Source organism: Phaseolus vulgaris, chromosome 8 (genome assembly GCF_000499845.2).
Source record: "Phaseolus vulgaris cultivar G19833 chromosome 8, P. vulgaris v2.0, whole genome shotgun sequence".
Lineage (NCBI taxonomy): Eukaryota > Viridiplantae > Streptophyta > Magnoliopsida > Fabales > Fabaceae > Phaseolus > Phaseolus vulgaris.
In genome coordinates, this window is record NC_023752.2 from 53,082,249 (window position 1) to 53,154,337 (window position 72,089).

General features: G+C 30.3%; 5 protein-coding genes and 1 long non-coding RNA gene across 9 annotated transcripts; 3 read left to right on the forward strand and 3 right to left on the reverse strand.

Annotated features, from left to right (window-relative positions):
- The first annotated feature begins 12,954 nt into the window (after window positions 1-12,954).
- LOC137826722 (uncharacterized) lies at window positions 12,955-15,279 on the forward strand. Of its 2 annotated transcripts, none has more exons than XM_068632813.1 (4): window positions 12,955-13,178; window positions 13,480-14,246; window positions 14,394-14,486; window positions 15,014-15,279. In XM_068632813.1, the coding sequence occupies exons 1-3, from the start codon at window positions 13,082-13,084 to the stop codon at window positions 14,478-14,480; spliced, it is 951 nt and encodes a 316-aa protein (XP_068488914.1). In that variant the 5' UTR covers window positions 12,955-13,081; the 3' UTR covers window positions 14,481-14,486; window positions 15,014-15,279. The 2 variants fall into 2 exon arrangements, with proteins under 2 accessions (XP_068488914.1, XP_068488915.1); XM_068632814.1 differs by lacking the exon at window positions 12,955-13,178 and adding an exon at window positions 13,199-13,392.
- A 1,729-nt stretch (window positions 15,280-17,008) lies between these two features.
- LOC137823791 (peroxisomal and mitochondrial division factor 2-like) lies at window positions 17,009-18,703 on the reverse strand. 2 transcript variants are annotated; one of them, XM_068629062.1, is made up of 2 exons: window positions 18,420-18,703; window positions 17,009-18,198 (listed from the first exon to the last, which is right to left on the reverse strand). In XM_068629062.1, the coding sequence occupies exon 2, from the start codon at window positions 18,188-18,190 to the stop codon at window positions 17,279-17,281; it is 912 nt and encodes a 303-aa protein (XP_068485163.1). In that variant the 5' UTR covers window positions 18,191-18,198; window positions 18,420-18,703; the 3' UTR covers window positions 17,009-17,278. The 2 variants fall into 2 exon arrangements, with proteins under 2 accessions (XP_068485163.1, XP_068485165.1); XM_068629064.1 differs by having other exon boundaries at window positions 18,385-18,578.
- A 4,017-nt stretch (window positions 18,704-22,720) lies between these two features.
- LOC137826302 (transcription factor PAR1-like) lies at window positions 22,721-23,726 on the reverse strand. Its single transcript, XM_068632221.1, has one exon. The coding sequence runs from the start codon at window positions 23,496-23,498 to the stop codon at window positions 23,064-23,066; it is 435 nt and encodes a 144-aa protein (XP_068488322.1). The 5' UTR covers window positions 23,499-23,726; the 3' UTR covers window positions 22,721-23,063.
- A 3,811-nt stretch (window positions 23,727-27,537) lies between these two features.
- On the reverse strand, window positions 27,538-33,669 carry LOC137823825 (mitogen-activated protein kinase 10-like). 2 transcript variants are annotated; one of them, XM_068629110.1, is made up of 11 exons: window positions 33,201-33,649; window positions 31,735-32,143; window positions 31,228-31,355; window positions 31,062-31,121; window positions 30,633-30,782; window positions 30,368-30,523; window positions 29,943-30,154; window positions 29,721-29,822; window positions 28,415-28,572; window positions 28,163-28,325; window positions 27,538-28,025 (listed from the first exon to the last, which is right to left on the reverse strand). In XM_068629110.1, exons 1-11 carry the CDS (start codon window positions 33,222-33,224, stop codon window positions 28,001-28,003), a joined length of 1,587 nt encoding a protein of 528 aa, XP_068485211.1. In that variant the 5' UTR covers window positions 33,225-33,649; the 3' UTR covers window positions 27,538-28,000. The 2 variants fall into 2 exon arrangements, with proteins under 2 accessions (XP_068485211.1, XP_068485210.1); XM_068629109.1 differs by having other exon boundaries at window positions 27,538-28,325; window positions 33,201-33,669.
- Window positions 33,670-47,610: 13,941 nt separating this feature from the next.
- On the forward strand, window positions 47,611-50,122 carry LOC137826890 (glycerol-3-phosphate acyltransferase 1-like). The gene is made up of 2 exons (XM_068633046.1): window positions 47,611-48,639; window positions 49,093-50,122. The coding sequence occupies exons 1-2, from the start codon at window positions 47,713-47,715 to the stop codon at window positions 49,978-49,980; spliced, it is 1,815 nt and encodes a 604-aa protein (XP_068489147.1). The 5' UTR covers window positions 47,611-47,712; the 3' UTR covers window positions 49,981-50,122.
- Window positions 50,123-53,707: 3,585 nt separating this feature from the next.
- On the forward strand, window positions 53,708-55,487 carry LOC137825809 (uncharacterized). Its single transcript, XR_011083353.1, has 2 exons — window positions 53,708-54,025; window positions 55,229-55,487. It is a non-coding gene; the product is annotated as an uncharacterized lncRNA (long non-coding RNA).
- Window positions 55,488-72,089: the final 16,602 nt, after the last annotated feature.

Here is a 72,089-nt window from a genome sequence, read left to right on the forward strand (position 1 = left end):
TTCTTCGTCTGATCCACATTTGGCGTCATGAGGTCGTCATTAAGGGCCTCCTCCAAGATTCTTGACATGTCGATAGTTAGAGGAATGTAACAAGTGAATCGTGGTGGCTTAGGAAAATCTTTTGACCTTCCAGACTGCATAGGTCTACCCTTGTCAACCTTCTTCTCGGCCTCTTCAGGTGCCCTAGTTTTGGCACGAAACTCTTTCAATTCTTCTAGCTGCATGAATTTGGCAGTTCTTTGGCGCAACTCATCTAAATTCATGGTCGGCTTCTTGTATAGACTATTAGAGAAAGGATCAGGCTTGAGCACAGTTACCATGTGATGCATGCCTACTTCAAGACTTAAGTTGCTTATATTTAGTGCCACTTTGCCAAACCTTCCATGAAGGTTCGTAAGGATTCTGTCTTCTCTTGCCGAATGTTAACCAAAGCAATGGATGTGAGGTGGTGTGGACGACTTGTAGCAAATTGTGCTCCAAACTTCGTCACCAATGTGTCCAAACAATCAATAGAATGTGTTGGCAGGCGAGTAAACCAACTTAAAGTTGCTTCTTTAAGAGAAGTGGGGAATACCCGGCACAACAACGCATCCTCTACAGTGTAAAAACTGACTTGCGCTATATATGCGTCCACGTGTTCATCCGGGTCTGTAGTTCCATCATACTTGTCCAGTGTTGAGTTTTTCTAGGTACTCGGCAGGGGCACCTCAAGGATAGATTCCACAAAGGGAATCCTCCGAGAGGTCGTTCCTAAGGTACTTGCTAACGTCGGTCAAGTATTTTCTTGATAAGAGCTCCCGACTTCTTCAGTTCTCGAATTCGTGTGATGTGTGCTTTTGGTTTGGGAATGCTCATTTCCTATAGTCTCTTGGAGTGTTGACTCTTCATTAAGTTTTTGCTTCATCTAAGTATTCTCTTCTTCAAAGTTGCTATCTCTTTCGCATTCTTCCTCTTCATTCCTTGGATTTCCTCCTCATTTTTCTTCTCAAGCATCTTCATCTCCCTCCTTATTTGCATTATCGACGTCATTGGGTCAGGTTGGTTGGTCTCTACCCCTTCTTGTGTATTCCTATCGTTGCTTATCATGTTCCTCGTTGTTACCATGTGGACACTGTAAAAGATTTCTTCCCAGTCCCACGGTGGGGGCAAAAAATGTTCTTACAAGGTCAGGTTCCTCCTATAGTGACTTCTTTTGTCTTCTGTTTTTGGTCCTCAGGGCCTCCAGGTGCGGTGATCTCCGATTGGTTCTTTCTTTCGCTGAATGAGTGAAGGTGATCCTACAAAGGCACTCCGACGATCAAGTTAGTATGAGTACAATGTACAAGTGAGTCGAGAGAAAAAAATTACCTTTGGTGCTTGACTTCTTTTGATATTTATACCTTTTGGATGAGCCTCAACTATCATGGGTTTAGTCGTGGGTCCAAAAGAGGACCCAATTGTGCCTTAATCATGATTTACAACTAAACTGGCTTAATTACGCTTAACTGTGGATTTACAAGTTGTGTTTGGATTAAAAGAGTCATTCGACCTTTTCGACCATTCGGCCATATTCTCAGTTATCCGGTAGTACACTAAGTATAAAATTAAATTGATAGATGATTAATTATGAAGTAATTATTTATAAAAATTGAAAACTTAATTAAAAAATTATTAAAAATTAAGTTTTAATTTATTTAAATAATTAATTTCAAATTATGTATATTTTTTTTGCACATTCCAATTTTAAAATAAAAGTATAATAAAAAAATTACAAAGGAAAAATGAAAACTACACATTAAATTAGCACATGTAAAAAATAAAACTAAATTTGTAACTAATTTACAATCAAAGAGTACTATATTTAAGTAAATTATAGGTAGTGTTTAAAATTAACTTGAATTTTATTAGAAAGAAAAAGCTTAAATCAACATTTTAAAAATATTTAACCAAATATAAGCACAAAATTAATGTATATACAGTAAATCTAATCTATAAAAATAATTGTGTTCATTAGTGTGTGAAAATGCCCTATTAATTAAATTTCTCAATTTATGCAAATAAAAAAAATGAAATGCTTTCACGTTATTAGTTTAAGTTTAAATTTATGAGTTAACTGATTGAATTAAAAAAATATTCATAGAAATAATAGTTAAATCTAACTTAAATTCAATAATTATATGTATCTTAAAATAATTATTACTATTCAAATTTTAATTTATGTTAAATAATTTATCATACTACACAAATATCAATAATTAAGCATTATATGATAATGTCGGGATGTTACTAGAGTGGTCAAGTCCACTCTAAGTGAACATTAAATTAAATAAAAAATAATGTGTCACTAAAAATTGAAAAAATATAATAAATAAGTTGTTGATATCAGTTTCAGTTTAAAAAGACACATTGGCAATAAAATAATATTTTAAATTAATTAAAATAAACATAGGGTATTTCACTTTCACCCTTTGAGTTGAGCTCCTGAGTTTTTCACTTCCTTGTTTGAATCTTGAGTCCTTCTCCCTCTCTTCCTAATCTAACAGGTGACTTGGATTCTTGGTGATGAAGATTAATGTTTTCGAATTACTAACTTAATAAGTGTTTACCTTAGTGAGTATATCATTTAGAAACCTTAATTGTAACGTAGTGAATGTGTTTGAATCAACCTCCTATTTAAAGACTTAATCTTAAGATGGAAGAAAACTGTTATTATACCCTTGCACCTCTTGGCATTATATAGGTTAAAGAAAATGTACAAAACTTGTAAATAATGAGTGAAAGCTACAATTTTTAACCACTTTTAGAAAAGTTTTAAATTAAATTTTATTTTTTTAACCATCTACTCCAGCAATACAATTTTATTTTTTTTAAATCTGTATTGTTGGTCACATCCATAATATTTTTTTTCAATATAGTGTTACTCTTTCAAAATAATAATATTTTTTAACTTTTTTTTAGCATCTAAGTCCACGCAAAGTCATTTATTTATTTTTCCAGAATTAGTATCTTTTTAACTTACTTAAAATAATAATATTATTTTCTTTTTACTTTTAATATGGGTCAAGTTCATGCAAATTATCTGTTTTTTCTTATTAAGATTAGTGTTCATCTAACCTACTCGAAATAGTAACATTATTTTCTTTTTTTTAGCATAGATCAAAATCACGTAAAAATTAATTTTACGTAAAAATTATTTTTTTTATTCTTTAATTAGTGTTAATCCTCTTAAATATATTTATATTTTTTCCCAATTTTAGTGTGGGTTTTGTGGGTTTGATTCCTGCAAAGATTTTATTTTATTTTATTTAAAATAAAAACATTTGTTAAACTCACTCTAAAATTTTATATTTAAATATTTTTTTTGTTTTGTGTTGTTGTTTAGTTGATGCTATTAGTGTCTCATGCAATACCGACACTAAATTAAATAGTTTTTTATTTATTTTTGAGGATGAGTTTATTTGGATGATAATACTCATAATAATACATTAATGTATACTTTTTTTTTCCATTGTGTTAGTATGAAAATTTAAAATGAGAGTTATTACTTTATGATTATTGTTGATTTTTCTTATTAAATTAGTATAAATTTTATATCATAAATCTATGCTATTGTAATATATTATAATTGGGTAAAAGACTGGGTTATAGATTTTTAATTTTTTAAAAAATTTATCGCATTTATGTGGTTTTCTAGTGATTTCAAGTTGTAATTGGGGTCTATATGAGCGAGTCTGATATCATTTTCTGAGTTAGTCAGCATATTTTAAATTTAAATAAATATGAAAAATTTTCCTAACAATATTCATCAATTGAAACACAAATTAAAATTAATAAAATGTTTAATTTAATTTTTGTAATAAAAATTAAAAAACTCAAGATATCTGAAATAAGTTTCTTTTTATAAAAAATGAAGATTAAAACGATACGTTTAAATTGATTCCTTTTTGTTTAAAATAATCTGTTTGATATTGTTTATTTTTAAATACTAAAAAAAGTTAAATAAGAGTGTTGTGGGTTGTGACGGAAGAAAGGTATGCAACTTTTGAAAAGGTATAATGATACATGATACAATTGAGGTTATGTTTTATTTAAAATTGTTTAAATTTTATAAAAAGGTGTAAGGAAAAGGTATGGAGATAGAGAAGAATTTGTCATAAATTTTTAAAAATATAATTCTTTTAGGAAATTAAATAAGAATGGCATATGCGCACATGCAGGTCCAGCCCATTGTAAATCTTTTTAGCATTAACTTGTTTTGGGCTTTGACTTGTTTATAATTTTCAACTTTGTCAAGTGAGAGGCTACTTCTTTTTGCACCCATGACTTCTTCTGCCACCCCATATTAAATAGGAATTTACTGTTATGTCTTTCAATAAATAATTTAAAAAGAAAATCCTAAATATTTTACTTTATCCTTTACACTTTACTCTCTCTCTCTCTCTCCTCTCTTCTATCACCTGGTGCCACCTTCCTCCATAGCTTTTGCATTACGGCACACTTCTCTCCACAATTCTTGCATTTTTGTGGTGGTTTTTCACAGCTTTTTAAAGCGTACTGTGCCCGCTTGGGCCATTGTGTGGTTGTAGAGTTGAGTATTTGCCTTTTTTTTAGTGTTTTATTGTAATATTTGGTACTATTTGTTTTTTTTTTGGTTGTAACATAAATCCAGAATATAATTTAAATATTGTGTAATTCGTAATTCATTTGATAATTAAAAAATAATTTTTGAATTGTGTATTTTGTAACTCATTTCATAGCTTAAAAATAACTTATGGATGGGGTAATCCATAACTCATTTGATAACTCAAAAAATAGCTTCCATATTGGATAATCCTAAAGTCATTTGATAACTAAAAAATAGTTTTCAGATTGGGTAATACATAAGTCATATTATAACTAAAAAATTACCTTACGGATTATGCAATCAGAAAACATTTCATCATCAATTCCGTTTCATTTGCGAATCCAGTGTACTTCCGGATTGCCTAATCCAAAAGTGTCAATATTCAATAGTTATGTTTTGGATTGTGTAACACATAACTTAACCCTGTTGATCAAGGATGATCTTGAAGCTTTGATGTCTCCAAATCCATGGTGGTTGATGGAAGGCTGGAGTTGTTGCTTGTGTGGGTGGGATTTGGGTAGATTTATATGTAATCACTCTTTGTTTGAATCTAAAACTGTTTGGAATCAAAACCTTTTTGAAAAAGATTGTTTTATAAAGTGGAAAAACAACCAGTTGTTTTATCGTTTCAATCGGTTGTTTGACACTTAGTGGTTTTTGAAAAGGGTTTGAAGCTGTTTGACTTGGTTGACTTTGTTGTCAAACCAATTCAATCGGTTGTTTCAAAAATTCAACCGATTGTTTTTTGAAAATCCATAACAGAATTTTTGTTAAGTTTGCAAATCAACTTTAAATGTTTTCTAATTGAAAAGGCTCCTGTTTTAAATGTTTTTAAGAAACCTTTGGAGTATTTAAAAGGTTGTTATATGCTCCTAAAGGGATTGGAACAATTTTTAGACATTTTGAAAGTGTGAAAACAGATTTGAGTTTTCAAGTTTTGCATTCAAGCTTTTGGATTTTCTCAAGGAAGTGGAATAGGATTGTTGTAATATTTTGATTTGATCTTCATCAGGTGTAATCCTTTTTGTATCTTTTGTATTTTTTAATACTATTGTGTAAGTGCAGAATCAGAGGGTGTTCTGATTTATGTGGTGTTGTATGCCAAAGGAAGTGTGTTGCTTGAGGTGTTTAAGGTCACTTCTTTGGTGGTGTGTTTGTAATCTGAATTTTGATTGCTTAGTAGATACCCGGTGGTTTCTGGGAACTAGATGTAGCTCTTGGGATAAGAGTGAACCAGTATAAACGACTTTGTGTGATTTTCTCTTGCCTTGAACTCATTTAAATTATACTTTTAAGTTGTTTTCAATACTGTTGATAAAAACAACCGGTTGAATCGCAAAAACAACCGGTTGATTTTCTGTTAATCAACTTAAACAATTTTGTTTGATTGCTTTCTGGATTTCTGTATCTATGATTCTGCATTGAAGTTCATTATACCTTCAAAGTTTGCGAAAATATTTCATAAATAATTCACCCCTCCTCTTATTTAAGGCCATATATTCTAACAATTAGCATCAAGAGCTTGGTTTTTGAAAAATATTCAAGTTTGATCCTAAAAATCTTTTTCTATGACTGAAAAATTACCTTTTGGGAAGGGTGTTTCTATAAACAGACCACCTCTGTTTTGTGCTTTGAATTATCAATTCTGGAAGGTACGAATGAAAATATTTGTTGAATCTCTTGATAGAGGAAGATGGGATGCAATTGAAAATGACCATTTAATTCCCAAGCTTGAAAAAGATGGTGTTTTTATTGAAAAGCCTTGGTCCCAATGGACTGATGCAGAAAATAAAAGAGCAAAGTTTGATTGTATTGCAAAAGATATTATCACCTTTACCTTAAATTCTGATGAGTTTTTTCAGGGTCTCACAATGTGGATCTGCTAAAGAGATGTGTGATACTCTTGAAGTAACACATGAGGGAACCAACGATGTTAAGAGGGCAAGGAAACATACTCTAATCCAAGAGTATGAAATGTTCATAATTCTTAAAGGAGAATCGATTGCGGATGTGCAACAACGATTCACTCACATTGTCAATTACCTCATGAGTCTTGGAAAGGTCTTTGGCAAAGAAGAATTGAATATCAAGATTCTCAAATGTCTTGATAGGTCTTAGCAACCTAAAGTCATGGCTATCTCATAATCAAAGGACTTGACATCTTTGACTACAGCCTTCTTGTTTGGAAAGCTTAGGGAGCATGAGTTGAAGATGAATAGACTCAATATTCAAGAGAGTGATGATAAGCATGTGAGAAACATTGCTTTAAAAGCTGCCAAACACAAGAATAATCAAGTTTCAAGTGATGAGAGTGAGGGAGAAACTCTTAGTTTGATGTCTAAAAAGTCCAACAAATTCTTGAAAAAGAACCGCAACAAAGACTTCAACCAAGAGAGGTATGGAAACTTTGTTATAGTTGTGGAGAACATGGGCACGTAAAGGCAGAATGCTCAAATAAAGAGAACAAAGAGAAGAAGTCAAGCAAGAAGGAAAAAAAGGCAAAATCAAAAAGAGCCTACATTGCTTGGGACGAAAATGATGTCTCTTCTTCAAGCTCTTCATCAAGTGAAGATGAAGAAGCCAATCTGTGTCTCATGGCCAAAGAAGACAATGAGGCAAATAGTGTAAGTTCTTGTACCTCTTTAAATGCTAAAAATTATAGTCAACTTCTTCAAGCTTTTAAAGAAACACATGAGGAAGCTAACCGATTGACTCTCTTGAACAACCGGTTGAAAGGGTTGAATAAATGGCTTGAAAACAGAGTCAAGGCACTGGAAGAAGAGTTGGAGAATTCAAAAACTGATTTTGAAAATCTAGAAATGCTATGGTGATCATTGCATGTAAGAACAATGTCAGCAACATATATTACAAGATAGACACACCCAGCACTCGAGTGACGATAAAAAGCTGAATGATCTGCTTCACTACGAGTCATACCAAACTGTTGAACAATATTAAGAAGTGGAGTTTAAGTTTAACTCAACATCATAAAATTGCCTTATAAGGTGAGGTTTGCACTCACATATATACTATGAAATGTCCTAATATATAGTCGATGTGGAATCTCCAACACACACCCCTCACGTCGAGGCCACCAACTCGTGCCTGGGACTACATACTATGGGTGGTCTGATAATGGCCCGATAGCAGATGGTCTGATAAGCCAACAAACACTCGTTAGGATAGGTTCAAAATGGCTCTAATACCATATTAAAGGGAAAAAAAGAATAGGGTAAATTTGTTGTGTATATTGAACACGTAGGGTTATGTTTATATAGGAAAAGAATTATATGAGCTAAACCCATAACATAAATATGAAATATCTAACAATATCTATTATATCTCATAATATCTAATTATATATAATAATATCTAACAAGTAGCATGACATATTGCATATTGTTGGTCCAAAGTAAATTATGAAGGCAAAATTTCTCTAAACACAATTATATAGAAAATGCACAATAAATTTGCACAAAATATATTCGCTTAAAACACAAATGCCAATATTAATAATTTTAATATTAAAAAATATTCTTTAATTATACTAAAATTAATTAAAACAAAATTAATTTTCTAATTTACTTCTAACAACTTCATAATTAACTCATTTGTATTTATTTATCAACAAAAATTATATCACATTCTATGATTTAAAAAAATTAAAACTCATGTTTTAGCCTAGTCCACGCTTATTATTGTTTGACACTACCAAACCCATACTTACTATCCAAAATATTAAGATAATAATATTTGTAGTATTAGTCACTTATTTGTGTTTTCGAATTTTAATTAACGTTCGGCCTAAATCCATGTTATATTTTTTAAATAACTCAAAATTATATTTCTACTTATTCTCTACATTCACCTAAGATCTTATTATTTTATTTTATTGTTTGAGTTTGCGTTAAGATATAATGGGATTTGCTCGCATTAATGTGATGGACACGATGTGTTATATTTTTTATTTTTTTTATGCTAGTATCGATATAAAGTGGATTTGAGTCACTCTTTTTTCCTTTAACTCAGTATAGAGTGGGCTTAGCCCACTCGAGTTGCATCTCTTTATTAGCGGACAATTTTTTTAGTAGCTATTTCACACTTTTGTTGTAGTATATCTACCACCACCGATCAAGTCCATACAGACATATTGGTAGTATACGGTTGGTGAAGTCCACGAAAGTTTCTAAAAACAATATTTTCTTGCATCAAAACAGCTGACAATGATCTTTATTTATTTTTTATTCTTCTTATTTAATTAAAAAAAATTATATTCTACTTTAATTACCACGAAATTACTTTTTTAACAGTTTTTTATTTTAAAAGTTGATAGTGTAGGTTTAGAATGGGCTTAACCCACTCTAATCTTTTATAATTACTAAGTGTGAGTGAAATCACCTCTAATAGTATCTTCAACTTGGTCCACATTATTTTTAGGCAACTAATTTCTTAATTTTTGTAGTGTTAATGTTTTCTTTTTCCTAAAACTGATATAATGGATTGTGTTCCTAAGATGCAAAAATTCGTAAGTACTATTTTATGTCTATATATAGATTAATTTATTTAAAATGTGATAAAAAAAATAATTTACTTAAAAATTAAAAGCAGAAACTTTGCATTTGTTATTAAATTTTAAATATATCCCTTCTAAAAAAAATATTGATTCTTAAACGTGTTTGTATTAAAATTGATTGCTTGAATAATTACCCAAATATACCTTTTTTTATGCAAATGGATTTGTATTGTAATTAATTATATTGATACATAGATTATCAAAAAAGAAGAAGAGAGAAAATTATGTGGGTTTAATAGATACGAATATTTAATGTATTTTATTTATATTATAAATTTTATAAAAAAATATTTGTGTTATCAATATCTACACTAAAATGAATTTTTTAATTAAAATTAAATGTATTTATTTTATTTGTGTTACCAAGGACGATAATAATAATTTTTTATTACTTTGTTTTTTTTTTTAATTTTAGTGTGGGTTTAATGTCTCTTTAGTCAACATTAAGTCTTTTATATATTTGTTTGTGAAATTAGTGTTCACTTAGCCTATACTATTAGTGTCCATATTATGGTCCACTCATATTTATGGTAGCTAACCAATGTTATTCTTGTAGTGTTCACTAACTCAAAATTGTCATTTGAGAGAGGAACACGAGTTGAAGAGGACGAGCACAAGCACCAGTTGGAGAGGACGAGCATGAGCATGAACACGACTTATTTGAATACATTATGTCCCACAGAACTAGCGTTGCAAATGGAGTTTTGATTCATGGCTTTCGATTTCATAGTGGATTTGGTGAATTTGAGAGAGTAAGGTTTGTAAATTTCAGACAGCAAGATTCATGTTTAACAAAACTTGACATACTTTCATAAAACATTCTACTTTTTTAATTTTATATGTAAAACTTTACATACTGATATAATCTATATGTAACTATTTTCGCTTTTCTAAAATTTGTATGTAACACATTATATACGGATATAATCTGTATATAAATATTTCAGATTAATTAAATATGTAATACCTTATATACGGATATAACTCATATGTAACTATTTCCATTTTTTAAATTAAATATGTAATACTATACAAATAAAATTTTCGGATGTAACAATTTCCACTTTTTTTAATTAAAAATGTAATGTTGTATATATGGATATGATCTGTATGTTTCACGCTTCATGGCGCCAAAATTACATACAAATTAAGTCCGCATGTAATTACTTTTGGTATACAAACAAAAAAAATCGTATGTAATGTGTATTTATATATTGAATTAAATTCATATATAAAATATTTGTATGTAATCCTATGTAATAATCAGTATGTAAATAAATAATTTCTTGTAGTAATGATTTAACATGTTTCAAAAACTTCATGTACCACTATCTAACCTCAACGCTTGAACAACCTCTTCTTACTTGAGCATTAAATGCCATAAAGGAGAGAAAATTATATTGACATCTCTCTAACTCAAACCATAAGCTATTACTTGAGAAAGACAATGTATCAATAAAACAGTCAGGATATTGCTCAACCAATAATACTCGGTATATGTCATCATTACACACCACTTAAGTGTGAGTTGAACAAAATATTGTTTGAGTAATATCAATATAGAAATACATATTTGTAGATAAATATATATAAAATATTAATTTTAACACGTATAATATGTTTAAAATACTACCAAAATACCAATTAGGTTCCAAATATTTGTTGTATCATTCACTTAACCTTTTATAAATATACAATTTTTTCAATAATCATATGTATATGTATAACTACAAGAAAATTATTAAATATCAACCAAATTTAGAGACAAAAATATTTAGTCATTATATTGACTAAATTAGATATTCTTTTAGAGACTAAAAAATTATTAACATCTAAAATAGTTTATATTATTAATAAAAATTTATAAAGTAGTTTCTAAATTTGTATATAACCATTAGCTACCAAGATTATTTAACTATTTTATATTATAGATACGAATGATTTTTTTTAATTTTTAAAATAGTCTTTAATTTAATTAATATAATAATTTTTTTACTTTCTAAAATTAATTTTTATTTAATATTTTTTTATAAAGTGTATAACTGTATTATAACAAGTACATTTATTAACACAAGAATATATTTTACCTTTAAATTAATATTCATTAACACAACAATATATTTTACCTCTAAAATAATATATATTGTATTGAAATAAATAGTATAGTTAACTCTCTTTACTTGGAGATAATATGCTTAGTGACGCAACTACTTAGTTACACTTCAAGAAACTCAATAAGTTAAAAGCCCTTGCATTAACAATACCTTTCCTTAATCAGAATAAAGAAAATGAGTTAAATAAATAACATTTTACTATAATAAAAAAATTATTCAAACTAACTTATCTAGTAGCTCACACCTCATAAGAGTTCTAATTTTCCAAAAATAAATAATTTTATTTGAAGAGAAAGGGTAATGAGAATTTAGAGAAATAATTTACAGAATCATGAAATTATGATGAAATGCAGAATGAAATTGTAACAACGCATTCATGGATATTATTCCATTAAATTATATCTTTAAAGAAAATTATATATCTTACAAAAATTAATTATTTTACCACATCATTCAATACAAATTAATATAAAGATGTTTTTTAACTACTTTCTTCCTAATAATTTATTTCTAGAAGATATTTTTTCTTTAAAAAAATGAATTTCTCATACAGTAATTATTGCACTCATCTTATAATCGGTACAACTGGAGACATCAAATTATATATTATATTAGTAGCTTACACAAATTATTGCCTATAAGTTTTTTATTTTATTTTATTTTATATTACATATTGTATAATATAAACTGGTTAATTTTGTATATAATATTCTGTAAATATAAACTATTTGTTATTTGTTTGATATGTGTAAAACATTAAATTTGTATCATATGTGTATACTATATTAACTTTAAAAATAATTTTTATTTTATTTTTTATATTGTATAGTTTGTAAATATAAACTATTTCTTGAAATCTTTACGTTTATTAATTTTTTCATTATTTTGTAACCGATGAACATTTGATTTAATGTGTTGAAAACTAATTATAACCATTTATTAGCAAAAATTCTTTACAAAAATAGTTATGATTGACATATATAGACCAAAGGTGCTCTCTCATTTTTCTACTGATACCTCTACTTTCAGATATTTTTTTTAACTTTAAATAAAATTATTCAAAAGCCATTATTAAAACATAAATTTAGATAAAAAAAATAAATAAATTATAATTTTAATAAAAATTCATAATAAAATATCAGTATATATAAATTTGATCCTTCAAGAACTAAATTTAAATAAATTACATCACAGTAGAAATTATAAAAAAATTAATATTTTCATAAATGACTTCAATTTTATAGATTCAAATAAAAAATTTAAATATATAAAATCAAAGTTTGAAATAATTTTTCATTAATAACTTTATTTTGATGATTTAGTTTTTTAAAATATTCAAATAAAATTGATTTTTTAATAATTAATGAAATAATATATATATATCCAGGAATTAGGTATCATATTATCCATATTCATTCTATCAATAATTAAACTCAGTACTCCCATAAATTTATTAATTATTCACAAATATCTATTAAAAATAAATATTGAATATAAAAAATATTGAGAAGTATGAAATTTTTGGTCTTCCTTTCCATGAAAATTGAACTAAGATGGTGGTGAAACTGTTGAAGTAGTTCCTTTATTGAACAGTGATGATTGCAGTGGTAACCCTCATCATCACTTTAGTTCCCTCCATGAACGTTTCAATTCAATTTAAAAGCACTTTTATTTTTCGTTAGATGAGTAAACTGAAGAAGCAGAGAAAGGGAAGTGACACACTATATTCATTGCCATTGACACCATCACCAATCTTCAACCACCATTCTCTGGAACAACCAGTCAAAATCTATGCCTTCAGTTTCAAGAAGAAAAGCAAAACAAGCAAAAAAACTCAAAACTTGGAGCATTCTCAACCACCATTCTTCCCCTGCTCATCAAATCCAAGGCACTCACTCTTTACTCTCCATCTATCTACCATCCCCACCTACTTCTCTGTCTTCTCTTTCTTTATGTCCATCTCTTCTCTCTACATCCTTGTTGGGTATCCTATGTTTTTTGTAGTTACTTTCCTTAATTCTCTTCTTTTTTTTCATTCAATGACAATTAACACAATACTGGTTTAGGCCACTTTGGTCTTATATCCCTGAAGCAAGATAAAGGTTTTATGGCACCCATTTGCTAAGCTATTATATCTTTTATAGCAGTTGAGGAGGATAATTATAAAGGGTCATTCTTTTTATCTGCAGGGGAAGCTGTTTCAGCAAACAACAGCAAGAAAATGGAAGGATTTCTCAACGGAACAATACGAGACAGCCAGAAAGTAGGAACACAATCTTTGAGTGAAGATAAGGAGGTGGCTGTTGAAGTTGATGATTCCCAAGATGGTGATATTGTCATCACTCATGAAGAGGAGGCACCACAAAGTGAGGAGAAAAAGGTGTTGGTTGAGTCAGGCAAACTTGAAGAGACAGAAGAAGATGTTTCTGAATCAGTTGCTGAGACTTTTGAGCCTGATACTGTGAAAGATGCTCAAGTGGAGAATACAGTGGAATCAGATGCTGTTATGATAGAATTTAATGAAGATTTTGAATCCGATCCAGATGGGGTTAAAGGAACAGATTTGTATCCTTCAGTTTCAGGAAATGAAGGATTGAGGGAGACTGAAGTGGTTGAAACAGCAATTGTTAAGGACATGACGGTTGCAGAAGAGGAGAAGAATGTTGTGCCTGATGCTGTATCAAAAACGTTACTTGGGGAGGTTGAGGAAGCAAATGATGTTTGTGGTGATTATTCTTTGACTCTAACTGATGCGGAGACAAGTGTTCCAAAACCATGTGAGAGTGACAAGGTTGCTCCAACCATAATTGAAAAATCATTGGATTTGAAGCTAACTTTGGATGAGAGTGTACAGGAATCATCAGGTGGTCTAGAAGAGTCATCCTATGAAAGTGCCAAGGAGTCTTTTCAACCATCACTTAGTGTTGTTCCTGATGCTGAAAGCAATGAAAATCAAGTAGGTGATTAACATTTTATGATAGTTTCATATGGACATTTCAGTTTGTGCTAAGCAAGTGTGCTTCCTGTAATGCAGTTGTCTTTGTTATTTGTTTTTTTGTATTTGCTTATGTACATGGTCATCATATTCTTTTTTCTGTGACAGACCACTGTCCCTGTGGCTCAAAGGGAAATCACTTCTTGGAAAAGTTGCTGCGGACTCATTGAGATTATGAGGGGTGGTGGTAGATAATTCAAGGTGAGTAAACCAACCAAGGATTTCTTTTACATTGGCCAATAATAAATGCTAAAGAACTGACTAATCAGATATTTGAAAGGACTAATATAGCTTAATTCAGCACATGAAACTCACTTATTTTCTTTGTACAACTTGTTTTCAACTTGCTGAATATAAGTATTCAATCAATTAAGTTGTATGCCTAAATGGTATGCAGCTCAATTCTGATAACATATTAATAGGGTCTGTGTGGAGTAGTATTAACTGTCACTGTGTCACTATAATACCATAAACCTAATGGAAATATTTCACCATATTATACATTTCCCCTTTTTTAGGACTCTGTGTTGCCCACTAAAGAGAACAGTCTAGTTGGCATCAGAATCTTTTCTTGCTTTTTGTCTTGTTAAGTTTGAAACTAGAGAAAATATAGTTTATGAAAATAGCAGTGCTTTAGAGCTGTTGTACTTTCTCAAACAAAATTACTGGATCCAAACCATTCTGATATATATTTTTAAATAATTTTATCATTGTGAAATGTTTGACAGGGCAGAGGATGTTAGAATGTGGGAGATTGAGCTAAGGTTTGGAGGCATTGCACATTCTTTGAGCATCAGATTAAGGGGCATCTTCTATTTCTACTCTGCTTTCCTGCTTCGTTTCTCAGTTGTTACTTCATTTCATTTCAAAATTCACAAACCAATCGTACATTTCAGTTGTGGCATTTTGTGAGCTTCCATTAACAACAATTTACTATCAAAGGTTATTTTATAGTCACCACCTTATAATAATATATTACAAGTAATTCCTACAATTTCTTTTATACTTTTATTCTAATGTTTCATCTCATAGAAACGAAAGAAATAAAGAGAATAAAAAAAATAAAGGTTATCTAATTGATGAGGATTAGTGAATAATTATTTTTGTTACATCGTTATTTTATTTAAATTTTTATTATTTGTTTATTTATTGATATTGATTTTATATTGAAAACTAGTTTCTCTTCATTTTTACTTTTTCTTTTACTTTGGGAGGTTTCGAACCGAGTAGTTTCACGCCCTTTTTTTTTCTGCGCCGACTTATTTTCATCCATGTAGTGACATATTCAACATTTTACGCTTTTGCGTTTTTATACATTAGACAAGAAATTTGTAACTTATTGACTAACACTTTTTTTAGATAAACAGCTAAAAGGGGTATATTTAGATAAATGAAAATAAGAGAAGAAAGTGAAGAAAATAGTTTATACTAGTTAGGTCAAGTGTAAGATAGACTTTAAAAGAATAAAATATAAAAAAAAAATTACAAAAATTATTACTTTTTACCTTATGATTTTTTATCAAGTAAAATTGAAAGCGAGTGATTTTCCACATTTAAATTTTGCCATGAAATAAAGAGTATAAAAGAATATTTTAATGTTGTTTCTCTATTTATCTTGCTGTATTTATTTTGAGCCATCTAAACACAAGTGGACTTCGTGATAAGATTATCCTGACCTGGTGCTGGGCTAAAAAATTAAAGGCTCATACTATATATGACCTACAAAGCTTTTGCTTACCACACACTCTCACCAATTCAAAACGAAAATCAAGGATAACCAAATTCATCATTCTACTTATCATGCAAATTACACTGCATATTTTCCTTTTTTTCATTCCTTTTGGAAAAAATGACTGTTTAAGTGCGAATTTAAACAGACTTTCTTCGCGCATTAACCACATAAGAACGTGTTAAGTTGATTCGGATATTGTGAGAAAATTTTGGGTTAAAACGACACAAAAGTCATTGTGCCTCACTGCAGAAACCAAGATAAATTCCAACGAATATGTTTCAGACACAGAATTTGGCCTCCAAAGAACTTCTTCAAAATCATGAATACAAATATTATGTTATTTTAACGAAGACCCCACATACATTAAATGAGTTAAGAGTAGCTTAATATCTATCCAGTTATGTCAACAACAATAGCTTAGTAATAATATCTATCTTACGTTAGCACCAATTCGACATTTATATTAAAACTAGCGAAATAAACTCTTGTGTCTTTAACTTCAAGCAAAAGGTTCAACAATACTACTATTCAACTTAATAGAAACCATTAAAAAGTTGATTGAAAGGGAGCAGCGCAAGCCAACGCTTTCATCATACGCCAAATAAGGCAACTACCACTGAGGAAAACTTTCAACTAAATCCGAAGACAATCACCACAAATGGGATATAAGCAATGAAAAAGGGAACAATACCAGAAAGTGAAAAACTCTCCCTTAGCACATTGCAGCAGCTTCTCCAAAGCCATCAAACCGAACCAAAATGACACCAAGCAAGAGAAAAAGGCAATTCAGCAACAGCACTAACAAATCAGTGTTATCATTTAATCCTAAAAGATCATATAATTCAAAGACATGTTATGAGAACCACTGGACAAGACAAATGGCAGAGAAATCAACCTCAAACTGTTAGTCAACAGAAACTGCCGAGTGCTGCCTTAAACTGACAGCACTGCTGAATGCCTATCCTCCAAACTAATAAGGTAAAGAAACATCTAATATCAATTTTGAAACCTATTTATTAAATCCAACACACAATGGTTCGATCCTCGTAATAGGTAACTAACAACCAAACAAGTATGCCAACTTCAACATACATGAAAATTTCACAGGCTTCAAAAATAAAAGCCAGAGAAAAAAGCCAAAAAAGGGGTTATTTTATGACAAACAAAATTGCAGCATAACTGATTAAAGACCTGATAAATCTAACCTCTAAAACCTCCTCTTCCAATTCACCTCGATTGGTCACTCTCTCACCACATGAAATCACCTCCGTCTCCCATAGCAGACATAGAATACAGCAGCCGCCGCAACAACAGCTCCTGTAGAGCCTGCTGCTGCCACCACTGGCCACTGTAACTTCAACACCTTCTCTTCACCATCTATGCCCTTTACACCTCGATCAATTTTCTTAATAGTCTCGCTCGCCTTCTCTTTCAGTGATAAGATCACCTTCTCTGCTTCCTTTGCTTCCTCACGCAATTGAACAATACTTGATTCCAAAACTGTTACTTTCTTCCCCGATTCTGTAAGTAACTCCTCTAACTTCAATTTCTGCTTAACCGACTCCTCCAACTCAGAATTTTTCTGAGCAACAATCTTCTCCAACTCAGATTTTTTCTCACCAGCAATTTTCTCCAACTCCTCAAACTTCTGCTTGAAAGCTTTGATCTCCTTCTCCTTTTCATCAATTTTATCTCTCATCTCCTCCTCGAACCTAATCCTCTTGTTCCTTTCCTCAATTTCCTTTGTTTCCAGAACTCCAATCTTCCTTTCCAGAGACTCAACCCTAGACTCCTTCTCTCCCAAAGCCTTTCTCAATTCAGCAGCATCCGCTCTCGCTTCCTCCGCTGCACTCATCTCCGATATCATATCATGTTGCAGCCTCGCCAGGTCCGTCTCCAGGTCGGCCGCCCTCGCCGCGATAACCTCCGCCGCCTTCGCCCCCTCGCGCGACTGAACCAACTCCCGTTGCATCTCCTCGATCTTCTGATTATTCACCGCGCGGTCCTTTCGCAAACCGTCGAGCTCCGCCGTCAGTTCCTCGATCTCCTCCTTCCTCGCGGCGTTCTCGTTCAACAATTCATCACGCTCGCGTTGCAACACCGCGATCTTCGTCGTCGATTCCTCACCGTACTGCTCATCTACGCCGCCGTTGGCAACACCGTCATCCGCCATGGTTGATTCTGCAGAACAAAGCAAAATCGCAGGCTGTTATTAATCAATGAACCCAGAAATTGAAATCGAAGTCGAAAATGAAACACGCTTTTTGTTGCCTTTAAAAAACAAAATAAAAAATCGAAGTAATTGATGAACGATCCGTAAATCGAATTATACAGGGAAGTAAACAAAAATTAAGAATATATAAATACATAAATATATTGTTGTAGCGTGTTAAGAACAGTACAGAGCGAGTGAAGGCGTGAAGAGAACAGCGATAAAATTTTCCAGAAAAAATGGAGAGGATTTTACGGGAAAGTGACAAGGGAAAGAAGAGGTTTGTGTTTATGGAAGGTGCTGTGACTAGGGTTTTGAGTGGTTATGTGAAAACTTTTAACTTTACCATTCTCTTTTTACCTTTTCTCATGGAAAAGAAAAGGCACAAAAGAAGAACACAGCAAGTGAGAGATCAGAATCATCAACCAACGGTTCAGATTTTAGGTTATACTCCCGTACTGGTGCGCCATCGCCAGCATGTCAAATTCCTTCGCTCTCTATAAACTTTTTTAATTGAAACTTTATTAAAAATAACGTAACGATGTGAATATCTTTTTTTTTCTATTAATTTTCATATTTTGAATAAATTCTAACTAAATTTTAAAATAACATTTTAGGAAAATTATTTTTCTATCATTTTTTCAAAATAGATAAAACTAAAAATAGCATACTCCCGAAAACCAAATAATCGTAATTAGTAGTCAGTTGAAAAAGAAAAGGAAGAAAACTATAATATGTTGCCACAATATATCATATTAAATTGCTCTAATAAACACAACTAATCTTACCGATTATACGGTCGAAATAAAAATTACCTAAAATAGTAATATTATTATATGTCAAATATAACATTATAAAAATTAATAAAAAAATATTTTTATTATTGAATGGTCCCTTGTAAATAATAAATTTCCAGAAACAAACACATAAATAAAAGATAATATAGAATGTAAAGCATTTATTGGCATAATTAGAAAAATGTTTCATGTAAGTTTACCAGGTAATTAAAGTGGTTCTTTTTTTTATTAGAATGGGGAGTTTAAATAGTGTTGTCGGGGTTGGCAATAGTAATCTTTCCACTCCTCTATTTCTGCAACTATTTAAACTCATATCTTCTTGCACCTCCATATCTTCTTCTGCCACATCCATACACAACATGAAAATACAATTTTATCTTTCATATGTCACCCCCACGTAGTTTCTGAATTATATAATCTGGAAACTCATTTGAAAAAAGACTTCTGGATTACATAATTCGAAAGTTAAATAAGACTTTCGGATTATGTAATCCAAAAATTAATCATGCATATGAAAAAAGAATTCCAGATTATGTAATCCGTAAGTTAATTACAAATTTAAAAAATGACTTCCAAATTACATAATCCAGAATATTATAGAGGAGCATTTTTGGAAATTCGAAAATATATGGAGGTGAGAGTAGAAGGTATGGAGGTGCAGAAAGAAACAGTCCATCCCCAGCCCAAGAGACCCAATTCTCACAATCAATTTTTTTAAAATAATATTATTTTTTAAGTATTAATTTTTTACCTGTTAATAAAAAACAAACGTAATTAAAGTAATGTTTGATTTTATTATATTATGTGCTATTTTTTTATTTTTACATAAAAAAACAGTCGCAAGCAAACTTCAACAAGGACTTGTTCATTCCATCAAAATAACTTGTCCATAACTTTATTTTTTGCTCTCTTTTTTATGTACAGAATAATGCCTATTTTTTTTAAAAAAAAATTGAAAGTTTTTATTATTTAATTTAGAAAAGGTATTACATTTGCAATTGCTATAGTTAAATAGTTAATATTTTTTTAAGATAAGTTATGCAAACAAAAACATTTTTAAGATAAGTAAAATTATAGAACCTTTTTAAAAAAATTTAGAGGAAATAGTTTAAGTACCATTTAAGCTGCCATTCAATCCCAAATTAAAAAAAGTTGACAAATTAGATGATTTTTATATAATTATCGAGGCATACTTACTTTTACGGAATACTTTTTTTACACTGAGAAAATATAAAATCAAACGTTAACTTTGGATAAAAAGTTTTTTTCAGTTTTTAAAATATTCAAATATATTTAATTTTGAATTATCTCATTGTTTCATGTTCTAATTTTTGTTTCAATCACAGTTTAAATGTAGTAAATTTTAATTGTTTATTATTTAAATGAACTATTTCAATTATCATTAATATATTAAAAAAATATAATATTGATAAAATAATTTATCAATCTTTAGTTATTTCTTTTTTTAAAAGTTCATATTTTTTTAAATTAACATCAGCCAAAATTATTTTTAATTGATGTCAATTATAACTATTTATGTTTATAACAATAATATTTTTATAATGTTGATGGTCGGAGATTGTCAATTATTTATCAATAAAAAAATAATCACAATGAATATTAATCCGAAAAAATATAATTCAATACGTAAAAATAAATAGTGACATTAATTAGAAAAGAATCCTTTTGATTAAAAATAATATATAAAAATAAAATTATACTAATAATTTAAATAAAGAATTATTCCTATCAACATCAATAAAAAAAATCTTAATCAACATAAATAGAAATATAATCATCCGAAAAAATATCTTGAAGTTTGTAAAGTCGACACCAGAAATTGAGGTAAAAAGAAAATACAAATTAATAAAACGTGAACTTGATGAGACTCTAAAAATTTAAATTCTTACTTTTTTATGAAAATTAAAATTATCTTATTTTAAATAATTTAACTACTCTAATAAATTCTTGAATTTTTTTTAATTTTCTTACCCAAAATAACATGTTATCATAACATTTTAAATTCCCTAAAAAGTGGTTACTCATTTAAAATTATATATATATATATATATAAACTGAGTGTAATAAATAAGTTTGCATATTTTTTTTAATTTTATAGTAAAAAACATAATTCAAATTAAATCCTTTAAAGAGTGTTTGGAAAAAGTTATTGTAACTTTTTTATATTTATTTTATGCCCTTTTAAGCTACAGAGAAAGCATACAAAATAAAACTCATGATTTTGTCAGATATGCTTTTCAGTTTATCTCGACAAATTTGCTAAGATAGTTCATAGAAAACGAATTTATTTTTTCTTCAAATTTAAATAGTTACTATAGTTAAGCTATTTTGAGTCCATAATCATGAAAATTTATTCCACTAGATGAAGTGGCACTGACACTTATATAAGAGCTACGGGAATGCTAACTCCCTAGAATTGTAGATAAACTTATGTAAATTTATTGGTTATATATATTATGCAGATGAGTAACTGTGAGTGAGTTCTGTTCCTACATGGTTAATTAGCATTTCTGCATGCTTTCTGTGCTGTGATGGATACACATTGTAGTTGTGCACGATGCCACATGCCCAAGTTTCTGCCTTAATGATAACATGATAAGCCTTTTCATGATTCTCCAAAAAAATTGCTGTGGCTGTGACTGTGATTGTGACTGCGACTGTTCCAGGAAGTTGGCAATTGGAGAATGCAGATGAGTTTTGGCAAAAGCTTGGTGGATGGAATTTGATTGCCAGAGTGTGGTGTTGTGTTGTGTTGGATCTCCAAAACAGTACTCAGATTGTAGTGAAAGTGCCTGTAACTGTAGTAGTAGCCACATTGCTCAGAGCACTCTTGGTTTTATCTCATTTATTGTGACCTGGATTTTTACTTGTTTTTTTCATTAACTTGTTTTTCTTTCACTTTCACTAAAGTTTCATCACATAAAGTAACAGTGGCATTCTTAAATTTAAGGAAACAATGATTTTGTTCAAATCTAGTTGCAAATGTACACCAAAACAAAATTACAGCTTGAAAACGTTTTCTTGTTTTTTCAGGTGCAGTGACTTGTAAGGTTGTACTAAACTTTAATTTTCAAAATTGAAACAAGGTTATTGATAGAAATTTGTTAAAAAAGCATTTGTTTGAGAAGAAAAGAGAAGTAAAAATAAGTTTTTGAATGGTTGTAAAGAAAGAATTAAGATAGTTAAGAGAGATCCATAATGGGTGCAGAATGATCCTGGGATGAGAAAGAAAGCATGTGAAATTTATAAGCATTGAATTGAAGTGGGGTGGTCTCTTTTTTGTGTATACCACATTGTAAGTGTAAGTTATTGTGGTAGTAATGGCTAACTGCCAAAAAAGTCAAACAACCCTATTCCAAAATCCCCAAAGCAAAGTTTTGACAACAAAATAAAAGAGAAAGTGACCAATGGCAACATGTGTATGTGCCATGTTACTTTAAAAACCTCTGATCTCATCCAGATTTTAAGACCAAATAGGGGTGGCCCACTGGACCAAGATGAACAAAAAAAAACCTGTCACACATAGCCCACGTACATCCAACACAGACACACCATAATGTCATACACTTGCACCCACTCTAGCTTCACTCCAGATCATCATCATCACCATCAACAACAACACACCTTAAGATTCCTACAACACTTCCCCAAAATCAATTCTCCAACACTAATCTGCGGCGTAAGATTATCAACTTTCAAGATATATAGATAATAAAGTCATCAAAAGAACACAGTGAGAAACTGAGAACTTGAAAATAAAAAAATAAAAAAATAAAAATCTAAGAACATGGGAGACATTTTCCTTGATCCCAACCTCCAAAAGTACAGCCAAGAACAGAAAAATTAAAAGGAAAAAAAAAATATCTAACTAATGGGTCTGTGGGAAAAACCAAAAGAACCTAACCTAAGCTGCTGCTGCTGCTGCTTCCATAATCCATCATGCACCAGCTTCATCGCCATGGATTATTGATTCATTCTTTCATTCATTCATTCATTCATTCATTTTGATGATGATATCAACCTCCAAACTTTGTCTTCTCCTTCTCCAACTTCTCAAAGAAACCAGTGAGAGCCCTCAAGGCTTTCACCTGGTACTGCAAGGCCAGAATATAGCCAGCAGTTTCATCAAAGAGTTTGTCCACCCCTAATGACTCCCCACCAGGCACAATCCTCTGCAATGCATGAATCTTCCTCTCTATCTCTTCTCTGTCATCACCGTCCCCGTCTTCATCTTCTTCTTTTTCTTTTTCTTTCTCTTCATCTTCGCCTTCCTTGGCAGGCTCTTTCACAGTGAGTTCCTTCCTACACCGCCTCCTGCTGTGGCGAAAAACATGCAAAGACTTGTGAGAGGAGACGGTGGAGTTGGCCTGGTCGTCTGAAGGTTTTCTGAGGAATGTGGGTATGATAGTGTGTTTTGGGGTGTTATCTTCTTGTTCCATGGATGATGACATGTAGAAGTAGTAGCAGTGGCAGTGACAGTAGTAGTAATGTGTTGTGTGTGTAAGAGGGTTGAAAGAGAGAGAGGAGAAGAGAAGAGAAGAGAAGAGAGATTAATGTGTGAGGGAGTTATATGAGAGGTGAGGTGAGGTTGTCTTCTGGTGGCTGCAAACAAGGGAGGTGGGAGGGAGGAAGATGTTAAATTATTGTTGAGCTCTAGAAATGTCAATGCCAACGAAGCTGGCCCCACTGGTTTTGGCCTCACAACACAAGAAGAAGAAGCCCCCAAGTTTTGGATTGGGGCAATGAGGTGGCCTTCACGCTCCACACCAACACCCTCTTCCACCTCATCACTTTTTTACCTCTCTTCCTCTTAATGCAATATATTTACCATCATCTTCTTCTTCTTCTTCCTCTTTTTAAGCTTATTTTCTACTTCTCTCCATCACAACTAGTTATAGGGCTTGGTTTTATAATCAATTCAAAAAATCATCTTTATTATATAAACCATCAAAGTAAAATTTCAGTTCTAGCTAAAACAACTAGACAAAGAAAAGTTTTGTCTCCATACTAAAAAGACTTTTTGATTAGTTTATTATACAAAACCTTTTATACTGAAATTAAAAGCATTATGTAACATTTTCATTGCTTATTGTTTTCTTCCAAGGAGGTTGAAGTAAAGAAACAAAAAAGTATGATGGTATTTCAATATTTATTAATGAAAATACAAAGAGGATGGATCTGAGAGGGTGTTAGAAGATAATGGGAAATGGCATATTAGCAGAAATGAGATATTTATGGTTGATTATAACATGTTAAACACATGCATGATGGTAATAGTGTATGAAATGTGCATTGGCATTGGGAAGTGAGGATTCTTAGCTAGTAAGATTGAAATGAGGTAAAGGTGAAAGTATAAAGTTTAGAAGTGTGACTGAAAATGCAACCCCGTTGAGGAGTGGAGATGTGAGAGCATAAAAAATGGTCCCACAGGACACAAAACAAAGGGAAGAAAGCACATGTGCTCACATGAATTTCTTGAACCTAACACCCACCCATGTGCCTCTCCACTCTCTTCTCTTCTCTTTCATATGCCATATGATCTGCATCACCACCCTTCGCATGACTGCCACGTGTTTTCTTTCCAGTGACCCCACCTTGAGCCCCACAAAACCCCCTTCTAACCCTTTTAGGCCAACTTAATCATGCAAAATGCTACAATCATATCAATCCCAACCCATATTAAACTAACAACTTGTCATTTGAAGGAAATCAAACACTCTGCTTAGCTAATTTAGGACAACTTGGTTCTCTGGATAAACAAGTTAATTCAACATCACTACAATATTTTATTAAATGATTGATTATGTCGCATCCATAACAATAAATGCCTGTAAAAAATCAGTAATCTGAAAGGAAAGCTATCAACTGTCTTCAATGACAGTTTCATTTTTTCATAAAAAAAAACTTACCCAGATGGTAAATTCCACAGTAAGAACACACGAATAAAACTTGAGTCAAAAAAATCATTCCTTCACGGTGAGTAAAGGATAAAGAAAACATAAAAAAAAAAAGTGAAGGGTGATGAAAGCTGGTGATGTTTGTGAGAAAAGTAATTCATAGAGTGATGAGAGAAAGATTATAGATTTTGATGCTAGTAGCTTTTTAATGTTTGCAGTTACATTTGATTATTGGAAGGCACATGGTGGTACTTACTGGTAGTAGTAGTAGTAGATTAAAAGATTAGTGGTGTTGAAATTATGATTAGGAGAGAGTGAAAAGAAAATAAAAGATGATTGATTGATGCATGTATGTATGAGAGTGTTTGTTAATCTGGTGGTGATTGGTGTTGCAGCTTTAGTGAGGGATCCGTAATTAGTGATGGATGGTGTGGCCCTGAGAGAGTGTGGTGGAGAATCAGAGAGGGGAGGTGGTGGTGTTTCCAAGAAGGAAACCAATCGGCGGATTGGGTCATTGGGATTGTATGAGAGATTTGGTTGTGTTGGGCATATGGGACTCCATGTGCTCAGACCCACTCGGATCCCTCTGTTCTTGTCACATTCACACACTACACTAGTCTTTTTATTTAATGCCACACAATTTTTTCAATCCTTCATTATTTTTCTTTATGCTTCCGGGAGGTAAGGTAATGGGGGTCCGTACCACCATTTCTTGTACGAAATTTCAATGAAATTGTTACAAAGGGCCTTCCCATGTATATCATTGATGAGAGAGCTATTGTAGTTCTATATCATACATCTAATCTAACTGCAAAAGATGTGTGGACATCCTACCTGAGTTTTGTTTCTGTTCACCATTTGCAACACCTTACTCTTCTTTTGGACATATTAACATCTTCAAAATCATTTTACTGTGCAAACAAACGAAACTCTCACATGGTAGGCCTCTAGGGCTACCTATCGACATCTTTCCATTATTCCCCCTACAACCTAATGAGCACACAGATAAAACATTATAATACCAAATATTAACTGCATTCAACTTATCACCAAAGCTTGTACATTATTTTTTTCCTGTTATTTTCAAATCAAAATCTCAATTTCATCTTAATAATTTCTATGATCCTTTATTGCACACATTTGGTACACAGTTTAGTGAATGTATCTTTGTTTTTTCTCTTCTTATTTATCTATGCTGTGAATGATAATGATAACCAAATCTTGAATTAAAGAAAATTCTGTGAATAGGAGTGAGTAGGCAGGCATGGCACAACAAAAGGTTCTAACAAGAAAAAGGGAAGTTTTGTCATCCATTTTAGGGTGTGTAGGTGAATGAAAGAAGATAGCAGTGGAGCAAAACTTATTGCAACAATATCAGCAATTGGGTTTAGAAAAAGAAAAATAAATGCTTGAAGGTGGTGAGGAATATTCATGGAGGGAGGGAGGAATGAGGATTTTCTCAACCTGTTTATAACTTAATGGTCAGCACATGAACTGACTCAGACTTTTATTGGTGAGCCCCGCCTTGTTTGTAGTTGCATATGCAGTAAATGCCAAACAATAAACAAGCGACCAAATCATTCAAATGCATTATCTCAACTCACCGTTCAAATTCAAATTTACCTCATTTTCTAGGACATTCTTGTCAATGCTTTTAATCTGAGACTTAAATGAATGATTAATGTAAATGAAGCAACAATGTTACATTTCTGAGGCAAGCAAGGAGAGGCTATTTTTCTTGTGTGTTTTTATCTTGAATTCTATTTTGTGGGCTACAATGCAACATTATTGTGACAGGAGTGATCCATCAGGTTTTGTGATAGGATAGTAACCAGTCACAAGTCTCTTTGCATCACACTTTCCACCGTTACCAATTTAACTATTCTGAAGTAAGAAGTAGGAAAAAAAGGAAGAGTTATAAGTGGATGTACATTCTGAAAGCTAGCCTCCGCATAAAGTTAATCTTATCCTGTGTAGGTAGCTAATAGATAGAGCTTCCAAAAGGTAGCTGCAGTAACTTCCTCCACATGGAAGTGCAATGTGGCTCCAGGAGGCTATAGGTGGGCACATGTTTGTTCATATTTTCAAAATCATATGAAATACAGTGATGTCGCCCTCAATCAAATGCTAAAACTATTTGTTCGAGGTGTTCGATTCCAATAAAGACCACCGCTTGCAAAACACACTTTTTTAACGATAATCCACCTATCCATAATTCAACTCAACTTTTATGTCAAATTTATTCGAAATGTGAAGAGTAATCTGAACCATATCATCCATAAAAAACCTATGTTACGGCTATTTCTCTTTCAATAAAATAATGAAATGTCTGTTTCTTTTTGTAACATAAACAAAAATAGAAGGAAATCATGCAAGCACCAAACCTACTTTCAAGGATGAATAGTTATTATGCGTAGGTAAGGAAAATTCAATACAATTCCAGACATTGATAATTTTTTAAATGGAATCCAGTTGTTTAAGAGCTTTGTGAGGAATATGTTTTTATAATGGCCAAAGGGGATTAAACCACTATAATTAAACAATGAATCTCCTTTATATCCCCGTATGCATAACACGCATAAAACAAGTAACATTTTTACAAGTACATGTACCAGTCTGATTTATTTATTCATTGCAATTTGCAAAACAGTCATTGCAGGAAATTTAAAAAGGAAAAATATCTAGGTAAAGGATTGTGTGGATTGAATTACAAGATAGGACTCAATTTCAGTTGTTCAGTTTATTAATAACTGAAACCAATGTTTACAAGGTTTGACAAGAGAAAGGTGGTTCTTTCTGGGGGAGCACTAACTCAGGTAAATCATCTTACACAAAGCACCACCACCACAGACTACTACTTCTCCACTATAAAGAAACTTCTCTTGTGCTCGACAAGGATTGCTGTACCTTGCCAAACTATTCACAAGCCAGCATTCTTCTAGAACAACCTTGTTATACCATACTGAACCGATCCAACCTTTCTATGAGCAGTAGTACTAATCCCACCATATTGATGAGTCTTTGATTGCAGCAACTTTGTGTCAATGCCTATTCGGTCATCCTGCTCTATCTTGTTCACTCCTGCTCGTGTCATGAAAAAAGGGTTGGAATCAATATTTATAGCTATTTCTGGTGCTATTTGGCCATTCACACAACATTGCTGTGCAAGTTTTGATTGTAAAGATACACACTTGTCAGCTTCTGTTGCTGTTGCTGACCTTTCTTGTTTCCCAGGGGTTAATCTTTGATAATGACTCGTCGGGGGAGTAGGTTGAGAAGGAAGAACAGAACCTCTCATAAATGTTCTGGGCTCATATGAACCCTTGACAACACTTGCATACTCGTAAGGAATAACCGGCCCAACAACTTTACCAGGTTTTGCTGAAAACAAGAATGTTTGCTAATCGATTACTGGCAATGCTCATAAACTTGACAAAGCATGATGATAATAATTGACAACAATGACATACCAAGTGAAAATTTTTGCAGACCCTGAATGGACCTTGGGGCAGGATTGTCTGTATCCCGGGAATTATTGTTGTATTCCTCAGTTGTTTGCCTGTTTTTGCTTGAAGTAATATTTGATTGCTCTTTTGTGGATACTATATTTGAATGTATAATTGTTGACCTGTCAATAATTCCAAACAGAAAATAAGAAAATCAAACAAGCAAAATTTTAGTGTGATGTAATCTAATTAAGCTCCCCATGAATGAAAAGCAGTTGTCACAGCAAAAGGAAGCAATCAAGAAAAATTAGCCCGGAGAAAGTGTGGATTATTTTGGTCGATTTTGTTCATGCCATGCTGAGACATTCAAAAGGCAGCTAAATAAGATGGTAGGGAAATAAAATAAGAAAAGGGCTACAGACAAACTAATCAACTCTAATATAAACTATGGATAAGATAATTACTAATAACAGGTTTGAAATAATTCAAGGGCATTTGCAACTCGAGCACGTTACTTTATCCACAATATAGTTAACAACATCTTCCACAATGTAGCTCAGAAAAATGTATAGTAATTTCCTATGATCTAAAACACACACCCAACTGACCGATTCAATTGAAAAAACAGTAAATCGTCTTGCGTCCAGTCCAAATATACCACTAAATCAGCCTTAAGATAAATCAGTCAATGAACAAGAAAATCGATAAAAAAAAAAAGAAGGCAAAAACCAGTTCCTAGTGAACCTATAAAAAATACTCAACACACACCTTTTTTACTTTTTCTTAGAAAAATAGAAAAAAATAAACTTAGAAATATTAATTATCATTTTGATGTAAAGTTGATATTGTTGTTAATAGACATTGTTGTGCTATGTTGAAATTTAGATACAAGTATTATGATATATTTGATTTGGACTTTTTTGTGTGCGTGTCAAATGTCAAGAATCTATAATATGGTGCTTCACTTTTAGTTTTTAGCATTATAAAATTAAGATACCTTGTTTCTTTAATATATGTTATGTATTATTAAATTATTATTTAATACCTTGACCAGACAAGTTTTAAATCGTGGTAGCATCTATGCACAAAAGCAACATTGACTACAAGGTATAAACACCACTTTGACATTATGTTATGTACTAACATGGAAGATTAAATTAGAACTGGTATCGCATCAAAATCAGTTGTCCGTATGTCAGTTCCTATTTGCCCATAACATAATTTCTATGCATCTGATATAGCCATTAGTGTATTTAACATTCATCATAGAATATTCAATCCTGTGTTAAATATAATATAATAAAAAAGAACCCTTTGCCAACAGGATTACCTGGGAAGTGATACATGCTTTCTTTCAGGTAGCATAACTGGACTACTTTTGCCACCAGTTTCCTCAAGATGAGCAAACTGCTTTTTGAATTGATCAACAGCACTGTGAAGAATAAGCACCAATTAAGGTAAGGAGAAGAATAATAGGGTAAACATAAAAAAAAAATATTAAGGAAAAAAAGGTAACCAGTTGAAGAATAAACCGAAAACAAAAAATAAAAACCTTGGGTAAAGAAAATTAGTTCTCTCTGTTCCATTTATGTAGTCTTTTAATAGTTGAGGATGGTACTCTAGAATCTCACGAAAAATTAACTCTCCAATTTCTTCCTTTGTGACCCTTCTCCTTTCAAATTCAAACTCCATTTTTGTAATAGGCTGGCATGATGGTTCCCTCTCAACTTTCGCAAGTCCCTTGAAGTAAGGATCAGCTAATGCCTGAAAATGTCAAATCCTTCAAAATTCTTTAGCAAGGAACTCACATATTATTGCACATCAATGTAACTGTTGTGTGATTGATTACACATTTCTATTGTCCAAATTCCAAAAGAAAAAGCATAAGCTCCAGAAACAGTTAATTATGTAACTAGAATGATTTTTCAACACACACACACACACAAAACACAAACCATAGAGAACAATATTACAAACCTCTTCAGCAGTAGGCCGGTCTTTCGGATCAAAGGCGAGCAACTTTTCAAGTAGTCGTAGCGCTAAAGGATCTGCGTTCGGAAATTTTTGTGCAAATGGTATAGGCTGCTTTTTCCTCATACTAGTCAGGTATCGCCGTGCCTTATCATTGCGTACCTACATCCAAAACAAAGATTCAAAATTGTCACCAAAAAAATTAACGATGTTGGTAAAATTAAGTTAAGCAAATACTGACAGTTTCCCTCTACAGAGAAAAAACAATTACCCGGGATATAGTATCCAGTGAGGGAGTACCAAGCAGATCTGTCATCAGATCCAACTGATGGACAACATTTTTTCCAGGAAAAAGAGGCTTTCCTATCAATACTTCAGCAAAGATGCAACCTATGCTCCAAATATCAATTGCTGGAGTATACTGCATTCAATACCTTAGCGTTAACCCACCAGCAGACACAAAACTAACAGAAACTAGAAACCAGGGGATTAATAATTAATAATAAATAACAGATTGGTCTTGGGTCTTACTTTTAGCTATTGAGGGGAAAGAACATAACAGAAAGCATGTATCATGGGTTGATATGCAATTTCTACACAAAACTATTGAGCATGAATTAGGGTATGGAGATTCAAGACTATGCAGAAATTGGTTCTCTTCATTTATACGACATCCAAAAGAATGTTGAAAAAGTCATACCCTGGAGTAAAAGGAACCACAGAGCTCTGGTGCTCTATACCACCTTGTAGCGACATAATCCTACAGAAATAAATATATTAAGTAAGCAAGAAAGCATCAACCATCCGATGTCTAGCAAAGCTGTAAAATTGGTATGAAACAAACAAGAAATGTTAGGATGGAATACCGTCCAAAATACAGTTGTTGGTGTGTCACTAAAAGCAACTCGAGCTAACCCAAAATCACATATTTTAAGTTTACAGTTTGCATTGGCTAATATATTCTTTGGCTTCAAGTCTCGATGATAGACATTTGCTGCAACGTGTTGACAAATATTAGATGAGCAATAATACTGAATTGAAGTCAGCAAACTTACGTTGATTAATAGACAAAGTAAAATATAAAAAAAAGGGGCAAATGAATCATTAAAACATTTTGGTCAAACCATAAAGGTATTATATAAGTTTAAGGAGATCCAGCCGCGAGGTAAAAAAAGAAGTCAACAACAACAGTTAGAGAAAAAAAAATTTGATATACATAATGCTGACATCTTTGTAAAGAGAAATGGAAAGCAATGGTGCAATTTCAATTACATTTCATTCAAGTGCTGAAAATAAGGCATAGCTATTAGCAGTACAATGTGCATTCAAATAAGATATTGATGAAGAAGTAACTATCAGATATTGAAGAATACCAGTGTGAATATACTTCAATGCTCGAAGTAACTGGTAAAGAAAAAATTGATAGTGCTCTTTTGTTAAGTCATCATTGGCTTTTATGACTTGATGCAGATCAGACTCCATTAGCTCAAAAACGACGTAAATATCTTTAAAGTCCCTCCTCGAAGGAGGCAACATAACATGCTTAATTTCAACAATATCAGGATGTCGAAGAAGTCTAAGCAACTTTATCTCACGAAGAATACGTGCAGTATCAGATACATGCTCGAAGATGTCATGTATCTTTTTAATTGCTACTTTCTCGCCAGTATGAGTGTCAATAGCTGAACAAACAACACCATAACTTCCTTTCCCAATGACCTCTTGAATTTTGTACCTGTTGGCATCGCCATAATCAGAGAAAAAATCCATCTCCATTGAACCCTGTCACAAAGATATAAAAGTAATCCACATAGGAAGATCAGGCATGCCCAAATTTGGTTATGTTAATAAATCAAGCTAACGCAACAATTGGGAAACAAGTTTTCAAATTAGATAAATTGAAATTACAATAAATAAATATTCTTTGCTAATTTATAAGGCAAATTAATTTGTATCTCAGAATCCATGATCCATCCATAAGCTCAATACACATTAAACATAAAAATTGCGTGTGCCATAGAATTTACATTATGGAACTAACTCGGTATTGAAGAATCATAGACACTGAGAATAGAAATATATTTTCAGTAATCTGATCCTGTCATCAGCATAGATTGGCCTAACACAAGCAAAATAACAAACAATAAACATAAAGAAACACATTGTCACCATTAACAGCCTCACTCCCCGTCCCCAGCTTACGCCAGGCAAAAGATGAAAATATAGCACTTGAAACCATAAAACACACCACAATTCTTAGACTATAACTTTTCTATTCTTCCAATTCACCGTCTCTTGTCATTCACCAACATTTATTTGGGAGAGTCAATCTTGTACAACGCACCTAAAGCGTGCAAAACACATCTCCGAAGACGTAGAAACAAAGAAAAGCAGAAGGGTGGATTGATTAGGATGGAAGATCAACCCCAGGAATGCAATCTAACCAGTTAAAAGAATAAGCATCCAAAATTCATCAACACATTGAAAAAAATAAGAGCTTGTCAACCAAACGTCATGTGGGGAAGAGAAATTATGTCACTGGTGGACTAAATATCAGTTGAGAGCTAACTAACATCATACCAAGCCCCCATGGAAAAAATTTAGCAGAGCCTCACTTCCACACTTAGACTTAAGTAATCTAAAATTCAGAGAAGTAAAGTAACCCACCAACACAGAGCAAGACAAAACTTTATTTTCATCATTCATTACTCTGCTTAGTCACAAAAAGGGCACCCTCATCATTCATTCATGGACAGATAAAAACTTGAAAAAAGTAATATTTTTAGTGAAGCAATTAATTAGAGTAAAGCTTAATGAGGAGAACAAACAAGAAACCCACCTTTTTTCTGTGATCTTGCTGCATTCTGAGACAACAGCCACCACAAATTAAGCCACCAATAGGAAACACATAGAAAGGTAAGCTTCAATTTTGACATAAAACAAAACCCAAGCACATTTGCCCCCCTACCCCAGCTCCTTCAACGTACACAGAATCCAAATACAACCCCACCTCCAATCCCAACACCAAACTGCCACATGAAACGACGTAGATCTAACTCAGAGAAAAAACTCACCCATCTCTCTCTCTCACCCCTAACTCAGATCCCAGAGGAGCTTCTTCAACCAAAAGCGCGTTTGAAGAAGCAAAAACGAGTGGCCCTGAAGAAGAGTACACCGACACAGGGAGAAAGAGTGAAAATTTTGAAAGGCTTTTGTTGTTGGAATGTGTTGTTTGTTGAGTTGTCTGAGAGGGTGGCTCTTCTCTCTCTCTCTACTTTGCATTTGCTTGTGAGATACGGATATGGTATGGGATCTTATACGGAAGTGGCGTATTTGGTATTTTGAGAGAGTGTGGAGGGTGTTTTCGTAAATTGAGGCTCCTAAAACCAGATTACGAAGTAATATGGCAGATACTGTTCTGGAATTACCTGTCTGTCTCCTCTCCAACTTACATGGCATGGGAAATGTGCCAAACACGTGTCATATTCTAAGATATTAATCTCACAATTTTTATTTTCCCAAAATATAACTTTTTTTTCTTTTTATTTTCATATTTTACACAATTTATAAAGCTCATTCATCTATTCGCTCTTTCAAAATATATATTTTTTCCGGTTAATGTCAACTAAATAAAACGTCTCCAAAATAATTTTGTTCTTTTACATTTAATGGTAATATGTATAAAATCTATATGAAATAAGAGACAGGTAATAAAACATAAAAATATTTTTAGAGACTTTACTTTTATTTATTAAATTTCTAAAACTAAATTAAAATTTGCATACATTTTTAAGATTCAAAATTCCCATTTTACTGATTTATTAATGTAAAATTACGCGGAACAAGTATAACCATTCTTAATCAATATTAAAAATGACATGACGGTGAAAGTAATATAATAGAAAAAATTAATAATAAATAAATATTTTGATATTCTTCCCCTGGAATTAGAGAAAGTATCTCATTGATTCAGTCATATTAATTTAATATTATATTGATCATTTGTTTTCTCAATAACAAAATTACAAACATGTGTCTACCCATATATTTATTATCATGTTATTATAGCTACAAACATTAAAATAATGATCACACTAATAACACTGTAAATATTAAATAACCCCAATTAGTTAGAAAACGGTGACGATAATACCCATGAGATTAATAATCTCATAGAAAAAGTATAATTAAAATTAAACTTTATCAATGAACTCAATGTAAATGTGAATTAAGTCTAATTAAAAAAAACTTATTTTAAATACATGGGAGGTTTTGGATTGATGTTCTAAATCTAGTTTTTGTACTTTGGCTTCCTTTTAAATTCACTCATGTCAGATGCACAGGTAAATAAATTTAAGTGCAAAATAAGAAAATAACAAATTTTAAAATTAGATTATATTATTAAGTTTAAATTTTAGGTATAATTCACATATTAAAAAACTGAATTATGATAAATGATTTTGAAAGTCTTAATTATAATTATTGTATATTGTCTCAGGGTTATTGTTTTGTTTTGCAGGTATGGAAGAACTAATTATGAAGGTGAGTGGTTGGGAATGAAAATATTTGTTCTCACACCCAAACACTTTACTTTCTTCAAAGAAGCATTACATATCTTTCATGGTGGAAGACAACAACACTCACCACATTTTCAAATACATCAAATATACTTTATAGCCTTTCATTTCATTGTATCCAAACACCAGTAAATAAATCATCTCAACTATGAATGAGACTTTGTTTAGACATATTCCAATGCATTCATTGAACATAATAACAAAAAAATCAAAATGTTTTCTTATGTATTATGTTAAAATTTTAAAATTTATGTGTCACATTATATATTTATAAATAATCAATGATAAACAATAAATAGTTTAATAAAATTATTTTATAAAATTTATAACATATGAAATACTTCATTTTTTAATTTTTATTGATTTATAAAAAAATTGATTTATAAAATTTCTTTAATGTTAGTGGATTATAACTCCACAACTTAAAAAAAAAATTATTCTCCCCGTGATCCTAAACCTTTGCACACAAATAGTGAACATTTGGAAAATAATTAATATATTGATGTAAACTTGTACCTTTCTTTTCCTTTACACTTACTTTACTTCCACAACAATACCAGATAATTAACCACGGGATTTAGTAATAGAGTGAATCGTTTTCAAAATCAATTCAATGATATATCTACTGCAAATTCACACATTTACTCTTCAATAAATCAACTTATAAATGATTTTTTCAATGTAACATGATTTCACAAATAGGTTTATATCCATTTTTAATTGTTTTAGAATTAATAAAAAAAATATTTAGCTTTGTTCTATTTAAGAAATATTAAAAGTTGTCGTTGTTTAATTTCCTGAACGATCACATTCCATGTGTAAAATATATGTTGAAAATAAATACAGATAAAATACCTTTGAAATTAAAATATACCGTTTTGTTCTTCTCATAAGACATTAATCACATATCAGAGAAATTTAAAAATAATAATAATAGTTTACATTTATATATTTAAATTATATCTCTTAATAAAAATCTTTGGTTACACTAAAAGGCTTAGCTAGAGAAAACAAGTAGAATAATTTGGTTAACATTTTGTATATTAACAGTTATAGAAAGTAAATTTAGTGATGAATAGTGTAGTGTTATCTCTTACTTTAATTTGGGGTAGATTTTAGCAATATTAAAGTGGGGAGCAGCATGAACATGAGCATGCTTCCATGACACGTGTAAGGCGTATTTCACGCTCACGCTATATGGATTCGTGAGTCATGAACCAACATATGCCTTTATAAAACTATAATTATTTTAATCCAAAAAGTCTTATTATTATTATTATTATTATTCTAGGAAGGTTTTAAAATAAATAAAAAAACAGGACATAAAAATAGACATCAGAAGAATGTACTAAGGTGGTGTTAGGTTGCATGAAAGGTTGTCCATAACCTCCAAGTATGGACATTTTATCTGCACTCAAAACACATTCATTCTTGCCAACAATTGCCTCCAAAAAACAAAACAAAATAATACTAATAATTCAGGCTTCAATGGATTGGAGGTTATGCAATGTGACTTAACAACAACACTAAAATAGTATTCATAAATCCAGGGTGCGTATTTTTATACAAACAAGAAAGATCTATCTCAGATTTAGACTTCAAAATTCTTTTTAATAAATACAGATTAAAACAGAAAGAGAAACCTAATTTGGATGAAGAAGGATTGAGGTTGAGAATTGTGATAGATATGTTAAGCACATTCACAAATTTGACCTTATTTAACGTTTAGCGTCTAAATACAGAAAAGCGTAGTTGAGTAGAAAAATAGATGCAGAGGTATATATAACTAGGCAGCAAGAATATTCTATTAGGAGCAGAGGAGATGTGGGACCTTCTCTCTGTCGGTTGCACCTACCTACCTGTGCTTTCTATTTCTATTGCAAAGGATAACTTAATGTTATAGGTTGAGCTGTGTAAAGTATAACCACTTAAAATTTCTTTATCAACTTACATTCAGAATAACAGAAACAAATTCATGTATGAAACCATAAATTTTAATTTCAGTACAATAATTATAAGAGAAACGTCACTATATAAGAGACTTTGTCATCTCCCCAGTTAGTAACACAAGACATTTTCCCTTAGTTGATAAGCAATGTAACACAATCTAGCAGATTAAGTAGAGTGAGTAATTACAATCATTTAGTAACAAATAGAACATCCCTAACGAAAACTAGGCAAATAACTGAGCCAGTGAAACCTTTCCCCTCCCTTGAATGCAGGTTAGAAACCTATAACATAAACAGTGATAATGAACAAAAATGAAGAGTGAACTTAAAATTAGCGAAAAGGTGTTATTGGTAATATAGAAATTGCAGATAACAGAGAATATAGGAAAGAGGGAAGCAGTTGATCGAACAGAATCTCTTGAACTTGCGGCTTCAAAGAGTATTAGGAAAACATTAATAATAAATGGAAAGAAGAAATGATGCTAAAAGGAAGCTTGCAGGAAGTGTTTGAATTGTTCCGATGGAACAACATTGATGTGTTGTTTTGCAGTAGAAGAGCGCCTAAATTGAGAAGCAATAGGTGCAAGAGGTAAACCTTCTTATGACTATTTTCATTGCCCTGGACAGTATATGAAATCAACAAACACTTCCACATCCAATAAAGTCACCTGCTCTGATTATGAGCCAAACTTTAGTTATTTGGTAGGATTTCCACCTGCTGATTTACACCCATTCACATGCTCTTTCTATGTTAACATATGTCCTGCTATCTTATTATCTTAAGATCGTCAACAGAAAATATATTATATTTCACTATCGAAAATATAATCTTTCTAACCCCAAAGGCTAAACTCAGAATTCTCATATTTACATATTATCTTATAACAATTATATTATAAATTATATTTAAAATCAATAGTATAAATGACATTCAAAGTAAAATTAGAATTAAAAATAGTAATTATTGGCCACTCAAATTTTAAAATAAAACTAATCTCAGCTTAAAGTTGTTGGCAAAGACTTTGTCAGAATGTCTTACTTGCAAGATGCATTATTTTTACTTCTCCATTCTTCACATGTTCTCTAATAAAATGAAAACCAGCATCAATATGCTTACTAAATAAGAATATAATCTTTCTAAATAATCTCAAAATAGACTTCTAAAATTCTGCTAATAATTTTTTGTTGAACAAAGAATCTACTTTTCAAAAATAATAATACAATCTCTCTAAATAATCTTACAATAAACTTATCAAATTTTACATATTCTCTAATAACACTTATACTATAAATTACCTTTAAATGACATTTAAAACCAAAATTAAATGTAAATAATTACTAAGCTCAAAGTCGTCATCAATTTTGTTTTGTAAATTTTAATAAAATTTACAAAACAAAATTGATGACGACTTTGAGTTTAATGCTTAACAAATTCCTCCCTTGAACTCAACTTTCCTATTCTTCATTCAAACTGTTTTTTCTGACCATCATCACCCACACTTCCAATTTTATGTTTTGTCTGACTCCAACATTTCCCAGCAAGCACCAAACTGACCTATCATGAGTTATGGTTTGAATTACTTTTAATTTCCCAAACAAATCTTCTACAATTTTACCCTTGGAAATACTTTACAGAAGATCCTGACTTCAATGAGCTTGGAACATAATGATTACACCATATATCTCTTTCAAATGATGTCTCGATAGTATTCCATTTACGGTTTTCTCCCAAATAAGAATCACTATTTTTGTGGATAACACATGTACCAAATTTCTTATTGTCGTAAAAAAACTTAAACTGAGTCCCCTCAGTCAGACTATCTTAAGTATTTCCTACACTCTCATCAATAATAATAATAAATATATGAAAGATATTTGTCATTGACATTTGGTTCATTATAAGGGGTTTTCACATTTTCTTTTCGTGGCAAAAGCAACAAATGGAGTTGTTTTACTTAATTGACTATAATTATCAACGTATGTCTCTTCCAATTTTGTAAGCCTTCTTTTCAGGTTACCTAATTTTGCTTTAATATTTAAGATATTAGAACACTCCTTTTATTTAGAAGATTGTACTTTTCATTATTCAATAAATTGCAAAATTCTTTAATCTACTTGATTTTGCTCTTAAACCTTCGTTCAAACTCAACTTAGAAAATACATGGTCGAAAAAGTTGCATTTGTGATGCAAAATTTGAAATGGAAGGTTTTGGGAAAAAATCAAATAGTTGGGAAAAATTTAGCAATTTACTAAATAATAAAAAACACCATCTCCTAAATAAAGTAAGTGTTCGGTCAATAAAAAGTGTTGAAAATATCAAACTCAATTAATCATATACGTCATTATTGAAAAAATCAATTAAAATAGTTATAAATAAAATTGATCAATGTAAATTTCAAATAAAACAAAAAAACAAAGTAAAATTTCTAACTTAAATCAACTAACCATGAAGAGGTGACAATTTGAAGGATCCTCTCCATTCACTTTCATATTTCTACGCATTCGAATAAAAATAAACCTAAATTATCCTAGCACTTTCCTTTATTTGTAAATAGTAAATTTTCAGAACAAACACATGCTAATAAAATATTATAAATTAAGTAAATATAAAGCCTAAGGATATAGATAAGAGTTGTGAAACATTTATTGGCATAAGTAATTTAATTAGAAAAATGTTACATGTAAGTTTACCAAGTAATTGATATTCTTCTAAACTGGTTGACTCCAAACATTGTCTTCAATAAATGATAAGAAAACAGTATTCATCTTTTTATTAAAACGGAAGGTTTAAATAGTGTTGTTGGGGTTGATAATAGTAAACTTCTCAGTCCTCTACATCTGTAACTATTTCAGGCAATTTCTTCCTGCACCTCCACATTTTTCTTCCTGCACTCTTACATTTTTCAAAAATACCGAAACTACCCTTTACCAGCCAAAGAGGCCCAGCCCTCAAGTTAGCCAACATGTCTAAATTTAATTTTTTTATTTTCTGAATTTTTTAGAAAAAGAACTCGAAAAGAACGAACATCGCTCTTATGTATTTTTGTTTCTAACAAAAAATCTTGGATCTCGTGGTTATGGAGGTCAAGGTTATCTAATTGTTGATTTTTTAATTGTAAAGAAGTTTTATAAATGTTTTTATATTCTTTTAGAAAATAAGAGATTGTGGTTGTATAAATAAAAAAGGGTGACAGATAGCGAAGTGTTAGGGCTTCAAAAGAAATATTGTGGTGCATATATAAAAGCAAATATGGGGTAGCATCATGGGCCCAAATTTTAGAAACGAAGGGTGGTGTATATAAAAAGTGAGTGGCGAATAGCAGATACAGGCTTGATTTTTTAATTTTTTAATTTTTTGGATTTCTTATAATTTACATTGTTTATATTTATCTTTATCAAAAAAAAAATACTGAGAAAAAGATAACATGTAGATATGCAAATACCCAAACAAAATGTTTTTATTAAATATGACATGACCCATGCACTCATACATATATCTAACATTTATTGACCAAAACTAATTGGGCAATTTATCTCCCTCCACCGTATCATTTTGGATGTGCACCCAATATAACTTTTAAAACCCCATTTTATCTTTGTCTTCTTTGTTTTGAAAAAAGGTGCAGAAGAGCTTGGTGTTCATTTAAGGTGCAGAGGAGGTGTTGATGGTGTAGTGTTGGTGTGGTGGTGGAGGGAAGGTTCCACTCTTAGTTGCGGTTCACTTTATTCTGAGGTAAGACAACACATTGCATCTCTTTTTTTTAGCGATTTTTGAGCTGAGATGTTCCGGAATAACGATGTCCAAAAGTCTAGATATAGGCTTACAGATGCATAGTCTAGAAGGCAATGTCAGTAACTCCAGATATAGAAATTTGTAAGTTAATTTGATTTCCAATTTAAGGATTCGAATGCCATGTCTGGAAGTGAAGATTGAATTCCGGATACCTATATCCGAAAGGAGTATTTGAGTTCTGGATATGAATATCCATAATGGTTTTTTGGGGTTTGAATTTCTACATCCTGAAGGTTTTTTTAGGCTTACGGATATTAATATCTGAAAGGTAACTAATATTTTTTTTCTAGCATTGCAAATGGATACAACAGACTCATACATGGGAATTTCAGGGGATATTGATGTGTGGGATGAATTAGATGATGTTGATCTAGAACAATCAATAACTTATAATGCGTTAGATAATGAACATAGGGCACATGAGCGTAGTGAGGCGTTTACTACAAATGAGGTAAGGTAAATATTAGGTGTGTGAATTGTAGTTTGTGAACGATTTTAAAATTTGACATATTTTATTGCAGGTATTTCGTAATCGATAGAAGTTGTTAGAGTGAGCGAGAAGTGTTGGCTATAGTTATGGATTTGTTATTGTTATATTAAGGTCGGATACATGGACGGGGTAATGAGGAAGGATGATGTATGTATTATTAGGTTGTAAGAGAGGAGGTAAATACAATCCGTATAAGAAAGACGTAGATATCAGTTGAACTAGAAGTAAAAAGTGTGAATGTCCTTTCAAATTGTGAGGTAAACCAGTCAAAGGTGGTGAAGGGTGGATGGTTGAATTAATTTGTGGTTCTCACAATCATGATTTGGCAGAGACATTGGTGGGTCATCCGTATGCTGAAAGGTTAAATGTTGAGGAAAAAACTATGGTTGAGGATATGACTGACACTTCAGTGAAGCCAAGGAATATTTTGCTAACCTTGAAAGAGAGAAATGAGAAGAATGTGATGACGATAAAGCAAGTTCATAATGCAATGAGTGTTCACTGAAGATCACAATGAGATCACAAAACAGAAAAGCAACAATTTATGTTGTTACTGGAGCGAGACATGCCCTTGACAGACTTAAAGGGTTGTTTTTTAGAGTTGATTCATACCCTAGGGTGGTGGTATGTGATAAAGACATTGTCTTAATGAATGCAATCAGAATCGTGTTTCCTGAAGCTTATAATTTGCTATGTCGATTCACATTGATAAAAATGTAAAAGAAAAATGTAAAATGTTGGTGCATCCAAGAGAGGCATGAGATCAAATAATGCAAGCTTGAGGGTCTGTTGTGGATTGTGATATTGTTGAGGCCTTTGAAGATCGTGTCAATGGATTTCAAGTTTTCTGTTCTCCATGACCTATATTTGTTGATTATGTGATGGCTACATGATTACGTGCACATAAAGAAAAATTTGTGAAGGCATGGACATATAAGGTGATTCACTTAAGAAACAGAACAAGTAACATGGTTGAGGCGGCACATTGGAGCCTAAAGAGAATTCTTCAAAATTCCATGGGGGATTTATGTTTCTGTTGGGATTCGATCAACAAGATGATTATTTTACAACATAATGCAATCAAAGCTTCATTCCAAAAGAGTTTGCATGTGGCCGGACATTGGTTTAAGGTTACAACATACAAAGCTTTTGTGTCTAAATATGCTTTGAACCTCTCTACAACCACCATACTATTTTTTTATCAAACCTCGCACCTTATTGTCGAGAGCTTGATAAAAATTAGTGTGGTGGATGTACGCTTACATGTACTCATGGTCTTCCGTATGCGTGTCAATTGGCTTCATTTGATTTGAGTAACATACCACTTAAATCAGTACATCTCATGTGAACTCGATTAAGCTTCGAAGATATTGCAACTCAATAATGTTCATCTAAGTTGTCAATTGACAAAGATTTTGAGGTCTTGTCTCTTCAGATGCAATTCCATGGTCAACACGGAGGGTTTCTACCAACAAATCATTCGCTGCATCTACATCTAAGGTCTGGTGCGTGTAAAATTGGTCGACAATGGGCAGATGCAACAAATTTGACACATCATCAAGAGTGATGGTCATCTCCTCAATAGGTAAACGAAATGTGTTTGTTTCTGCATGCCACCTCTCTACAAAAGCACAAAGCAATCATCGATCTAAATTCTCATAACTAGCATGAACCAAACCACCTAAGTTAGGTAACATCTCCATCTCACCAAAAAAATAAAAAATAAAAGACCAAAACAGGACATGCAAACATAACACTGATAAGACAACATGACAGTGCAAAAACTGTTTCATAGGTCACCACATAAAAAAGAAAGGGGTTACCACCTCCCCATGTCAGTGTCACTAATTCAGGACATTAACATTCACATTGAATTCTATCACCAGTAACTCAGTCCCTAACCTTTTGGACAAACAAAAACTTCAAAACCAACCCCAAATTCATTCAAACTTCAAAACTCAGAAACCACAACACCAAACAAACAAACGAAATTACACTACACTCAACGCTAAAAAACAGAAATAAAAGTAATAGCAAAACAACCAAACAAATAACCCTGTATCAAACAAAGCAAAATACATACCTCAATCGAAATTGCACTCTTAAACGAAAATCCTAAACCCCTCAAGACGGCAACACACCTCTCATATGCTTCATTCTCCATTCAAAAACCGCTGCAATCGAAAACACCCTAATCGAAAAATCCCTCCAAATCCCGTTGTTGCTTTTGCTAAACGGTGCACACAAAATTGCACCTCTTCGTTCGCAACTAACAATCCTCAAATGCAAACGGTCTCCCTTTACAATCTACAACCCTCAAACGAAATGTTCTTCCTTCGAAATCCTACCTTTCAAATGTTCTTCATTGCCAAATCTTGAAACGCACCGTTCAAATACAATTTTTTTTTCAATTTTTTCACCTCAACAACTAGAACTCACACATTATTTATTTAATATTAAAACCGTCATACGAGACGGTTGTATTATGAAGCAGCAAATAGGAATGTAAAAATATGGATGCCCAAAACAAAAAAAAGTGAGATAGCGTGAGTGGCGTAGGTGAGTGTGTGAAAAAAACTGAATGGGTTGTGGAGTGCAAAAAATGAGCGTGAGAGGAGTGTGGAGAGCAAAGGTGAGTTTTTTTCCCATTCAATTTCACCTTCATTTGCATCAATTTCACCTTCATTTGCATCAATTTCAGTACCTTCAACGCGTAACGTTTACTACACGAGTCTCAACTCAACTCCTCCTATACCCTTCACGCGGCCACGCATTTACCTTTTTTTTTTTTTTACTTTCCTTTTAATGATTTTCATTTACATTCATATACTTTAAAAATAATGTAGTTTTCAATTGTAAAAATCAAGAATAATATTATTTTACATTAATCACAACACCTTTTAGTTTCTAATATGTGGAAACATGTCAACTATCACAATCTAAACTAACAATAACATCTTCCATTCATCATAAAATCAAACAACAAAACCCTTAAACATAAATTAAATATTTTAAATTATTCAATAAAATAATTTATTTACTAAAAAATAATTAAAATATCAAAGTTTATGAAGAACATAAAATTTAATTAAATAAAAATATATATTTATTGTCGTTTTGCTTATATATATATATAAATCGAACATTAGGAATGTGCTTTTAAGGTTTGATTTTTCAATAGTTACTAAAGTGTAATAGGTTTTAATAAATAACAATTACATAATATAATATTATAATACTAAAATACACATCATTTTATGTTATTATTGACATTCAAAATAAATACAGAAATGTAAAAAAAAATATTATAATAATTATGTTAATTATTAAATAAATTTATTTACAAAATAAAAAACTGAAAATTTAATATAATATAGAATTATAGGAAAATAAGAAAAATTAATATATATATATAGCTAAACATACATTTTTAATCGTAAAAAAAAATGGATTAAAAATAATTCATATAAATTTTTTAAATTGTTAAATATAATTTTTTTTATTTAATTTAAATTAAATTTGATATTTTTAAATCACGATTTTGAAAAGTTTAATCCATAAGTTTGACCGGTTTTTGACTGATTCTCATTGGTTCTGAAAATATTTGGTGTGCACATTGGTTTTCGACTGGACTTGTTCACAAATAAGCTAGTTTGATCCAATTTTCAAAACGATAATAAATACAATTATTTTCAAAATTTAAAAGTTAAAACTTATACTCAATCTTTAATTTTAAAGTTAAAAATTAACACTAATAAACAAATATAATAATTAGTAAACATACCATGCCTGATATATTTACATTTTCATCATATTAAAAAATATAATTTTATTATTTCATAAGTAATTAATTAAAAAATAAAATAATTTAATACATATAATTTCATATAAATAAGATTAAAAATTATGCAATTTTTATTTGAAAAAGAAAATGTATTTAACTATTTTAAATTAAACAAATTATTTAATTTATTAAATAAAAAATATTAAAAGATAAAATTCTCCAAATAAAAAATGACATAAAAAAATTAATAAATAATATATCCTCTTTATACAATGGTATAGCTTATTCTTTTAAATTTGTGTATTTATAATTTTATGACTAAATTTATTTTAAATATGCAGATTCTAATTAAATATATGTTAAATTGTTCTGATATTTTGTTAATAACTTATGATATATATTTATTATTTACATTTCGTTTTTATTTTTGAAAAAATAGTGAAATTTGCATTTGTATTTATAACATATTGAGTAGAAAAATATCCTGTCACAAAATTACATGAATAATAAGAAAAATAAAAAAGCGAATAACAAACTTCGATTTTATTTTCATATGTGAGAGAAAACATTATTTAGTTTAAACAAGACAATTTGTTATTTTTTTATAAATTTTGAAATTAAGATATTTTCTTATTTATATACGATTTTAGCCCTATTTGATATTTATGTTCACTTTTATAACCTGTGTTATATCAATTAAACCATTTAGCCACTAATAACTAGGTCAGGTAAATATAATAAACGAAAAATATATATAAAAAAATTAGTTATTTATATTATGATTGAATTTTATATTGAACATAATTAATTATCATAAAAAAGCTATAAATAAATATGGCGATTTCAAGATTTAAAACTTAAATTTAGCTTAAAAATTGAAAATAATAATAATAATAATAATAATAATAATAATAATAATAATAATAATAATAAATTATGATAATTGACATGCAATTTATACATTAATTAAAAGTTACTATATTGAATAAAATAAAGAAGGATGATTATTATAGTATAACTTAAACATATGTTTAAATGTTTGAATAAAACAACCTTTAATTGGCTATTTTTTAATCAAATAATCCTATTTTAAATAAAATAAATGATAATTTTCATAAACAGCCGAACGTGTAAAGTATATTAATTACATATATATTTAAGTATTAAAATTATGATATTAGAAAAAAATACATACTTAAATTAATTTTTTTCAAATATGCTTAATTTTTCTAATACACTGAACATTTGATTAATAAACTCATTAAATTATCTAACTGGTTTTTAACAAATTGAATTACATTACACTTTTAATGTTAAAATGTTAATATTCAAAAGGTTTCAATTAAATAATAACATGCATTTAACTTTTATTATATAAATTTTAATAATTCGAAAGTAACATTGTAATGTTTAAAAAACTATAAAACAAATCATATATAAATATAAATTACAGATTTTTTTAATGAAAATAATTATACATTATTATATACAAAAATATTCATATTTAAATACTAAATTATACAATATTTCTCTTATAACAAAAATCAATTATAATTATCAACTTTACTTAAAGATAAAAGTATTAATTTGTATCACAATTATTTTTACATAATAGTTTTTAAAAATTAATTAATTTTTAGTGTGCAATTAAAAATCAATTATAAATTGTGGTTGAATTAAAAATGTTTAAAGTGAATTGATGTAAGAAAGGGGAAAGAGAAATGAGAAGAAGCCATAGATACGTGAATCTTCTTAACGTTTCCATACAAACTACGTGCCTTCAACAGCAATATCAAATGATTAAGGCTTCACCAAACCACAAAACGAGGGTGACATGAATTGCTGTTCTCACCGTCACACAAAGAAACACAACATCAAACAAACAAGTTCCTCAACCTTTTCAAACATTTTGTACCAAAGGCATGTCATTACATTTTTAATAATAACACTTTGCTTTTACCTACCATGCATGCTTTCTGCTAAATCACACAAAATTTACTATCACTTCATTTAAACAACAAGTATTAACAAATAAAAATTAAACAACACTTGCACTCATAAAATATATGTACTTAAATTCAATAATAAAAAATTGATGATTAACTACCTCCATTAATTCAACGTATACAAAACAGTATATCACTATTGAACTATTTGAAATGAATGGTAGTTAGGCAATAAAAAGAAACCCTGTAGCTGTTCATAGCCTTGGGAATGCAATGCATATGCAGCAGAGAGCATAAGATAACAAAGTCAAAGGGTTAATAAAACATAAAATGAATGAAATGGTAGTGCTCTGAGAATATAGAAATAGAAGCAGTAGTCAACGACAGGTTTTTAATGAGAGGAGCAATTGCAATTTGACTAGCGATGATTCTGTGAGTGGTTTTGGAAAGTCAATTGATTCGAAGATGTGGGTGATCTAACTTGCTATTGGAAGATGGCAAGAGAAAAAGGGCAAGTTTGGATGGAAATTTGTTTGACCAAAGGGTGTTTTTCAAAGAGATGATTCACACAGATTCCCAAGGCATATTTAAAATTGGTGGCGCAGCGTGTGCTTGTGGCAACATTTCAAAGAGAGACTAAAAGCTCTCAATGGCGGTCACCAACATTTTAACCAACCTACTGTATTTATGGCAGAGTAGCCAAGCTAATATTATCTGGCACCATGTAGAGTGCACTTCCATGAAAGAAAAATGCTGTAAGCCAATGCTATAAACGGCAACAAAAGAAAAAAAAAAGGGGAAGGTGAAGTTAATGCAAGCAGTGTGGTTAACCAAATGCCACAATCAAAACTTCCTCCTGCACCCTTTTAATGACTCTATAAATATTCCCTTCTCACCTTCCTCTTCTCCACAGATACACACTCTCACTCTTCTTCTTCCATTTACTCTTCTTGCCTATCTGGCTCCTTCTCAAACACGTCTTCATCAACCGGTTTCAAAAGAGAGCATGGAGTTCCCAATGGTGCTCCTGAGGCTTGCAGACTGGGTGTTGTACCAGCTGCTTGCAAACTCTTACTATAGAGCTGCAAGGAAAATGAAGAGTTACGGGTTCCATTTCGGGTATTTGTCATCCAAACCACCCCCTCAACCTTCTTCTTTTCCTAGTGTTGCTAAATATGATTTTGAGGGTAGAGAGTCACACACACTTGTGGCTTGTGACATTCATAGAGTCCTTTTGAGGTCCCACTCTTTCTTTCCTTATTTCATGCTTGTTGCCTTTGAAGGTGGCAGCATTTTCAGAGCACTCCTCTTGCTTTTGTCTTGTCCTGTGTTGTGGATTTTAAACCACGAGCTAAGGCTTAGGGTCATGACTTTCATCACCTTCTGTGGGCTAAGAACAAATGCCATGGAAAGTATATCAAGGGCGGTTTTACCCAAGTTTTATTTGGAGAATCTCAACCTTCATTCTTACCAGGTTCTGGCCTCTGCAGGGTCTAAAGTTGTCTTCACAAGTGTGCCTAGAGTTATGGTGGAAGGGTTTCTTAAGGAGTATTTGAGCGTTGGTGCTGTTGTAGGCACAGAGTTGCACACTGTTGGTTGCTACTTCACTGGTTTGCTTTCTGGTTCTGGTTTACTTGTGAAGCACAGAGCACTGAAGGATTATTTTGGAGACACAAAACCTGATATTGGGGTTGGAAGCTCGGCTGTTCATGATCATCTTTTCCTCTCCCTTTGCAAGGTAAGTCTGAGGTTATAGCTCCACTGTTTAACTACCCCAGTTACTGTTTAACTCTTGCGTGTTCAGCGCTCTTGATAAACAAGAAGACCATTTAAATTAAAAAGCAAAGGTTAATCAAAGCTCACTGTGTAACCTGACTGTACCTATTGTTCAGCTGTAAAGTGTCATTTCCATTTTTGACAAGTTTCGTTAGCACAAAATTTTATGACTCTTTTTCATTAATGTCAAGGTTTTGAATAGCAGTCACCGTCACTATTTGTCACCACAGATACAGCTAGGATTGTGATGATTACTTTACAGCAGCACAAAGACAAAAAATTCCTTGACATCGTGACCAAAACCACCGTCACACTTTTTTTATAATCTTGATACAGATTATAACTTAGTAGACATGTTTTTATTAAGTCTCTTGATGCATATATAGTGTCTAATTCCAGCTACATGACAATGCAGGAAGCATATGTGGTGAACAATGAAGAGAGCAAGAACAACTCAAGCTCAGTGATGCCAAGGGACAAATATCCAAAGCCCCTAATATTTCATGATGGAAGACTAGCATTCCTGCCTACTCCCTCGGCAGCTCTCTATATGTTCATGTGGTTTCCATTTGGAATTGTTCTGGCCATTTATAGAATCCTTCTAGGCGTTTTACTTCCTTATGGATGGGCATTGTCCTTAGGGGTTTGGAGTGGCTTAAATATCAATATCAAAGGCAGTATCCCTGAAAAGTCAGAGCAAAATCAAGGGGTCCTCTATGTTTGCTCCCACAGGACTCTTCTTGATCCTGTTTTCCTAAGCACAAGTTTGGCAAAGCCTTTGACTGCAGTCACATACAGCTTGAGTAAGGTGTCTGAGTTGATAGCCCCTATAAGGACAGTGAGACTAACAAGGGACAGAAAAAAAGATGGTGAAACAATGGAAAGGCTTCTCAGAGAAGGAGATTTGGTGGTGTGTCCTGAAGGAACAACTTGTAGGGAACCATATTTACTGAGGTTCAGCTCATTGTTTGCAGAATTGGCTGATGAGATTGTGCCTGTGGCTATCAATACTCATGTGAGCATGTTCTATGGGACCACAGCAAGCGGGTTGAAGTGCTTGGACCCTATTTTCTTTCTCATGAATCCAAGGCCAAGCTGTAATATTGAAGTTCTTAGAAAAGTTCCCAAAGAACTTACATGTGCTGGAGGAAGATCAAGCTGTGAAGTGGCAAACTACATACAGAAACAGTTAGCTGATGCTTTGGGATTTGAGTGCACAACACTAACAAGAAAGGACAAGTACATGATGCTTGCAGGGAATGAAGGGATTGTCAAACAAGACAAGTGGACAACAAAATGCTAGTGACATAATCTTCTCAGATTTCATCTTGTACACTCTTTTCTCTTTGTTGCTTTATTTATGTTTATGTTTTGGTTGGATATGACATTTATGATTGTGATATATGATACCATCATTTAAAAGTAAATAAGTCTTACAAAGCTTATAGCAGATTGCAAGTACAACACAAGTACCAACATTATTATCACCTAACAAAATAATAAACACACCATTATATTAATTGCTGTTAAACATTTGAAGTTTAAATTAGTTATAGTACTCAATACTTCAATATTTATTTAAGGATGTGATTGCTTTGGAGGAGAAGATGACACTTGGACTACCAAATTTTTATTTTAAAAAATGCACTTTTTAACAAAATATTATTACTGGGTAAATGAAACAAAATATTAAACAATCAGAACTAGTGTTAAACAGACTAAAAGTTTGAAAATCACTTCCAACTAAAAGTAACTAAGAATTTTGGTAATATGATGAAGAAGTGTTTATCAAATACAAGAACGAAGAATTTAGTTTGGGTAAGCTACTTTTTTAGTATTTGGAAAACTGCTAACTAACCTAACAAAACTAACTTTTCTTGAAGACTTTCAATACGAAACAGAGTTGTTGTTCCGACGGCATGGGTCAACCCGAATCAATGTTGTCGTGGTCAAGAGTTAAGATTGTACTTGAATTAAAGTATTTTACAAAATCCACAAAAAAAAATTATAATACATTTGTAAACTTTGATAGTGACATTTTTTTTTAATAAAACTAAAATATAATTATGTATTTTTTTTTGTATAAAACTATTATAAGAAGGAAATTCCTTACCAGTGTTTAATGTCTAGTTACCCATCTAAATTTTAAAAGTTTTGGTACAATGTTTTTTTTTACAACAATTTTTTTTAACTTTAAATTTAAACTTATTACATATTAAAAAAAACTAAGTTATCTTTAAATGCATGTATTTGTCATAGAATAGTATTAACCATATATACCTATAACTAATACAGTCACTTTGCAGATTTTGTTTCTAAGCTAAATTTTTTTAGATCCTATTCAGATTAATAGTATTAAAAATATGGATTAAATGAATTATTTTATATTTTGAAAAGTCAAATATCAACATTACGTGATTGGAAAACTTCAATTAATAATTTTGCATTTTAAAAAAATTAATTTGATAGGTCATATACCCGCCTACGAATTTTTTACTAAGGTGATAATAGTTTTAAACACAATCTTACATATATATCAAATTGTATACATTCATTAAGAATTGAAAATAAATAAAATTGTTATATAGCTGATTTTTTAACTCTTTGTATTACGAAATAGAACAGAGATAAATAAAAGAGAACAAAAGAGTAGAAGAAATGTAAAAAATATGAGAATGAATATATATATATATATTTTATTGTTATTGAAATCAAAACAAATGGTTATATATACAAGTAGTACACTCTCATTCTAAATTTAACTAAAGTAATAATGATAACAGTCGTTATTTCTCATCATAAATTCAAAATAATTATAGAAATGTCATTGCACTTTTTTTTAAGATGTTTTTTTTTAAATGTCGTTATTCTTAGTCATTTTTTTTTAGTTTTTTTTACCAGTGTAGGCAATGACTACCATGATAAAACACCTCCTAACTAACCACTCCCCTCATTAATAGCCACATAGTCGAGCCAAGACTAACTAAGAGAAAATAAAAATTCGTTGGATAAAGAATCCATTCGGAGTAGGAAAAACAAAAGTAGTTAATTTTTTTCTTCATCCATGACTATGCTTGTAACTGGGCTATACTAAAGATTTCATCTGCATCCACCCTACCCTCTTTAAAAGCAATCTCATTCTTATGATTCTAAATACTCCACAATACGGCTACCCAAACGCCTTTCCACACTCTATTTCTTTTTTGGGTTAAACTGGAACAAGTAGAATCGTACCAAGTGGTGTTTCAAATAATTATGATAAGCTACCTGTATCTCCACTCATCTGGACACCAACGACCAAACCTGAAATGCTATCTTACACTCTGCAAAGAGGTGGTGGGTCGTTTCCTCAGTCTGATTGCAAAGAGGACACGTCAAGGAGGGAAGGATGACTCCTCTTCTAGAACTCTCATCGAGACCTTACCTCTAAGGATTCTCCATGATAAAGAAAAGACATTAGGAATCACTTTTATATCCCATAGAATTTTCAATGCAAGACAAGGTACGAACAAGGTACTTGATTGTAAAACATCGTAAGCCGACTTTACTGAGAACACTTCATCCTCCCGAACTAACCAAACTATCTTATTTTGACAGTCTTTTTGTGGCTTAACATCAACCAACTCTCTACAAAGTGGTGACTATTCACACTCCTTTTCGATCAAATTTCTTCTTTACTCTAAGTTCCAATTCAACTATGTCTTTGCCCATCTGATAAATATTCTTCATTTTCCCAAATAACAACACTATATATATCATAATCAATTAGATTACAATAACATATACTTTTACAAAAAAAAACTGATTATATATACTTTTATATAATAGAGAGAGATATATTTTTTAAATTGTTTCTAGTGTTACCAATATTATTTTTCCTAAACTGAAATAATTTTATGATGTAATAAAATACATAAGTGTATAATTTCCATGTAATGATAATTGCATGATTCTCAACTAAAAAATAACAAATTAATTTTCACTTGTAAATATATTTATCTTTAATATTTTTTTAAAAAATACGGAAACGCGTTCTTTTGCATGTGTTTATCCTAATAAATATATAATATAAATAATTGAGTCGCAACATAACTTTTTATCTCTACAAGAAAGTTTGTTCCATCTCTTGTCAATATTAAAAAATTGGTTATTTAGTCTCTATTATTAACCTTTACGTAGTCAACCTATTTTATTCAAAGAAACAAGTAAATGCATTTTTTTAAAATGATTATCTATAAAATAAAAATATATATTTTCTAATTTTTATGCCAATTTTTTATTGATACGATACAATGTGACAGGTGATATGTGACAACACATTTTCTCTCCTTTTTTTTATATTAAACTTCTTTTCGTTTTACTTCCTATGTATCAATATGGAATTAATATTTCACCCTTGTCTAAAATACTCATATCTACATAAATAAAGCTCTAATTTTTGTAAGAAAGAAAGCAAAAAATAAAAGAGGATGTACTCTATACAGTACTCGAGATGTGTTAGGTATAACCAACTACATCTCAAACACACGAGAGACTAATAGATTATTTGAACATAAGATTTATAGAAAATTTGAATTAAATATCATACTAATCTAAAAATTAATTTTGAAAATATAATTAATCTAAATCCACTATCACACAAAATTTTATAAATAAATTAATATCAAATATTAACTTAATTGAATATCATCGAATACTTAGTTGATAAATCTGAGATCCGACAATCAAAGAATTGAAAAAATACGAGTGAGTTAGAGAAAGAGACTTTTCCAATCGATACAAAGAAAACCGTAGCAAAGAAACACAAGAATTAATGCAAATGGTGCATTAAGCTAAAGGTTTTGTTGTGATGACTCGGCCCATGAGAAATAATTAGATTGCAAATAGAAAAGAAGAAAAAAACCAGACCCCATTAATCCACTTTAATATGATTAAACAGGCACCAAAGTGTTAATTAAGGAGCTGGCACATAGAGAGGGTAACCCAATTGAATATAGTATTCGAGAAAGAAGAATCTAAAGTGGACAAGATTGTTGAAGGGTGAGCCAAAGGTTGTGATGGGATGATGAGGGAGTGAACAAGTTGGAAGGAGTGACATTGGTAAGTGGGGGGTGTATCTGAAATGGGATGAATCAAGCAAAGCAATGAAGTTAGAAGTTGAAACCCTAGGTGAAAGGGTTGAAACACTAACACAGATAATAAGGGTAAAGGTGAGAGGAGGATGAAGAGTGCAGGCAGAGGCTGTCAATTCCGGCCCCAACCTGAAAAGCCTTATTGAGGACGCAATCGCACACCATAGATATATACATGCTCCAATCCTAAACGCCACTCCCCAATCCTCTAAAAGGGTATGTTTCGTTTTCCAAATCTCAGCTATTATTCTGTTTCCTTCTGTGGAAGGAGGACCCGGTCAGAGAGTTTTTAAGTTTTCGGTTCATTTGGTACCTAGGATTATGATGGATAACTGTTCTCTCTCTCTCTCTCTCTCTCACTCACTCTCACTGACAGATCTCAAACACCCACCAATCTCTTCCCTCATTTATTACTTATAAGCGCCCCCACAACACATACTACCTTAATTCCCTTGTGCTAATACTATCACTCTATCTATATATACTACAACCATCTTCACTCTCACAATGTATCTCACTTCCCTATTTCTTTCTCTTAAGATCCTACCCCTTCTCCCTTCTTTCTTCTCATTTACTCTCACCTTCTTCCTTGTTCTCCTAGTCTTTCTTTCTTTTTCCCTTTCAACATATTTATTTGCTGCTCATAGATTCATAGTACTTTGCTGATAGGCTTGTTTCTTTCTTATATAGGGACTTGTAAGTGATACCATGGCCAAATCACTGCCAAGTGATTGTTCTAGGTATAGGCCACGGATGGGGTTGGGCCTATTGTTTCTTATTCATTTGTTTCTGGCTTCGTTGGATTGGATTTAGAGGTATAGGACTAGGGTTAGGGCTGCTTCCTCCTTTTGTTTTTGTTTTTGCCTTTTCCTTCTATTTTGCATGGGTGCTACTACACTCATGATGATAATCACAAAGTTGAAGAAAACAGTCGCTGATTGCTGATGGAGCATCATCAAGATTCACAAGCTTCAAGGGATTTTGTTTGGGGTGGTCCCTAATTGCTCCCAAATAAATTTGCCCTTCGATATGGGAATCTTGATGATGCTGCAGCAGCCATAAACGACTAAAACTACCAGGTTATTCTGAAGGATTTTTCATTCACTCACATTGATGCTATACACCAGCTCGGATATAGAGAGGTGAAGCCAACAGGTTTAACTAGTTACAACATAAATTGGATTATCAATGACTAAGTAATTAAACCCCTTTTCAAATTGCTTCCATTCTCTGTTATAATTTGGGAATAGATGCTAAACTTAAACATGGAAATTATAAATTAACTTAAATATTGCAGCTGAACCACGTTTTGAGTTATAATAATGAGGAAGATAATTTGGCAATGGCCTGTGTCCTATCTGGTGAGTGGTAATGTACTATAATCCCTGATCTTGAGCAATTTTGAGGTTTAATTTACAGTAATGATGAAGCTGGGGTCCTTTCACTACCCTTCTGGCATATGTACTGCAAAACAACTTCCTGTAAGCTGAGCAGGTATGTCTGTACCATGATGGAACTCTTTGTACTATCTCGAATCATTGAATGCTTTTACTTCATGGATATTTGGGGTAACATTATTTCCCTCTCCTCCTTTCCTGTTCCCTTGTATTCTATGTTTCAATCTTCAATTTATTCTTGAGTCAATAAAATCTCCTACTGGCTAGTGGTTAGTGGTTAATGGCTATCATATCAGATTGGCTAATGGCCATCATATCAGAGGGCATGATTAGTTTTTAACTTTTTGTGTGATGTATTTATGTTTGTGTTGCATTGTCAGTCATTTTGATACTTGTGTGCAGGAAAATCTAGATTAGTTGCTCCTCAGAATACATGAAATTGTTTGCTTAACTAGATATATGGCACATGTGCTGCTTTTCTACCTATAAATAGAATGTACTTCAGTTCCATTTCATACTTTCCATTTGGTCTTTTTTTCATGAAGGGGAAACGCTTTAGGGTTTCTTTGGTTCATAAGAGGGAGAAGAGGAAAATTAATTTGGTTGATTTGGTTTATGGAGACGAGAATCATAATTCATTTTAAAAAACTAAATACATTTTACTTTTTATCTTTATTTTTTTATCAAATCAATCAAACTATATATCTTATGAAATATTTTTTTCTCTACTTTTAAAAATTTTTTTTTTACTAAACAATTACATATTTATTTTTATTTTTATTTACTTCTTATTTTCAACTTATTTACTCTTTATTTCTACTTTTTTTATACATTTTTCTCAAAACCAAACTTACTTTATTTCGTTTATTCTATAAGGACTTCACACATTGTGTTCCAGAGAATTAAAGCATTGGCTTGATTTGTGGATATTGTCGTTGTAAGGTTTTACATCAGCGACGATTCTTTTTGTTTAAAATTCACATTTAAATTTAGTAAACACTTAATTAAATGTACAGTCATAAATGATGATAAAACTTATTTAAATAATAATAAAAGTGATAAGCTATATTCATAAATATAAATAATGTAAATACTCTTTTAAACGTACCTTAGTTCTATATCTATCTTCATTTATTTCGAATTTGAATTATATTTTTATGCTATTTTCAAGTTAGGTTAGGAGATAAGTGGCAACTGAACCTGAGAATTACCTGAGAATTGGAAGAAAAAAGGGAGATTTTAGAGTAGTTCAGAATCGATTATTAGATTAATAATATTTATATTACCATTTTCATATACATATAAAGATGATGATAACTAAACTTCTCTTGGTTAATTAGGAAAGTAATAATGGGTAAAATAAAAGAATAAGAATTATAAGATGATGTTGTAGAAGTCATGTGCATTGCTTAAAGTGTTGGCTGAGTTGATTGGATTGATGATAGTAGGTAGGAACTGACCATATTTATATTTATGTGTGATTAAACTCGTTATGTGCTATATGTTGAATGAGTGATACAAAATATATCTAAAATAATAATGGTTATTTTTTTTTTTTTTACAATATAAGATATTGTAGTGAGTCACTTAGTATGAATATTGAGATTACCACTTATCATAATAATTGAACAATGTTAACAAAATCTAATGTTGGTGGTCAGTATCATTTAATCTTAATAATCATTTTATCATTAACTTATCTTTTGAGTATGATTACAACTAGTGAAACATTGACAAATATCATATTCATTATTACGATTTATGATACACAAACACAATAACAACTTGTGCAAAGTTGAATAAGCAAACAAATATCAAACAACACCATAAATAAAACATAAAACAACCACTTATATTTTATGGAATAGTTAATATTTTGTTGATTGTATTTTTCTATCAACAAATAATTAATAAAATTAAAACGAACACTTTAACCTAACATAACCTACTCTCCAGTCTTACAATCCTAAAAAAATGGATAACTAACTAGATAAAAAAAAATCAAGATAAATGGTTGATATTTCGTTAATTGGTCATACATAAATAATATAATTTCATCACCACACTTTGTAATTATTGAAACTGAATTAAACATGTTAGATAAATCTTTATCGATTAGTATTTCAATAATGTAATATGAAAAATAATTTTGATCTATAAACTATAATTGGTGATAAATATAATTTATGAAATATGGTTAACGGTAATATAATTTACGTAGTTGCGATCATCACGAAACCCAAACACAAGATTGTTTTCTTGCAGGAAAGAAAGCAAAGATAAAGCCACATTCCATGCAAACATGATTGTGTCCCTAACAATTCAAAAGTTGAAAATTTTCATGTTCAGGATATTATTTCATAGATGTGAGGGACATTTATTTTTGTATTAATTGATAAAATAAGCATTTAATTCTAATACTCTTTAATGTTTAATTTGAACTATTGCAAATCGATTATGATTTTTTTTTTTAATTTGTGGTTTCGAATTGCATGCATGACCCCTCTTACTGTGTAAAAAATTTAAAACATAGTCGTTCAAAACTGGGTGCCATTTCTGACACATTAGAAGTTTGCGTTCATAATTACTCTTTGTATGTTTCGTTTAAAAATAATCTGTTACAAATAATATTAGTATAAAATTAAAAATTATTTTTCTTATTTTCGTGTACTATCTTGTAAGATGATAGAAACACTATCTTGTTGTGACCTTGTTAAAAGAGAAACAAGATCCCCATTGTGTAGCAAATTCATAAGTAGAAAACCAAAAGTTATTATTATACTGTAAAAAAATTTAAACTGAGATTGTTTTCAATAATTTATACCAAAAATTTAAGTGAAAATAAAGTTTGAAAGAATTCCTTAGATAAGTTTTGCGAAAGAAACTTAATAAATGATTTTAAGAAAATATGGTACTCCTGTTTTTAATTTTAAAAGCTTAAATTGGTTAACTCTTTTAAACAACTATTTAAGGTATACTCAATGTTTTCACATTTTGTGGGAATGGATCGAATAATCTTAATTAGGCGACAAACTTAATTAGTAAAATAATGCTTTTGATTTTATTAACGACAAAAAATCGATGCATCTTTTAGTTATTTAATAATTAAATTTAAAAAAAAACAAGTTTACAAATTTCTCACAATTAAAAAGTTAATTGATGCTCATTGTCCCACTTTGAACCTTTTGCTTTATCCTATGTTTATTTATTTGTGTGAGCTTTTAATTTAAGACAAGGCTTTTTGGAATAAAAATATTCTCTCTCTCTCTCTCTATATATATATATATTTATATTTTGAAATAAAAAATATTATATATATAAAAAAATGTTGAAAGATTATTTTGCAAATGTTTAGAGCTCGCGCATTTTGATGTTACTAGTTTAATGTTAAATCTAATAGTTAATATATATTTATTAAAAAAATGTCGTTAATAGTTAAATTTAAGGAAATTTTTTGTCCTGCCACTATTTGTGTTTATTTTCAGATGGCACACGTCACCCAATACACGATTTTGAATATAACTAGAATTCAATTTTTGGAGAGTCGAACTCTGAGTTTGAATTTCCTTATCTAACACTTAAAACTAGTTGAGAATCCTTCTATTTTAACAAATTTGCAATTATATTTTTTTTAGTTTTAAAATAATAAATAAGTGTAAAATAAAAAAAATGTAAAAAATATTTAAATATGGGTTGAATTTTTAATTAATTTTCATAATATTAGAATTTGGATTATATTGCAAATTCTATTCCTTTATTTCCATTTCCGTACGTGGTGAATTTTGGTCGTGTGGAGTCTTAGAAATATTACATATCTCAGTGAATTTGAGAATAATAAACACAATTTACTAGATAAATCCAAACTGCTGAAAAGCATTAGCATTAGGCGGTTATTACACAAAAACAGAATTTTTAAGAAATAATTATCATATTTTTAATAGATAATTACGATCCTAAACAAGGATTAGTGCAAGATTAGATGGAGTGTAATTATTCTTAGTGGTTTGAGAGTCTAATCCTATGGAATGCTAAGTGGAATGTATCAGGATTTGAATTGACGTAAGAATGGAGAGTCCTTATCCTTTGTGGATTTGGTATCTAATCCTATGGAATGCAATGTATATAGTTGTAAGAAGGGTTGATTTGATGTAAGTGTTATTTCCTTGTTGATTTAATACACAATTATTCTTCATCCAAGTAATGTGGCAAATAATTAAAAAAAGGAAAAAAATAAAATCGAAAGAAAGGTAAGTCGTAGTAGCAATTAAATGCGTAATATTAAAACAATATAATATGCAAAGCCATAAACAAAGATGGATTCACAAGATTAATGAATTAGATGAGAAAGATAATGTGAATGGATTGAGTCCTCAAGGGAATAAGCAAAGGGAAAATATTATGGCAGAATTACAACTTATGAATCTTAATATTGAAGCCATTAACGAACAAAAGGCCAGAGTACAATGGTAATAATTGAGAAAAAAAATTAAAAATTTTTATCAATCCAAAATTAAATGAAGAAGGAATATTAATGTTTTAAATGATCTCATAGTGGAAGGTAGTTGGTGAGGACCTTAGAACAATAAAGAAAGAAGTAAAAAAGCTCTTTGAAAACATGTAGAAGGAGGAACAAGTTAGATGTGGTAGATTTTCAAAAAATTACACAGGAAGGTAATAAAGAGTTGATTGCTGAATTTAGAGAAAATGAGATAAGAGAGGTTGTGTGGAATTGTGACAATGATAAAAGTAGACTTTAACTTTAATTTTATATAAAAAAAAAGTGGAGTGGATTAGGATTAAAGAAGATTACATACATGCAATAAAGGAGTTTCAACATAAAGGAGAATTTTCAAAGGATGTCATCCTTTATAACTCTTATTTCAAAGATAGATAACTCACAAGATTTACACAACTTTAGACTTATATTACTTATATGATGTTTTTTATAAGATTATGTACACAACTTTAGCAAATAGGCTTAAAAAGGTTTCATCAAAAGTCATTGACGAATCATAATCAATTTTTTTAAGGTAGGGGGACTTTAGATAGTGTGCTAAGTGCAAATGAGACAATAGATGAGATCAAACAAAATAACAAACAAGGTGTTGTAGTAAAGGTCGACTTTGAAAACATATGATTCAGTGAGATGTGATTATTTAGAATACGTGTTGCATAGACTTGGATTTTGTAGTTTACGGATTATTTCGATCAGAGCATGCTTAAGTTCAGGATCATAACTATTTTAGTGAATATAATCCCCACAAATGAATTTCCCCCCAAAAAAGATTTAAGACAAGGGCACCCACTAGCACCATTTTTATTTGTAATAGCAACACAAGGGCTGACTGGAATAGTTAGACAAGCCCACACCACGAATATGTTAAAGGGGACTAAGGTGGGAAAGAATGGAGTTATGGTGGGTTTTCTACAATTTGCAAATAATACTATACACTTGTGTGAGGCTGGACCTGACAACATCATAACTATTTAAAGCATTCTTAGATGTTTTAAGTTAGCATAAGGTTTAAAGGTGAACTTCCAAGAGACTAAGATGGAGGGGTAGGGTTACAACAAAAATCAACTAGAGATGTATTCGATGATTTTGAGTTGTAGAACCATGTTTATCACATTTGGGGTTATGGGTAGGAGGAAACCATAAACATATATCTTTTGAAGAGCCAATCATCACAAAACTTAGGAGATAGCAAGCAGTTTGTATAAAGGAAAACACCTTTCACTCTTTGGGAGGATGTGTTTGATTAAAGTTGTACTTACATCAATGTATTTTTATTTTATATCATTTTATAAGATGTCAACTGAGGTTGAAAGGCATATTAAAAGTATACAATTAAACTTCCTATGGGGATGGGAAAGTAAGAATAGAAAAATATCATGGCTAAAATGGGAGGATATATGTATGAAAGAAGAGTTGGGGGCTTGAGGTAAAAGATCTTAAAGCCTTTAACATTGCACTATTGGCCAAGTGGATTTGGAAATTATGCTCAAATTCTCAAGGGTAGTGGAAAGAAACAATCAAGTCTAGATATGGTGACTAGAGGAACATGGTTTAAAGAAAATTTCCAAAATAATCTAGATGGTGGAAGGATATTAAAGACAAACAACAGTCAAAGCAACAATTGGTTCTTCGACAACATACTTGGGAAAGTGAGAAATGAGAAAAAATAAATTCTAGGATGACAGTATGTGGGATAGCGTTTAAGGTAAAGATGCCCATAATATGTGTCAATGTTGTAAACAAATCTATATTAGTGTCCGAAGCAGGAACCTGGGATAATAAAATTTGGAAGTGGCACATAGTGTGGAGAAGGAAGTGGTTCGAGTGGGAGAAACCTATATTCTATACATTAATGGATGAATTACAGAGGATTCAAAGTAGGCTTCAATTGGGAGACATATGGATTTGGAAACCTGGTCAGAACGAGAAATATTTGGTACAATCAGCCTATGACGTAATAACACAAGTGAATCGATAGGTGAATCATGAAATAATGTCCAAATTATGGCGCATGACAACTGTATCTATTGTAAGATACTTTTTCTGGAGAGTCCTTTTAAGAAGGATAACAACCAAGGACAATTTGAGATGTAAAAGTATTGGTTTTAATGATACATTTTGTCCAATGTGTTCCTCTTTGCAAGAAATAATTAGTTATCTATTTTTTGAGTGTAAGGTAGCTATGCAAGTGTCACATGTGCGATAAATGATTAGGAATCAATATTGTGTGTCATAATCAACCTAGGGAACATTTTTTGCAGTTTGCTACTTCACAACTAAACTTTAATGGAAACTTTTTGGAAAGGTATGTGGGTTACATTGGTATGGAATGTATGGAAACACAAAAATGAAATTGTTTTCCAAAATAGTATTGCAAATGCAGAACACATGTTTTGTGAGGCTCAAATTAAGATGTGAGCATGGGTTAGGAATATGGTACCCAAATCAGGCTTCTCATATTTTGACTAGTACTTTAATCTAATACTATATGTAAACTTGTTGTGCTAATTGGGTGAGGTAAAACAAATATACATCACACAACTCAAAGATAATTACTTCTATAGTATTAACCTTTTCCTCAAAAGAATGAGTTTATTCGGTTGAAAGGTAATGTTGTTGTTTGCTACTATCCATGGCGACATGCTAGGTTTTAAGAAGCTCCAAAATGATGCCAGTATGTTGTCGTACCACATCTCCAATTGCAATTTTCCTATTGCTGCATGCAATTCAAATAATTACACATCAAATATGCATGATTCAGTTAATTCTCTCTACTGACCTTGGTTTTGCAACAACATTTTCAATGTATATGTACAACTGTGCAGAGAAGTATTTCTTTGCATTTGATTAGGAGGATTTTAGGTTTATGATTATTTTGCATCTAATTATTTTCATCTAAACATGTGTTAGAGGCTTGCCTAACTTGACTAATTGATGAGTTGAGGTAATTGAGCATTGCATTCCTTGCTTAAATGAAGGATTTTTTCTTAAACAAGGAATGACCAAAGAAAATTTGTGGGTTTTAAGAGATTCTCACTCAAGTGAGGAAATATCCAAGATAATTTTACTAATCTAATATTTCTATTCAATCGAGTTGTTATCGTTTAAGTGAGAATTCATTTAAAAAAATGATTTAATTCTTAAATATTATGAGTAAACTATGAGAAAATTTCTCTCAAACAACATCTCTTTGTTTAAGTAATATTCCAACAAAGAGAAATTGATTTTTTTTAAGTATTTGTGAAAAAAATGGAGTAAAAAAGATATTGTTCAAATAATATATTTTTTTATAACAAAATGTGTTATATAATACTTTAATTTAAAAGTTATAAAAAAATCATATATTCTACTTTAATTTGCGTTTTAATAAAATAGGACTATGATTACAATAATGCAATTCAATAACTTATATAAAATTTGTATCTTTGCTATATTATGCTGCTGATAAAAAAAAAAAACTTTGCTATATTATTTAAGCATATAATCCATATTGAAATGAGTCTATTATGTTAATTTTCCTAGATTTAATAGATCTTTTATATTAATCGATATAGAAATGAGTCTATTATATTAATCCTCTTACTATTAATTTAATAGTTTTTTTTATATAAGTTATAAGTTTATTATATTAATTTTCTTACTATTGATTTAATATTTTACACTTAAGTTAAGTTTAACTGATATAGAGATAAGTCCATTATATCAATTCGCTTACTATTGATACCAATAGATCCTTATATATAGATTATAAGTTTAACCAATATACAATGAAATTATAATAATTACAATAATATTACTTTATTTCTATTTACAAATGTACACTATATTATATATTGACGAAACTTTTAACAAATGTTCCTTTATGTAAAAACAATTCTTAGTTATATCTTATTTTTAATGGAAAAGTCTTGTCGAATTGATTTTTTTCCTGAAGTATTCCATGAAATTATTACTCAACGAATATTTTGTATTTCATATTTTCAAAAGGCAAATCTGATTATGGCGTTTGGGGTCCCTTTCAGCTTTTCTTCGAGGTTTATAAAATTACTCATTAATTTCTTATTCGAGCAGAATTTGTGGTAGAAGTTTTGGGTGTCTGTGTGAAAAAGAATTAACCAAATTGGGAATTCTTGGATTATTATATAATGTAATCATATATGTAACATGTTTTTGAAATATTTTAAGAATAAAAAGTGATACTTTGACACTGAAAAAGTAAATCTATTTATTTAACAACCCATTATAATAATATTTTAAATTTTAAAAAACAAATAATTAAAATATTAATTTATTAGCAAATAATCATGCACTTTAAGATTACCCCGTAGAATTTCACTCTTCTCTACTTCTATTATTTTCGCGGTGGACCCACTCACTTGTATAGCCTCTCTCTATCTTTGTACAAGAAAGACATTATAGTTTCATATTTTACCTAGACCTTCACCCCAACTTCAATATTAAATAGAGCATTATTTTTATTTATATATAATATTTCTGTATAATACCTCATGTTATTATTTTTATTTTAGTTATATCTTAAAATTGTATGATTTTAATCACATAACTATATTAAGTATGCAACATTAAAATAATAATAGTAGATATAAAATTATTTATCCACTCTCTTCCCGTTAGGAGAGGCAATGTGGGTCGGGTTAGCCTATACTGGACAAGAAATGCGATTGATTTCACTGGTCTGTCCTTCATGAGAGATAGTCTGTGTAAGAATTTTTTTTTTAAGAAAATAAAATTGGATTGTTAGAAGACTTGATTAAAGACAATTAAAGTTTTGTTTTGCATATATTTTTCCTCTGTACGTATGTAATTGTATCCGAGTATCTTATCAAAATTTTGCTACAAAATATTTTAATGAAGATGACTAATTTTTCATCAAATATCTTATTGAGATCTCTTCTTCGTATAATTTTTTATTAACAAAATTTAAATATAAGATTTTACTTAAAATTAAATTTAATGTGACTCTTAATATTAACTTATTTAGATTATTGAAATAAAACATTATTTTTTTAGTACATTAAATTCAATATTTTGAAAATAAAATATAATAAAGGTTACATTGTAATAATGGGTGAGTGATGTATGATTTTTTTTTTTTAAAATAAAATAATTATTTTTTATTTACTTACACGGGTCAGCGGATCAACTCGTCCTACCTCACTGTTGGTCCGTGCGGACTGTAGGTTATGTGAGACAGACCTAAGTGGATCAACGAATTAGATTAGTGAGCTCGTCCCACGCTTTTTAGTAACGGACTATGGACCAGGTATGATTCGCCACACATTACCATCCCTACTTCCAAAGTTATTTTTTATTCAAATTATACAATTTATACATCAAAGATAAAAATAGTGTACAAATATTATTTTTAATAAATTTTATTAAATTTATAAATGAATATAGATATTAAATTGAACTCATTAAAATAATATCCCTTTCATAAAAAACTGTCATATGGAATGTTTTTCCACCATAGTTGAAATGCAGTCTAAATTTAGAATTTAATTCAAACGGTTCTTACCTATAGTTGATTAAGTCACTGTTTCCCCTTTTTTACCTTACCTACCCTTTCTGAGTTCTTCCTTGTTGAGTGTGATTGTTGGTGGTGAGAATAGATAACTGTGAACTAATAATCTAAATAGAAAACATTGAGAATAACTATTCACCTAACCAAGCAGAGTGAGATTGAAGAGTGTGTGAGTAGTTGAAAGTTGAAGAAGCACTGAAACTGAAAAGAAAGTGAATATAGAAAACACATTAAGGGTGAGAAATGAGCACCGCACATCTGAAGAAAATAGCTTGGAACAGATCATTGATTGAAAATGGGCATTGACACCAAACTCTGGCCATGTTATCGCAACCAACTGACAGAATGATAGCCCCATAACACCTGATAAAGGGCACCCGTGATCTTTTCTTCTGTTGACAGCATTATCACAGACCATATGAGCCACAATTCTTCTGTAAGGACATTCATTGCACAGCTTACTTACACGTTATATCCACTGTTATGTATCTGTCCAGAACACAGGTTACAGCCAAATACACCTCAAGAACAGCTTCAAAGGCCTCATAACCAATTAAGCTCTGCAAACAAAATCCATCAACTCACACTATTCGACACACCACATGTCTCAACTACACACCATGCACAGTTTTTAACCCAGCAACACCCGACATATACGTCATTTTTGCACCATACCACCACACCAACAACTTGTAGCATTTAAATGTAACAAAATTTCTGATACTCTATGAAATTATAGCACACTTTTTATGTAACCAACCCCTTCATAATTAGGGAATCACTTGAGAATGACAACGAAAAGCATCAAGTCTTTCTACCTGATCCCATTCTTTAAGACTCCGCTTAAGTCATAGCCATTGTGATCATTAATAGCAAATGAAATCTAAGCACAAGTATATAATCCTAATTATATTTGGATGAAGAATATAAGGGTTATTGTCCATATGAATGAAATGAATCATTATATTACTCATATTTCCATTTATCTACAAGCAACAACATTTTAACCCACGCAACATATCGAAAAATTTCTAATATTAAATACCAATACCAACTCAAAAAAAAATTCAAAAACTTGTCACCTTGGCTTTCACCATATTCAAAACCTTAACTCACGCATGATGTGAATGATTTTAGTTGTAAGTTTAAAAAACTTAAATTATGATAAATTTCGAAAGCTATTTTTTTTAAAAGTAAAACTACCAGAAAACATTAAATTAACTTTCAAATATTAATAACTACTAAATTAAGACTCTATTAGAGTTGATTTAGACGACTCTAAGCAACAAAATATTAATAGCTATTAAATTAAGACTCTATTAGAGTTGGTTTAGAACTCTCTAAACAACGCAAAAAAAGAAGTTAAATTTTAGAAATATAAAATTATTTTTAACTCTAAGTCAATTCTAATTATTCTAATTTTTTTAATAAATAAATATTTGTGTTGTTATTGGATTAATAAAATTCACTTAACGTTAGATGCTAATAAAGTTGATTTAGTCAATTATGAGAGAACACTAACTATTTTTTTACTTTTTAATGAGTAAAAATATTTATGTTAATATTAGACAACACTAACTACCATAAATGTTAAAATAAATAAGATTATCATTGGTTTAATTAATACTAGTCTTATTTATTTTTTATAATTATATTTATTTAAGTTAGTGTGCACACCTACAAATTTTGTTTATCTTATTATTAATTTAAAATCGACACTGGTAGAATATATCTTTAATATTTCTTTAAGTTGTCATTATATTTGTTGATATTAATTTATATGTTAGGAATGTTGCGCCTTCCTGACAATAAATAGAAAAGATAAATTATTTTTAATCTAATGATTAAAATTTAAGGATGACAAATCTTGTATCCATGATTTTTCTCACTCACTTTGATTATAAATCTCCTCATACTCATCTCCTTCGTACATTCACACTCACATTCTTCATTGGCATTCATCTGCACTTATCTCTTTTATCCACACTCTTCTATTCATCTTCTTCATCCACTACAGTTTTTTTATTCTTTTACTTGTATTTCATTTTATTGAAGATTGAACATTGTACGCAAATTCTTTTTAAATTACTATCACTAATTAAATTAATATTAAAATTAAATTTTATTTAATGATAATTTAACCAAATTAAATTAAATGAATTTTAAAATGAAAACACATTAGTTACCTTAAGCGCTGTAAACTATTCTAATTAAAAATCAATTTTAAAATTAGTTATGAATTAACATTGCTTAACCGACTAATAGTAACGACGATGCCATTAAAGTCATTACCAAATATATTAATTATTTTTTTAAACTAAAAAATATATTCACAATTAATTTTTCTTAGTTTAGGAAAACAATAAAAAAAATCATAAAATGTTTTATGTTTTAAAATTTTGAAAACGAAAAACTCAACTGTTTTGTGTAGATTAAGGAGAGGATTTGAGAGAAAAATGTGATAAAGTTTAAGTTGTTTAGATTAAGTTAAATAATTGGAAACTGAAGAAAAAATTTATAAAAACTTGTAAGTGATGTGACATATATAATTGAAATTATTTTTTTATTATTTATAATTATTTTAATTAACTTATTATGATTATTTTATAGATTTATTATTAATAATTTTTAATTATTTATATATATTTTTATTTTTATTTTAATAATAATAATTATTATTAATATTATATTATATTATATTATATAATTAATTATTTTTATTTTATTATAATATAAATATAAATATTAATGAATTAATAATATAAAAATATAATATTTATTTAATATAATAATTATAAACATATATATAAAAATAATATAAACTTATAGTATATTTAACAAATTTTTAAAAATTAAATTTTAAATAAATTTTAAATTAAAATAAAAGTTATTATAAAAACTTAATAAATAAAAAGTAAATTTTTAAAATAAAATTATATTAAAATAAATCATGAAAATTTAATTATTTTTATTTTATTATTATTAATTAATATTTTTATTTTATTTATTAATTAATATTTTTATTTTATTTATTTAACATAAAACTTATATTAACAAAATATTAAATTTATTTTATTTTATAAATTTAATTATTATATATTTTAAATATTTATTATTTTAAAAATAAAAAAAAAATACTTGAAACATTTTATTTAACTGTAAAAAATCAAACTCTCTTGGTATGTGAGGATGGAAAGTTTAAGGAGAGTTTTATTTTCGTTATTTCACAATTTTAATGGTTTTTTTTTAGCTTTTTATTTGCTTTTTCTTCGTTCCATATCTCTGGTTTGAAAGAAATATAGGGTAAGTTCATTATTCTTCGTTCTTGTTTTGAAAGAGACTACTATTTTCCTATTGAAGTTGGATTACGAGGAGAGGGTGAAATTGCTTGTCTCTTTTCTTATTTTTAATCAAAACGACATGCTTCTCTTTCGGTGTTGATTTTCTTTTGTGTGCTATTATTACACTGATTTGATTGTTGCTTTAAATAGATGTTGCCATATAGGTTGTCGTTTTTCTATCTTATTTTCGAACAACCCAAATTCATAATGTTGGTGCACATACTCAACTTAATTAATAGGAATCCGACTTTTCAGAAATTATCCCTACATATTTCCCTTTATTATATTTATTTATTGTTGATAATAAAATTAAAATTATTATATATATATATTTACCATAACTTTTATTATTGATTAGTATATAAATGTTATTTTATACTTTTATTTTAAAATATATAATCTTCCTATTAATTCCTATAGAGTTGGAATAAAGAGAAAAAACACACACGCTGTTATAGAAACATCAAAAAATAAAAAGTTAAGGGAATGCGATTCATGGCAATAGACAAGTGCTTATTTTAACACATACTTCAACTCGTGCATTCAGGTAATTTAATGAATCGGTAATTCTAATTTTTGTCTCACTCTTTAGTTTTTTTATGAGTGGATTTTAATGATGCCCGTAAATAACAACAAAATATATCAAATCTAAAAAGGGTAACTAAGAACACTTATTTCTACCAACTGATTAGACTATATATATAGTATTATATAGTTGTTTTTGGGACAACTATTTCTAAAGGATAAATTAAACCCATTTTGCAAAAAAGAAGAAGCATCCTAGACAAATTTATCTAAAATAGTATAAAATTTTCCCTTTTTATATCAACAATAAATAAAATAAATTAAACGGAAATAAACAAATTTAGATCATTCTGCATTATCTGAAATCTTAGACATTATAATTACAAAAAAGTTTTTTAAAATAAATATATTTTTTTTATCAGAAAAAATAAATTAATAGGAGAACTTATTGGATGTTCCAATTCTAATAAAAAAATGTGCCCTTTACTTCAACACCTGGTTACTATGGGAGCACACTAACATAATTTAAAAATATTACTTCTACAAAGTTAAACAACATCAAAACGACTAATTGTTCAGTTATAATAGTGTTTTGAATTCAAAATCAACTTATGTAGATAGTTTTTTTAATGTTTTTTTGCAATTCACCAAAAATAATAAATTAGACTAGTATAAAATAATTATTAAATAAAAATAATTTTTAAAGATAAAAAATAATTAAATATTTTATGAACTAAATTAAATAAAAAGATTATTAATATTTAAAATAATTTCTATTATTAATAAAAAATTAATTTCTAAATTAATATCTAATAACTATCAAAATTGATAGTTTAAATATTTCAAACTATATCTAATATCAATTAAACCTCAAATATAAACTAATTAAATATTAATTTTAAAAAAAAAGTTAGTTTACAGAATTTTTTAGCCATTAGCATACCTCCATATCCAACCTATTTAAACACAACACGATTGATTTTGTATAACTAGTTGTTAAAATATTATTGTTTTCAGGCAAGCAAAATATGAAAGCAAATAGAGTTGTAGTGTGCATGCAGTATGAACATTTTTTGTACAGAAAAATTGGAAAATGATAGATTGTGGAGTATCTATGACAGCTTATACTTGATAATCCATCATACTATAGCCACAATCACAAAAAAAGTAATCACATAGATTAAATTAGCTGTACTTAGATTCTTTGGAGTGTGAATTGAATCAATCATGTCAATTTTGTTTTCAAGTGTGTCTCTCTTTTTCCATGTACTTAATTAATTGTGTCCAAGGGACACGCATTCAACTGTACTTTTGATAAGAATCACCCTTTTTTTAATTAGACGTGAGAAATGACACGATTATATTTTTCTCCTTGGTTTCCTGCTACCTTTATCTTTCTTTTTACCCTTTTTCACTTATTTTTTTCTATCATTATTCACCATTTTTCATTGATGGGAACTTAAATCCACTTTGAGAACGAACCATTTCTCCATTGCCAGAGGAATAAGAATCTTTCAACTGCTAAATCATTTTCTTTTCTTACTCCACTGTCTACAAGACTAAAATGTAGAGACTTATTCATATTTTTTTTCCCTTTTTGTTCAGTTTTTGTCAAATATAAATACAAAACATCACTTTCTCTCTATCTTTAAGAAGTGTTGATGATGTGTTTGTGAGATGCGTTAATGCAAGTGCAACCAAATACTTAGTGGTGTAAAATATGCAATAAGTGTGTCTGCCATGAATTCTGGAAGTTAATCGTACACGTATGCATGTTGTGGTTTTTCTTTTTTTATGGGTAGAAGACTATTTGTAATTTACTGGGCCTGTAGTGTCTTGTCAAACTGCATTTTTTTTTTCCTTTTAAAAAATGAAAATGATTGATATAGGAAAAGAAAGAAGAAAAGAAAAGAAGGTTGGGATATTGAATTATCCTTATTACACAAGCAAGCCACACCATTCACTGAAACAGTGTGCAAAGCAGAAAGCCTCTCTTCCAAAATAAATCCAAGAGCTCCAAATCTAACCCTCTAGGCCATAAGAAATCCAATTAATTTCACACTTGATTTGATAATTAATTCGTTATATATTTTTGCTTTATTAGTCAAATAAATTGATATTGAATTAAAACTTAAGCACTTCAAATAACTGAATTCAAATCAGGTATGTATATAATTTGTAAAGATTTTTTAATATATATATATATATATATATATAAATATTTATCCTCCAATTTTCAATTATACAAAATATTAGAATTAAAAGGTTTCTAAAAAGATAATACAAAATTACATAAAACTAACCTTGAAATCACATTGCATTCCTAATCATGTATGATCTTCCTTCCCTTTTTTTTATCAACAAAAAGAATAAATAAATAAATATGAACCAGTTAAGGGGTGATCAAACTCGTATATATATCAACTACTCTACTCAAAAGAAAGACCCAATAACCTTGCGAAAACTAGCTAACTCAAAATCAACGAAAACACCTAAACATAACAATACACGACCAAAAACTAAGAGAGATTTTAAATCGACAACAAACATGTCAACAGATCGAAACATCAATCAAAAAAGAAAAAACAAGCATAAGCAAAATAAGAAGTGATTCAAGACTAAGCCTTAAATTGAGCAAAGAAAATATTTTAGAATGATCAATCGCTACGTCCTTCAAAATGTGATTATTCATGTGCCTCCAAATCTCGCCAATGATTGCAACCCAAATGCTTCCCCAAGCGGCGTTTACATAGCCTGGAACATTGCACAAGATAAAGTGTAAGAAATGTGAACCAGAATCAAAATGATCTACTGACGCCATCCCAAGTCAAGCATAACACTGACTCCAAACTAACCAAACTATTATGCATTCAAAAAACAAGTGTTGAGTAGTCTCAACTTCTTCCCAACACAAACAACAGGAGGAGCAATCAACTGTAACCCCATGTCTAACCAG

Coding starts and splice junctions, on each gene's coding strand:
- LOC137826722 (XM_068632813.1), top strand. CDS start 13,082: ATGCCTTCAGTTTCAAGAAGAAAAGCAAAACAAGCAAAAAAACTCAAA. Junction 13,179..13,479: donor CCCTGCTCATCAAATCCAAG/GCACTCACTCTT, acceptor TTTTATCTGCAG/GGGAAGCTGTTTCAGCAAAC. Junction 14,247..14,393: donor CTGAAAGCAATGAAAATCAA/GTAGGTGATTAA, acceptor TTTCTGTGACAG/ACCACTGTCCCTGTGGCTCA.
- LOC137823791 (XM_068629062.1), bottom strand. CDS start 18,190: ATGGCGGATGACGGTGTTGCCAACGGCGGCGTAGATGAGCAGTACGGT.
- LOC137826302 (XM_068632221.1), bottom strand. CDS start 23,498: ATGTCATCATCCATGGAACAAGAAGATAACACCCCAAAACACACTATC.
- LOC137823825 (XM_068629109.1), bottom strand. CDS start 33,224: ATGCAGCAAGATCACAGAAAAAAG. Junction 32,144..33,200: donor AGCAAGATCACAGAAAAAAG/GTGGGTTTCTTG, acceptor TCTTTGTGACAG/GGTTCAATGGAGATGGATTT. Junction 29,823..29,942: donor ACTAATTTTCTTTACCCAAG/GTTTTTATTTTT, acceptor TATTCTTCACAG/TGCTGTTGATCAATTCAAAA.
- LOC137826890 (XM_068633046.1), top strand. CDS start 47,713: ATGCAAGCAGTGTGGTTAACCAAATGCCACAATCAAAACTTCCTCCTG. Junction 48,640..49,092: donor TTTTCCTCTCCCTTTGCAAG/GTAAGTCTGAGG, acceptor ATGACAATGCAG/GAAGCATATGTGGTGAACAA.